Below are 71889 nucleotides of genomic sequence, written 5' to 3' on the forward strand. Positions count from 1 at the left end.
AAGGCTCGTTCGCTATACAGATTTCGAGCGATATTCAAGCATCCGCAAAAATGATGTAAAATATCCGCCGGGAGAGTTACAAATTATGGCACATCGATCACATTAATTATCATCGCTTCGCAATCGTCGCTCTTTACACGTCGCTCTTTCAAGCCCTAGTCTGCCCGTTTCACGTGCACGTTCTAACACGTGGTAACACAATGCCGGCAACGCGAGAAATCGTGTCTCCTTTTCGAGCCGCGGCAATAAATTATCGTTTTCGCGTCGTTAATCTGGCGCCGTTTCGCCAGGGTTAAGCTGTAAAAGTCACGTAATCGTAAACGTGAACGTTTAAATCTATAAGCCCGTACGTAAATTAAAATTCTACGTCAAGAAACTTTAAAGCGACTTAAACGAATTTATAAAGTCAAGAGAGAACGAAATAGATTTTTAAAAAAACGGTCTTGCCCGTCGTAAACTCATATCTCGTATACGACTTTTCGCTCTTTTCCTTTGGCAAAAATATTTGTTAATCAAAGTACGATAAAATTTTCTTAAATTCTTTAATTATAACATACAAACAGTTCTCACAATTAGTGTATGAAATGTTAAAAAGAGTTTTGTATTTAAATTTAAAATATTTTTTATACCTAAATACATACGTATGATATAAAAAAAATATACATGCTTTACTGTCTGACTGACGATTTTCCTACGGCGACAAGCCAACATACTTTCCGCGCATTTGCGGACGCGTGAAAATCGCAATCGCGATCGCTCCTTGCTCGCACCGCGATTTTATGAAAATCGACGAAAATTATGGCGTGAGCTGTTCTGCTCTCACAGCCGCGACAAATTTTCCCGCGTAGAACGAATTCCATAGGCCTTAAACGCCGCTTTCCGTCGCGTTCACGCGCCGTGAAGTGTCCCTGCAGTGTCGGCAAAGGTAATGTCCGCAAACGCGCACTATCGTTAGAAAGTAAAACGCCAGACGACAAGTCGCGGAGCATCTTCTGCTGTCGTTTTCGCCGCTAAATGTCACCGGCAGACAATAGCGAAATGTATCTTGGGGCAACAGGCTCTCACTTCCCTCGATGAGCGGTCTAGCTTGTCTCGTTTTACGCGGACATGTCCAGTAATACAAGTTTGCTTCCGAGCGAGTCCAACGTAAGACACGGTTAAGTATAAATTATCTACGCGACAAAGGAATTTTCCGTGTTCCGATAAGAAAATGGTGTTTCACGTATTATTCCGTAATTGCAAAATGATAAACGTAACGATGATTACAACAGTCCAACCATTGTTCTATTATTGACAAAACTATTTTCGACATCCGTTATTTCGTTCACTTTTGACTTTATAAATTCGTTTAAATTGAAAATTTGAAAATTCTTGCCGTAGAATTTTAACTACTGGATTTACATAAGTACTGGATTTACCTAGATTTTTTTAATTAGAATTTAGATTTTTCGATTCTTGATTCGCGGATTTTTTATCTTATAAATTCTGTGCTTTATAAATATTGACTTAGATATCTTTAATTTAGCTGATATAATTATAATCATTGATAAGTCCGTAATTTTCACTTCTTACAACAGAAATAAAATTTAACAACAAAAATAAATGTTGATACTATCCGTTATCATTTTAACCGCTTATACTTTATACTATCCGTTTTCACTGTAAGCGTTTCATAGGCAAAAGTGCGTTCTCGTTGAATGCATACACGGAGAGAACTTTATTTTCAAATTTAAATGAAAATCACGTTAATCGTGGGACAACATAGTTTTCGACGAATTTTATGTAAGTTTTATTATTCTCTTAATATATACTACAACAAATTTATTGCAGTGCACAGTAAAAAAACTAGAGACAATCACACAAAATTTATCAAAATATAATGTTGTCCCACGATTAACATAATTTTCAGGGTAAATTTTAAAAGAAATTTCTCTCCGTGATACTGCGGAACTACCGCGTTCGCTTTTTTTTCACATGTACGAGCCGATTAGTATAGACGTCGCTACCGTATGAAAAGTGTTAATGCACGGTTATTGTGGGAGCGAAGCGCCTATCAGTACGACAGCGACGGAATCATTAAAGTGCTACCAAATTACAGCTGTTCGCTCGCTAGCGTCCGTGAAATCAGCACGTTGTCTCTCTTCCGTACGGTAACGAATCCATCACTGGACTATGACATGTACGAAATCGCACAGTCGCAATCGTAGAATTATCGAATGAATTATCCAGTGGTCTTCTTCCTTGTGAAAAGTGTGCCGGCTGCTTTTAAAGCATCGACGCTCCTTCCGCAATTCAATTGTAAGATCGAAACTCAAATATCTTATTTCTATTCGATTCAAAGTCTGCATTTTTTTTCGACAATTAACTGATGAATCTCCTAGCAATTAAGATTTAATTCGCCGAGATATGCGAAAAATTTGCGAACGTCCAGTTAAATGTTCAATAACACTTCTATCTTCGATAAACCGAAGCTTCTATAGTCGTTAATAATTCTTCCATGTGAGAATTTTTTATTACCCTGAAAATCATGTTAATCGTAGGACAACATAATATCTTGACAAACTTTATATAATTTTCACTTTTTTTTTTAAATATATACTACAACAAATTTATTGTAGTGCCGTAAAATTTGTCGAAATACTATATTGTCCCATGGTTAACAAAATTTTCGGGGTAAATTTTAAAAGAAAATTCTCTCCGTGATATAATCGTTAATAAAGCTTCTATAATTGTTAACAAATCAAATTTTACATTGTTGTGCGATTGTGTATGCTAATCGAGTCCGCGCCGTTGTATCTTGTACATTCAATCGGAGTCCGAGAGCGTTCGGAAGCGAACACCTGGCGAATGCGATCCTTGCGGTGCGCGCCACGTTTCTCCGCGGTGGATTATGTAAAACAAAAAAGTACCGGTCCGGCAGGATCGCCCGCAACATTCTCTATCGTCGTCGGGGGAGGGAGAAAGAGGGGAAAAAGAAAGAACGAGATGGCGAGAGGGAAGGGGAGGGCGCGTGCACTGCATCTGCTCTCGGCGGCGGAGATGTGCGCGGCGAGCGCGGCTCGATTTTTGCGTGTTCTCCGATCGGCGATCATAAGTACGGGCGAAAAAGTGCGTTAACGCGCGATTAGCGGCATGTTAAAGTGTGTTAATCTCGGTGACGTGAAGCTGTTACATGAGCTCGCGAGATCGCGTCTTCCTAGCGTCGGCCGCGCCTCGAGCGAGAAACTTTCTTACGTACAATACGTTCTTCGCGCCGCGTTCTCTCCTCCTCGCCCGGCGGCTCGTTTCCTCGGTCTAATTAAACCTATGCGAGTTTGACTTACGTTGCCACGAATCTCTTTTCTTTTTCCTCTCGTGCCACCCGCCGGAAATTAACTCGGTCGACGTCGCGCGAAATTCCGCGTGCGACGCAAAATCTCCGAGGCGCGCTTTCTCGCTAGAAATCGCGCGTCTATACGGAATTACCGGGCGAGCCCGATATCGATCTACGTGCGCGCGCGCGCGAGAGACACTTTTACTGTCCCCTTCATCTTTCTTGACGGGGCGGTGCACGCGCGAGCGCGCGGTTTAATCGATATTCCGCTTGATAATACGGTGTGACCGTAATTTTAGAAAGCCGGTCCTCTTCTTCTTCCACAGATCATAAAGCGTATAACTCGCGAGCGCGCGCGTGCACACGGCGTTACTGCCGTTATGCTTTAATTGAGATGAGTCACGTGTTGCAAACGTTATTAATACAATAATCGGCACGGGTAATGACTGAGAAGAAGCGAACGGGTATATATACGGGCGATGATTTCTCTGCAGACCGAGAACGCATACATTATACACCGCACGTTTCAGTAATGAAGGAAATATCCGCGCGGTATCTGTATATATAAGCGCAGATTAACTCGATCTATCATTAAAATAGAAATTAAATTTTTTTTCCTCCCGAACCGAGAGTCTCTCCCTATTTGTCACCTGTCTGCACGTCGCGACGATTCGCGCCTACCGGCCGTCGTATCGTCAGGAAGGATCGAGAATGATGATCGGAGAACAGAGCGAGATTACACCGGTGTCCGGTCAATGGCGCGTATCGCTGTTGATCGGTACAAGCAACGTATTGGATCGTTAGAAAGTAAAACAGCGTCACACGCGCGGCGGCCGCGGGATGCCGGGGATTCAGCATCGCAGCGACGCGGACCCCCGACGCAGATCTTTCACTTTAATACGCATCCCGTGACCACGGAACGGAACTGCCAGGTTGGCATTTATATATGCAGCATCGAAATTGCGCGTTCAAGTGAAATAGCAGTGAAAATGTCGGTGAGTTCAGTGAATTAGCATTTTTTTTGCGACTCGCGTCGCTTTTCTATACGGTCAGCGACGTACTTATTGAAAATTATGCATTCACGCGTGTAGAGAGCCAAATTCGTTCGCGGCAAGAGTCGGGAAGGATTTCCGTCGACGCGAACGGGAAGCTGGAGGAAGCCAACCCCGGTATTTGCCGCGGTACACAACGGAGTCGAGAACTCATCACGCGTAATAAGGGAAAAAGTGGCGGCTCGATTTCTTCGGCGTCATCGTCTGCTTTGAAGGAAACGGAACAATGGCAAGTGCAATTTCCGCGAAGAGAGAGAGAGAGAGAGAGAGAGAGAGGAGAGAGAGAGAGAGAGAGAGAGGATTCGTCTTTCTCAAAGAGCCTCTCGGCCTCAAGACACATAATCGCGCGTTTTGAAGGGTCGGGAGAACCGTTCGCGGAACAATCACGGCGGTTTTGCACTCGACTCTCGCGACAGCAGTGCGCCTTGCAGATCTCGAGAGCGCCCGCCATCCGCCTCGTTGCCTAGCTTCGCGCGCGCGCGCGCGCGCGCGCGGCTATTACATTTAATTACCGCGCCTAAAGAGAAGGAGACGCTCCATTAGGCGTTATTAGCTCCCATCGGCGATTTAATGGAAAGCCAGTGGGAACGTTTTCCCACGTCGGAAATGATCTCGCACCCTGTGTGCGCGGAAGAATGCGCGTGTCTATACCGTACGGAAACTAGTTTCCGTGCGCGGCGCGGCAACCAGTTTGCAGTTAATTAATGCCGCGAGACCGGTAGCTCGCCGCTGCCGCTGCCACCGCCGCTCCGAAAGTACACGTAAGCGTTTGTGTCGCGCCCTGCGCGACGATCATATTTCTTATCTGTTATCTGCTCGTCGCCAATTAACTGTAAAACCCCAGGCGGCAGATTATGCGTAAATTCTTGACAGTGCGCGCCGAAATTACGTCGTGCAACTTTAATTCGCTGATTCGCTTGCTTACCAGCGAACGAGCAATTGATCAATCAGCCTATTATCTTTATTATCTGTTATCTTTGTCACTTTTTAATTTCGAAATCAAGTTTTCTTTCTATGAAACATTTGCGCGTGATCAATAATATATGTATATTTGAGTTCGGGATCCTCTCTTTGAATTCTTGTTGTTGTATATCCGCCGCTGTTGGATTAAATTATGTAATCCCATACAAATGTATCTTATTATTCACTGAAGTTCTGATGATAAATATTTAAGTGAGATCATGTTCGATTTAATTTCACCTCAAATTAATTTCATGCTAATTAGCGATTTCGTTAACAACTGGATTGACTGTCTAAACTATATAACATGCGTGTAGCCACATGCGGCCATATGGCCATCGATAAGCGTTATCTCACGTTAATTATTCGAGCGGAACAAGCTCCTGCACGGTTAACAAACTGTTTACGCCGCCGGCAGAAATTGTAAAATAAATATTAAAACGTGGTTTTCTTTTTGAGAAAATCGAATCGCTGAGATGCAAGAAACTTTGATCTTTACTAACAAATGAGACCAGCTTAAAATTGCACTTTCTTTGCGATTAAAATTAATCTACCGTCGTTATGACGATAATTGTATACAATATTATTTGTATCATTGAAATTACATTCGAATTACCGGTTAATTAAAATCGGCCTTTATCTTTAGTTTTTACTCTTTGTAAACGTAGACGTCTTCGAAGTGTCGCAGAAGCACGCGATGCGGACGAGGTGGAAAACAGCACGATTGTGACAAACAGCTGCGACCGCGCGGTCGATGATCGCCGATGACGAAACACACGGTGGGCTCTATTTCGCGACGCACGTATGTAAGCACGTATGTATGTACGTAAAACGGGCGTGTCGCGAAGGAACGCGAAGGAAGGTGTTTTCCCGTTGCGTTACGCAATCGCCCCCGACGACGCGACGTCGCTCCGCTCGCGTCGTCTCACACCGTCGGCGATCCGAGGGGCCCTGCTTATTTACACCCGGTTATTATATATACACACACATTACACGCGTAACCCGCGTCGCGACACGGAGAGAATTTCCTTTTAAAATTTACCCTGAAAATCATGTTAATTATGGAACAATATATAGTATTTCGACAAATTTTACTGTGCACTACAATAAATTTGTTATAGTATATATTTAAAAATATAATAAAAATCACATAAAATTCGTCGAAATACTATATTGTCCTATGATTAACATGATTTTTAGAGTAAATTTTAAAATAAAATTCTCTCCGTGGACGTGGGCGGCGCGAAAGGAAGACGAAATATCAAGGTCGCGATACCGCGCACCGTGCGGCGCCTGCGTTTATTATTTCGTCTCTGCGATTCGCTATCGTCATCTCTCCGCCACTTAAATAACTATCTTGATAAACATCCGAATTCCTTCGTGGCGCAATCAATTCGGGCGCGAATTCAATCGGCCTGATTTTTACGAGCTCTCTTATGTCAATCGATATACGGATATTTGCGTTCGTATTGATACTTCGAAGAAATTCGACACTTCGGAGATATCCACATTTACAAAGAGTAAAAGCTTACATACAGTAACGGCCGATTTTAATTAACTGCTAATTTAAATGTAATTTCAATATTATAATAATAAATAATAACATTGTACAATTGTTATCATAACGCGTATAGGAGTTAAAAGATTTACAAATATATAAAATACTTTTCTAATTAAAAACATATTCGCTATATCTTTTTCTTTCTTTGTCTTTTTATCTCTCTCTTTCTCTCATACATACACAGAAACAAATTATCTTTGATTTTAGTATAATCGATTTAAAACGCTATACTTTGTATGATTGATTGGTACGCTAAAAAAAGTTGCGGTGCAGTTCGACTGCAATTCTGCCGATGCGACCGCATTGTTGCAGAGTTTGCCGATATTTGCATCGAACTGCCTCTTGTGGTTTCGCAAAAAAAAAAAAAGTTAATTTATTGTAGTGGATAATCGAAATTGAAAATTCGACAAACAAGAAAACAGCAACAGGCTCAAGATAGACTTTTCAGAACAGCAGCAATTGAAAATTCGACAAACAAAAGAGAACAATAACTCTCTCTCTCTCTCTCTTTCTCTCTTTTTTTCTCGCTCGCTCGCTCGCTCAAAATAAAAATTTTCAGAGCAGCAGCAATTGAAAGCAAGCAAAGAAACAATGACAAGATAAAAATGTTCAGAAAAGTAGCGTAATATATTTAAAAAGATAGATAATAATTCTTGGTAATAAATAGATAATAATTCTTCATATAAATATGATTCAATATATAATCGATCTTACGGCGTACTTTGAAATAATCACATTTAGGCCAAGATAAGCGATAAGAGAAGACTAAAGACTGAAGTATATAGTTCTATATGAAACTAAAAGCGCAAAGGTTACCTGTAAAATTCTATTAATAACTTTAAAACGAAATATTTTGCTAACGGTACGTTTCTTATCGATATTTGAGGAATTTGAGGTCGGCAATTCCCTTGATATTTTCGCTTCTGTGCGTCACGTACATGCGATATCACGTTTCGCGTAACGGATCTGCGTCATGCATGTTGCAACGCGCGTGGCAGTGAATGTCAAAGTTAAAATTTGTATCAACAATTCTTTTTCGACTCCATTCTCGCATGTACGTGTGCGTGCATGCGAGAACAAATCGCGCAAAGGGAAACAATCTTCTATTCTCGTTAAGCTCCATTCTCGTTAAATGAAACTTCGACAAACAAGTTAATTGCGTCGTTCTTTCATACTTTATCCTTGAATGTCTGTTACATCGTTTTCGACGTTTGTTAGATATATCTATTCACGAAATCTTCCGAAGTCGCCGCGCAATAAAGTTACCAGGTATGGTAAACCAAAAAAAAATCTCTTTCTAAATATTTGCCTTTACCTCTGTCATCGACCGTTACTTTCGACCATCCAAATCTCCTTGCGGAAGCCTGCTTAATTGCGGGTGCCTCGAAATCGGCGTCTCCGGCGCGGCCGAGCGTGTAAGAGGATCGTCTCGATCGAAAAAAAAACGGCGAGCCGGAATCTCGGTTTTACGAGCCCGCGCGCCGCGGCCGAGAAACGTGTTACGTCGTCGTCGCCAAGTCGCGAAGTACACTCGCTCCGCGCCGTGCTTCGCGGACCGGTGAAGTCACGCCGTTGGCTTGCTCCTTGCGCGCGAGGAGCGGGGTGGGGGGAAGGGGAAAGAAGGAGCGATGCGAGACGCGAGATCGCGGGAGGGCTTCCCGAAGCGGAGCAACGCGCGGCGAAAAATGTTTAAAGCACGAGCGTAAACATCGGACTGCGGGGCCGCCGCCGCCGTCGCCGCCGCTGGCCGAGACTCTTGTAAGTACTACGCGCGCGCTGCGCCGCGCCGTGTGCGAGACCACGCGTGGCCCGCGCGGTCTCCGATCTCAACAGGCTGCTCTCATAACCGAGACCAACGGCGGCTGGGAGATGCACCGTGGGGATGCAGGCGATGCCGGCCTGTGCATCTGGTTGGTCGGCCGGATCGGGCAACCTTGCGAGCGCGACGCGCACCTTGACGCCTCGGTATCGGTATGTTTTATATGCAATAACGTATATACGTGTGGTAACGATACGATTGTATAACAGTAGATACGGTTATGTAAGACGCAGAGACGCAGTTTATAAACATTTATATTCATATTCCATTTTTATCCTCGAAATATCAGCGAGGCGTTGCTTTACGTATTTTATTGCATCCATTTAATTAAGCCTCGCGTTTACAGCACGCTTCAGAACGGACTGGCGCGGATGGTGAAGATGATAAAGAACGTTAAAAAACGTCCCGAACGAAGAAAGTCGACCGTAATTTTCAGGAGTTGCGGAATTTATGTAAAACAACTATGGTACAGAGATAGATCATAAATTCGAAATTGCGGACGCTCGTCGCAGAGGCTCGTCGTCTTGCCGGCCGCTGACTCTCGATCGAGAACAGCTCAGAGGCCGGGTTATTATCGAGCAATCACGGTGATAATTTCGTGAGGGATCGATCGAATATTTATCAGCGGCCGATTGCCGGGCCGTCTCACCTCGCCTCGGTCGCGACGGCGGCAAATTAATCGCCGTCCCCCGAAATAGCGGCTGCGCTCGCTTCCTCGTCGATATCGTAACGCTGCTGCCCGACTGCCGGTCGTCGACCTCCGGTTGCACATCCGTGTGACCGGTGTATTTCGAGCAAATTTCCAGCTAAATCTCAATCCCGCGCCTCCGTACGAGCGCGAGGGCGCGCGCGTATCTATCTCCTTACGACATCGCGGAAATCCGCGACATATAGGTAGTAGACATATAGGTAACTATACCGTATACAGTTTTTCCACGGATTCGGGTTCTTATTTGCATTGCTCGCCGCTATACTTCCCGAAAGATTTGCATATACGCATGCCAAAACGACAAAAGTGCGATGAATAAATGGGGAGGGAACTAGTTCCCATCGAACTCGATTTATCTCGCGTTATGTGCGCGACAGTGATTACGAAAACGACCGCGCGCAGCGGATATCATTTACTACTGACTTAATGACTCGGTGACTTAGCGAGAAGCAAGAGACATTTGCTCCATTATATCTCGGAAATGCAAAATTCTTGAAACCTTCGGGATAGAGGAAATGCCAAAAGTGCCCGAAAAAAATGATAACAGGTGTGAGAGAGGAATGCAAAGAGAGAGGAAAAGTCAGAAGTGCAGTGCAGCCTGAAAAATGATAACAGGTGTGAGAAAAGAATGTAAAGAGAAATAGCTGGAGAAATAGTAATTATTTATAAATAAACTCTCCTTTTTTTGTATACAAATTTTTTAAAGATACAAGAATCTCTAAAGTCACAAGCGTTCAAAGTCGCTTTATTTTATATGAGAAACGTCATATATAATCGCGCGATGCGACTCTGTGAGCGCCCCTTAATCCGAATTCCGCACAAAGGCAGGCGTCCGATGGAAAAAGAACCTGCCACGGGGCCCAGCCGTCCTCCCTCCAGACCCCGAGCCTAATTCATCTCCGAGCCCCTGCACAGGTCTTGCAACCACCTCGCTTACCGTCACTAATGCGGCGGTTCTGAGAATTTTAGAAACGACGCATCTGTCATCCGCAGCCGTCCTGCGTTCGCACCCGAGAACGTACGATTTCCTCAAAGTAAAAACCACGGCGGGAAAATTTCTCGGCGCATCAACGAACTTAAAAGCGGAAAATCGCTCGTGATTTCTAAGTAATTTGTAAAACTGCACATACACGCGCGCGCGCGTACGCATTGTACACAATGTGCCAGGATTTTTGTAATATCTCTCTCTCTAATTGTAAGCTGTGAAACGAGTTAATGCGCGTTAACGAGTTTACGCGGAGAAAAAATAATCTTAACGAATTTCCATGTCTCCTATTCAATTTTTCTCGAGTTTTATAATGGAAAGTATTTATTTAATATATGATACTGTTATATTAAATTCAAATCTTACACACATAAATACATATGCTTATGTAATTTGTTTTTTTTGCAAGTCCGCATAGTATTTTTAAATAGTATTATTTAAGTATAATAATTAATTTATATTAATATTATAATAATTGTATAATAATTAATTAAGTATAATATTTAATTTATAAACACTTGGAGTTCTACCGTTCTCTGTCCATATTGCGAACATATTTAATTAAAGTAAACATATCAGTGTTTGAATATGTATCTATATCGGAACACGTACACAAAAACTTATTTTTAAATGCTTGTTTTCATAATTTTAATATTATAATTTAACTGTAATCTTTAAATACTTTTAAAATTAAATTTTGATATTGTAATAAAAAAAGCATTTGAGATTGATAAACTTTGTGTACGTGTTCAGATATAGATACATGTTCAATCACATGGTACATTTACCTTAATTTCTTACATATATTTATATAACAGATATATAATTAGATATATTTATTATATATTTAATTAATCATTATGATGTATCATAAATTGTGCTACGAATAAAATTCGCATTTTCTTCTATAACTCTGATTGAAATTCAGTTTGTTTACATTTAATTTTCACGCGCGAGATATTGCCCAAGTCGTGAAACACGCAAGCACTTCGCACCTAATTGGCGAGCACTCGCCGCCTAATTTCATAAGCACGATTTTGTAAACTCATAACTCCCGACGGTGAAGGACGTAACCAGTTGCTGATACCGGGCGAATCCGGCTCCGTACGGACGGGACGTATGATAAAAATGATGAGAGTCTAGAAAGTGACGGCGCGACGCGGCGTAAAACGGTACCGAGTTTCTTAAGTCTCTCAAGGATAGCAAGGCATATGCGTATCAAGTGGCGTAAATGCCGGTTTCGAATCTATTTACGCAACTTTATCGCCGCGTACGTATAGTATTCTCCCCCTCCCTCCCCCTCACATCGGCATATAAATAAAGAAACGAGTTATTACGTAGGCTCCAGCAGGCCGCATTACCGGCGAGAGATCTGTATAATCTCCGGTAATGAATAAAAAAGAAATAATGTATATGTTCTAGCAGCGCGCGCGCACACAAATTTATATAGCGAGCAAAAATTTCATGAACGTTAATTAGCTTAATGATATACGTCATAGACAAACATCGTATAATATATAAATTTTTAAATGTGCAAATTTTAGCGAAGAATTTTAATTTCCATGTTTATCCTAAATAACGGCTTAGATTTAACGACCTAGATTTTTGTAATTATAACGAGAGTAAAGTTGAGCAACAGCCCGCGTATAATAAAAATAATCAAGCAGGAACTCGATATTTTTTTTTACGAATTTTTTCGAGAGCGAAAGATATGTATCTCTTTTTTAACATTCGCTACCCACAAAGTCTTATCTTACATCTTTTATACTCCAAATACCAATTTGTGCTTTTTATTCGCCAAGTGAAATTCTATTAAAGTCTCTTAACAATTAACTGGGGAGAATTATATAGACTGCGTTCGATTTCACTTTATAGTAACTCCGAATTCTGAATGATATAAACGGAGAAACGGTATGTGATTTCAACATTTCTCGCATGACCGTCTCCGGATTGTTCCTGGTTAATGAAAGGCGGAATTCCCGATCGTTCGGGGAAACAAACCTCGCGCCCACAAACCTCGATCGTGTTACGTCAACCTCCTGGGGGAGGAGGGAAAAAAAAAAAACGTATTGCGGCGCGAGATTTCACCGACAGAAGCGAAGGCCGGCGACGATTCGCGCGCGAGCGAGTACGAGCCGTTTCCTCGGCGAGGCGTGTGACGCCTCTTCCGATACTCTCGGTTCGGCGAGATTCTCGCGTCCGCCGGGTCGATAGTGCACCTGTACACGTCGTCTGTAGACCGTCTCTGGATGTACCGTTGCTGCAGCCGGACCGAACGCCATCAGATCGGAGCGGCGGCCACCGGTCCCGAAACACCCGTCTCTCTCTTTCCCCCCTCCGTCCTCTCGCGCGCTAAATCGAGCGAGGTCTTTTTTTTTCCGTAAAAACACGTTCGTTCGCGGAAACTCGGCGCAACTCTTTCCAGTCTCGGCACGAAAAACTCACTCGTGACTCACGACCGACCGCTCGAACTTTATCTGCCGATTTTTGTTGTCGCACGTGCAACACGCCGCGGCGGTCCGGTGATATATCGCTGCTAATCGATAACGCTTAATTTCTCCGTTGCACGGAAAAACGGATTAAACGAGCCGCGTAAAAACGTTTTGAATATCGACGCTCGGGAAATGCGTCGTAACAGTCGTGCAGTAAAAGCGTCGAGGTGATATACCCGATTGCCGGAGAAATTGCGAAAAGAAGTGCCCCGTTCGCATTATTGATGGAAAGAAAAACAGAAGACATCACTCTCGAGATGTATGTAGAACGCTTTAAATATCGTGACATGCGTATCCTTGGATAGATGCGATATATTTAGCTTATCTCTAGCTATTTTACGAGGATCTTGTCGACGTTAATAAGTAAACCAAGAAAGTCGGGGGGAAAAAAATGAGCCAATCGATGCTCCATATTATTTCTTAATTTAAGGATCTGATATTTCTAAAAAAGGAAACGGCAAACGCCTAAATATAACATGGGCCGTGTAATTCGAGATTATCTCAATAACTTTCTATATAAAACAATGTGTATTTATTTTTTCGAATGATTCGTGCTGAAGAGAAACTATGAAATAATCATATCCTCCAATCTCCATACTTTTTAAAAATAAAAAAAAATTCTTTTAAAATTATCAAAATTTACACTATCTCTAAATATTAACAATGTTACAAGTGCATGGAGTTGAAATGCAATTTCTTATTTGAGCCTCTCGGAAGTCAAGCCGATTAACATCCATTTCTATTATTATTATCATTATTATTAATTTTTTATTGTCATTGCAACAAGAATAGATACAAATAAAAATGACGAGAGAAAAGAGTGTTGTGCCAGTAAACGGCTATAGGCATCAGCAAATTACTGTTACAATGCCTATCTATTGAACATTAACAGCTATCATTAGAATAGCTATCGACATAGATTAACTTCAATTTCTAATTTTTAGAACTAGAAAAAGATGGTAGAAAAAGAAAAGATAAGTCAAGATAAATCAAGACTAAAGTTAATCTAAGTTGATAGAAATGGGTCTATCTCTTTTTGCAAATATCTCGATTTTAGTGTCAAAGCACATGACTGGCTTGCAATGTTCTCGTCAATTTTCTTTAATTTCGCGGAGTCGGTTTGAGTCTTCCGAGAGAGGCTCGCTCGGCACTGATTGTTTCCACCTACCTCACTCGCCTGCTCGCAAGGGGAAGGCACTTTGGCGGAGAATTCCCTCGGAGGGAGGTCCTCGGTGCTCGCGGCGTCGTCGGCCGTGCTCCCGGAAACGTCGTCGTCCGCGGAGCCGGGAACGACGCCTTCCTTCTCGCCGTCGCCGTCCTTCTCACTCGTCGTCCGCTGCTCGTGCTTCGAGAGCAGCTCGCGCTGCTTCTGGAAGAACTCGGGCTCGCTGAAGCACTTCTCGAGGCTGGCGGCGCGCTGGAGAGTCGTCGGCGAGCTCGGGGTCGAGCGCGAGAACTCGAGCTCGTCCCGCAGCAGGTTCTCCGCGCTCTTGTTGCATATCCGCGGCGGGTCCTGGTCGCGGAACGTCCTGCGCTGGCCCTTCGATACCTCGCACATCGCGCGCTAACCAGAGAATGATGCCCTTCGCCCTCGGGAGAAAGTCGCGCGGCGCACGTCCAACCTCGACATTTCACGCGTACATTTCACGAACGGCTGAAAGAATTTTCCGATAATTATTTATACGGATCACCGGGCGGACTTGCGAATGCGAAGGGATACTTTAAAATAGATTTTTTAAAGCGTCGTCGTTGTTCACATCGAGATTATATCTATTGCGCGACATTTCTCATTAAAGAAAATCTCGAATTGTCTCGGAATTTTCGTTATTGCCACCTTCCACACGAATATGCGATGACGGTTGACTGACGTTAATTTACGCGCACAGCGTTGACTTATTCTCGATACGGAAACGAAGTTAGCCGCTCGCGTAATGGTGAGTCGTCCGGCGAATAAATCGAGCCATATGCCGGCGAGTTAAATATACCTCTGCGCGGGGTGGGAATGACCACTCGATATCTCCTCGATCGCACCGACGCGGTACGCGGCGTGAGAATTTTCAGCATTCCCGAAAAAAAAAAAAAATTAAGGAGGGACGCGCGATCGTACCCGCGGCGGCGCGACGCTCCGTCACCGCGTCAATGCGCGCGGGGTTGAACGGAGCAGGGCGGAGCGGACGCGCGCGGAATCCAACAGCACCGAAGCCGAATCGGACCCTTACCTGTCCGACGTCTAACGAGGTCCTTCGCCCGCTCGAGATTTTCGCGAGGACGCAGCCGCGGCCAGGCCACGTACACTTCACAGATCCGCGGACGTGACGCGCGCAGACACCACCAGACGCGAGACTATCTCGCGGCGAGGGACGACCACCCCGCGTGCGTCATGCGGAAGGACATCTGTTGCCCCTTGCCCGCGACACCCCTCGGCGAGGCGAGGCGAGACGCTCGCCCCTCGGCTCCCCTCTCCTTCCGCTCACCCGTTCCCGCACTCTCTCTCTCTCTCTCTCTCTCTCTCTCGCTCTCTCTCTCTGTCTGTCTCTCTCGCATGTACAAGGGATCGTTACGCTCGTACCACGCACGCGTAATGTACAGGGTGGCGCGTGGAAAAGCAGTCTGGCGCCAATGTCGATGAAACTTGCCATTGTCAAGGGTGCAATATATGTTATCACGACGGTACAACGACGATATACCACACTATGCCGAAGATATTTTTTAAAATTTAATTCAAATTGTATGATAAAGTAGTCTGGGATTCTATATAATTTCGGAAACGCTGACACCTACCTCCACGTGCACGCCTTTTTCATTCTAATATTACTGATAAATGAAAAAGAGACAATATTCATCACAATGTTTTTAACTTTTTCATTCTTTTCTTTCTTACTTGATTGCTATAATAGACTTAAACTGGATTAAATGTAAACCGAATAAATGTAAAATAAAAATTTTTTAACTTTAAAAATTCTCAAGAGGTTAAAATAAGAATAACTTCTCAAAATGCAGCTTTAATCTGTTCTCGATTCCATTAATTGGTTTCTTTCTTTCTTGAAACTTACTTTTCACTGTATTTATATATTTCTATGCACATTTATGAATCCACGACATTAAAAATGCAAGTTGCATCCCTGCGTAAAGGGGGCTCTTCCGAGACTCGTTTACATCACTGCTTATTCATCTACATTTCTCTCTCCTCGTGTGTGTCCCCCGCCCTTTATCTATTCCACCACCGATCCCTTTATTATTATCATCTTCTCTTTCTCCCTAATTATCCCTACAGCCGTCCTCTCACTTCGCTCTTCGCCCTTTCATTCCCTTATCACCCCAATTCACACGCTCCCTTCCTCCCTCCGTTTTTTTTTCTTTCGCTATGCCACCCCTTCCTCTTCACGGATCTTCCGATCTACCCCTCACAGGGGGAGAAAGGAAGAAAATCATGGGGCTCGTCGTGAATTATACCGGCAGGGGGATGCGTAGGCAAGACGCCGACGACGCCGACGAGAACGACGACGCTGGCGGCGTCGCGACGCGACGCCGCCGCCTAAAATGCTCATGCGTCAATCGATCCGCGACTTTCGCCGAAGGAGGGAATTCTTCGGCGTGCCTCGGCGTCTTTATCAATCGCCAAAAGTTCATCCCTCCATCCTTAATTGTCGATCTCGCTTTCTTTGAAGCCGCGGAATGAAACAGCTCCGATGTTCATCTCGCGAATAAGTCACACAGCAATGATTATTTTCCCTCCCGTCTGCACGTTGATTTCGAAAATGACGTCGCGGACTGTCTGTCACCTTTTCCGACTGAATTTAAAATTGTATTTGTGAGATAACCGACAAGTAGAACTTTCGTAATTGCCGTAAGATCAGAAATACGTTTGTATAAAGAAAAAAAGGATAACTGCCGTTATTAAGGCACGCATCTGTCTTTCACATATATGGATTTTAAAAATTGTTTCTCGCCTGATTTTTCATTTTTCAACAATCTATATGTAACAAAATAACACAATATACATAATCTGTCTCAAAAGTAATGAAACTATTTTTGGTGGCCCAATCAGAATTATTGGGGAATGGATCTATTAAACAAGGCCTTTGGTGCGGGATGTCAGGTGTACAATCTGACCCTTCTCAGTTGCCTCCGACCGAGCCTTTCTAGCAGTCGATGCCGTCAGCAAAGTACGTTGTAATTTTTGTGTCTTGTCACGGGCGAAAATTCACAGACTGTGCTGTATTTTGAGCAGCGTTACGCGATCAAATTCTGAAGACAAAGCAGCATCCCCATAAGCTATTCTCAACATCTCCAACGTTTCGGGGACCAGATTTTCTCAATTTTATCCAGAATTTTATCGCTAATCAAGACTGCTAAATTTTCGACCGTGATAAGACACAAAAATTACAATGCACTTTATTGATGGTATCGACTGCTCGGTGGCAACTGAGAAGGGTCAGACTGTATACCTGACATCCCGCATCAAAGGCCCCGTCCAATGGATCCAATCTCCGACAATTCTGATTGAGACGCCAAAAATAGTCTAGTCACTACTTTTGGGACAGATCATGTATATGTTCTTGTTTCGAAAGACAGCAGTGCAAGAATAACTTTATTCTCCGAAAAAATCCAACTCGCTTCGAATAATTAAATAACAATTATGTGATATTTATTGCGGAACGAAAGCAATGCTTCACTGACAACCTTCAACGTCTCGATTATCTAGAGATAATCGAATACTAATACATTATTATTACATTACATTATTGGTCTCCGAGTTCAGCGTCAAGTAGGAAAGAAGAAAACAGAAAGAAAGAAAACATGTTTACTTAGACACGTTGCAAAAATTGTGCTGTCTAAGGACACTTCAGCTTTAAACTTTTCAAACATCATTAACAGAGGGCGACGTCATTAACACGGGAGTTTTAAGTTCGAACGCTTGCTTCTCAGTTTCCAGCTGTTTAGAATTAATGTAAGTGCAATTAAGTGCGTCAATTAATAATTATCGTCCGAAAATTCTAATATACATATACGTATCGACTTTGTAAGTATTACCTGTCGCATTAATTATATCTTATTCCAATTGCTTAAGGAGTACTTGTGAAAATATTCCAGCACGCTATAAAATTCTATGTTATTTTAACTATTATTCAGCATACTTACAAAATCCTCATCTCAAGTAGATAATAAATCGGCAAAATATCAAAGTGACATTTTGTATCGAAACGATCTTACACTGAGAAAAAAAATTACTTAAAACAAATAAATATGTTTCAGGTACCCCTCAAAAAAATAATTTCTTGAAGCAAATAACATTTTTTTGTTTTAAGTAATTTTTTTTCTCAGTGCAAACACTTTTACTTAAAATAAAAAAATTTTACTTGCTTCAAGAAAATTATTTCTTTGAGGGGTACCTGAAACATATTTATTTGTTTTAAGTAATTTTTTTTCTCAGTGTATACGACAGTATTCTGTCTGACAGTGTCGCGATCCTTAGACACCAGTACATCTCGTAATCATCTTTATTCTTTTTTCCTAGATTATTTCCGTAATAAAATGGCAAACATGAATACAGATCCTATATTACAAGCTTGGTTAACCAAAGCACTAGACATGGTTTCGAGCAGAAAGAGATCTCGATTGGTCGTCGAAATATGCGATAAACACGACTACGTACCTATGCTTAAGAGAATAGAATATTCGGAGGCAACGGAAGAATATCTCGAATTGGCAAAGAGATTCGGGGCAGCGGTGAAGGACGTTCTGGCTGGTGCGGACGATTCGTCGGTCGCCGGGGCCTACAGGCTCGATCTCGAGACGCTGCGCGGAGAGGTGCACCGTCACAGAGATTCCGGGGCGGAACAATATGAATTCCCGAACGGAAAAACATTCTCGTACAAAGAGGAACTGATGTTACTGGAGATACTGGCGACAGTTCCGCAAGCCTACTGCGTATGCCAGAAATGCACGTCGGAACGACTGCCGTATGTGGCTTTATATGTGGCCCGGCAGAAAAATAAAGTATATCCGCACGACTGGAACGAATATCAACAGGCGAGTAAAGAATGGGTGGAAAATTTCATAACAAGTTACGAAGATGAGTTCTTGCGCGCGTTCCCGTTCCCATCCGAATGCAAGTCGACGCAAGCCATGCAAGGTAATTCGAGCGAAGACAGCGAAGTGTAAAAAAAAATACTGCTTATCGTGAATTCGCAAGGTTGATGGAAGTTGCGAGCGTAACGCAAACCTAATACCATGAAGTTTCCGAGAACGATTTGCTTGTGGGCTTGAAAACGATTGTCGAACGAAAAGGGATCATTAATCATTGTTCTTAGATTGACCAGCCTGAGGGTAGAAAGGAAGACAATGTTAAAACTAGCATTGTAACGTTTTAAAGAAAAAACTGCACTTTCTATTGCATATTTAGACCTGAATTCGAGACATATTGCTTACAATATTAATACGCTTAATATTGAAAATAAAGATAATGAATAATAGCGTTCATGCACACGCGCGACGAATTTAAAAATTATTTCAGCAATCATTCCAGTGTGTAATACATATATATTTTATATGTATATCATATAGGACATAAAGGAATTATATCTATGTTTGATGAGACTATATTCTCAGACAGCAAGCGAATGTCATTTGTCGACATTTTGATGTCAAAATGATAACATTTTGATTTCAAAAACATGACAACTTATGCTTGCTAACTGGAAACTAGAGGATTCGTTCGCTCTTCAATAGATGAATCACTATTTTCATATTAGAGATAACTTTTTTTACAAACTATTTTAACAAATTATATATCATTTATAACATACATTTTGTGCTATTCTTTTTTTGTAATTTCTTACATTTCGTGCATTCTGTATAAAATATAATTCATAAACTTCCCGATTTTCACCAATTTTGGTCTTTTATACCTAAAGAAACTTGATATTTGGCCATAATAAATTGAATTAAAACAGCAATAAATAAATTGTCAATTAATAAAATCGAATACATACGAATTAAATTACCGATAAAATATTTTCATATTAGAGATGACTTTTTTTACAAACTATTTTAACAAATTATATATCATTTATAACATACACTTTGTACTATTCTTTGTTTTAATTTCTTACATTTCGCGCATTCTATATAAAGTACGATATTCATAAATTTCTCGATTCTCGTAAATTGTGGTCTTTCATTCTTGACTTGATATTTGATCATAATAAATTGTATTGAAACAGCAATAACAAAATTATCAATTAATAAAATTGAATACTTACGAACTACTGATCAAATATTTTTATCTATTTCTTTCGTCACGATCACGATTGCTCCAAGATAGCATGTGAGAAATGAGAACGCTACAGCATCGCATCATTAACAATGTTGACGACGCCATGTATATACCTTTGTGACGCGCCGGCCGCTCGGGAGGACCCCTGGCGCCATCTCTCGACGCGATCCGTGAACCAAGTTCACGTTTTACGACAGCTGAATTATCGGCATCTCCGCGAGGCGAACCTGTCGCGATAACCGGTAGGCCTTTTCTGTTTCACTGCCGCACACGAGTCTTTCTCCTCTTTCTGTCCCTCCCCCCGTTTGTTGTCCGGGACTCGAGGTGTACTTTTGAGAAAGTACGATGCAAGCCAGCCTGTGGAACTTGGTGACCACGTCGATTAGGGTGAGTCTAGGCGGACGAACGGATGATCTTTCGCGCGGACGATATTTCATTCTGGATATCTCTTTCGTAACATCTCTCTCAGGCATGGGGGGTGATTCTCTCGTTAGTTTTGTTAATGAAACTCTTCGGTGGTCACGCCTGCACAGATCGGCGGAGTTACCTCTTGGTTTCTCAGGATTCGCTGAGAAACCCGCGGAGTTTCGATATTACACGCAAAGGTAGTCTCACAGATTGGTTATGTCATTGCTTTCTCTGTGTCGGTGTACCACCAAATCTGTTCTCAGCTGTTCTGCACATTTACACTTTCTGCACTCAAAATGAAATGTTTGAAGCAGAGAGGATCCCTCCGGTTTGAAGGAGAAAAGGAAAAAAAGATTGAATAAGAGTAAGGTCTGTTTTTTTTATAGCTGAACTGGCTGCACTAGTTCAGAATTTATCTTTTTTCTCCCAATGTCGAAAGATAAAGATAAACTGTGAACTAGTACAGCAGTTCAGCTATAAAAAAACAGGCCTATAGAGACGTGTAGCTGACAGCAGAATGCTGTTACAGAATGATGAGAGAGCTTTTTTTAAGAATTTTTTAATTTACATGTATGTACACAAAGAGAATTATTGACAATTACATATATATATGATAATTTTGTATATACTTATATATGTCTTTATTTTTGAATTGTCAATAGTTTCCTTTGTCGAACATGTGCTACAGCTCACTGGCAAATGTATCATCATTTTTGTATTTTACCAGCCAACATGCATGAAGCGTGTTCTACCGGGCTTGACGGCCACCCAGCAGCGCAGGTACGCCAGCACGTTGGATGCGGACATCGTGGTGATCGGGTCTGGCCCCGGTGGATACGTGGCGGCGATTAAGGCCGCGCAATTGGGCATGAAGACCGTGTGCGTGGAGAAGGGCCCGACTCTGGGTGGCACGTGCCTCAACGTTGGATGCATTCCGTCCAAGTCACTTCTAAACAATTCACATTATTATCACATGGCGCACAGCGGGGATTTAGCGAACCGTGGAGTTGTCGGTGAGTAATCAGATTAGATGAAAATTGAAAAAAATCACTTTATATATATATATGGATAATTATTTGCAGTATCAAATGTTCAATTGGACCTCAACAAGCTTATGGAACAGAAATTGAACGTGGTCAAAGCTTTAACCGGCGGTATAGCGGGCTTGTTTAAGAAGAACAAAGTCGAGTGGGTCAAGGGTCATGGAAAGATCACAGGCAAGAACCAGGTCACTGCCCTGAAGCCCGACGGATCGGTGGAGTCGACTATCAACACGAAGAACATTCTGATAGCGACCGGCAGCGAAGTCACGCCCTTCGGCGGCATCGAGATCGACGAAAAGAAGGTTGTGTCGTCGACGGGTGCGCTGTCGCTCAGCGAAGTTCCCAAGAGGCTCATCGTCATCGGGGCTGGGGTCATCGGATTGGAATTGGGCTCCGTTTGGCAGAGGTAAATCATTGAACTGGCCTTGAAAGGCCATACCTTTAAATGTCAATATTTTTAAAGACCAATTATCTTTTAATGTAAAAAAATTAATTACTCATTCCCGGTGAAATCACTTCTTGCAGACTGGGTTCCGATGTCACGGCCGTTGAATTCATGCCGACGATCGGCGGTATGGGTATCGACGGGGAGGTCAGTAAAACCATGCAGAAGGTGCTCGCGAAACAAGGGCTGAAGTTCAAACTGGGAACGAAAGTCACGGCCGCCAACAAGCGTGGCAATGAGATCGTGGTTACCGTCGAGGACGCGAAGGACTCCAGCAAGAAGGAGGACTTGGTGTGCGACGTGTTGCTGGTGTGCGTCGGCAGGAGGCCGTACACGCAGAATTTGGGCCTGGAGGATATGGGCATCGAGAGGGACGAGAAGGGGAGGATACCCGTGAACAATCGATTCCAGACGGTAGTGCCTAGGTAATTACGAAATTCAGAATTGGAAATTAAATGTCATTTGGCTTTAATTTCCTCCAATATAATATATCCGTGATAAAATATCTCATTGCCGGTGCGACTTCGGGTAACTCTGCGTAATTAAATTCGCAGTATTTACGCTATTGGCGACTGCATTCACGGACCAATGCTGGCTCACAAGGCCGAAGATGAGGGCATAATCACAGTGGAGGGTATCACCGGAGGTAATTTTTATTTGCATTTTAAATTACAACTCGTTATCTCCTCTCGCTTTAAGCTGAAGACGCCAATACGAACTTGTTCCTTTCTTTTTTGCTCAATGTAATTGAATGTGGATTATCTCGCACGATGCGTTAGGCGCGGTTCACATCGACTACAACTGCGTGCCGAGCGTGATATACACGCATCCAGAAGTGGGTTGGGTCGGCAAGACGGAGGAGGATCTGAAGAAGGAGGGCATCGACTACAAAGTCGGCAAGTTCCCGTTCATGGCGAACTCCCGGGCGAAGACGAATCTCGAGACGGACGGCTTCGCCAAGGTGCTCGCCGACAGCAACACGGACAAGATCCTGGGTGTGCACATGATCGGGCCGGCCGCGGGGGAGCTCATCAACGAGGCGGTTCTCGCGATGGAGTACGGCGCCAGCGCGGAAGACGTTGCCCGCGTGTGCCACGCACATCCGGTACGTCATTTAACATCAATATCTTATGTCAAACAGCTGTGTCTTGTATGAAATCTTTTCATTAATCCAGTTAATCCTCTTGATATTTCTGTTCGTGAGGATTACATTACACGATTGAGAATTTTGTGCAAAAAGAAAGAGCGAATTGGAGATAATTCTTGATCGTTTAAGTCAGTTAAGTGCTGCTTATTATATTTGACTTTGACGTTGAGAAATTGACTCTGAACTAAGATTGAGAGAGGAAAAATTTTAATAGAACTATTTCAACAGGCATGTTTTATACGCGTTCTCTTATCTTTCTTTCAGACATGCGCCGAGGCGCTCAGAGAGGCCCATCTGGCAGCGTACTTCGGCAAACCCATCAACTTCTAAGATCCTAGATGGAGAATAAGCAAAATCATTACACTTGTTTAGTCCACACCTTGATTGCGTTTAGCATCAAACGTGCCCGTCCCCCTTTTAAATCCTCACCGAGATAACACATTTCGCGGACAGACACGTTTAAGCTAGACGCGTATGATTTTGATGATGACGCGGCCCCTTCTGACTTCACATCGTAGCGTGGATCTAGTCTACGTATCAACGTCGTACGTTTCGCGCGAGACCGTAGCGCGTCGTATGTACAAGGGATTACGATTGTAAATAAAAGCTGAAAGCCATTACGCGGAGGATCAAGTTTATCTCTGCCAGGTGATTATTGTATTTATATTTACGAATAAACGAAAGAAATGCGGCATTATAATCTCTCGAATTCTTGGAATCGTTCGTTCCGAAAGGAGATACAGACACAAGCCATAAATACAGATAAGAGATAAGGAGAGAGAGAGCGTGAAATCGAGGCGCACGGCAGACAAATTTTCTAAGTGAATTATTTCACAAAAAAAAGATCTGTGGCCTAGAAAATTTTCTTAAATTTTATCTTCAGGATTATCTCCATAATTCAATTAAAGTTCAATCCTTTATATATCTTTAGGAAAAAAAATAACGCTTATTAATTGCAATCGCGGATGCATTTTGCATTTTTTAAAAATATTTTTCCGTAAAATACGATATTTCGGTATCAATATTATTTGTTTCCGCTTGATGCTTGGTCACGTGGTCCGATTCTACGTCCCTTTTGTGAACTTGGCCGCGTCCCGCCGCGAGTCGACACGGAAAAGACCGATTCGATTCGAATCGGCGTCTCGTAGAACCCAGGTAGAATCATCGTCGCGAACAAAATGGAGCGAAATAAATAATTCCGTTAAGCTTTTCGCGGTGGATTAGTTTCCGGTGGATACGAAGGAGCTCGAGAGTCCGAACGCTGATTCGAAACCACGCTTGCCGAGGTAGCCGGGTAACTTGGAATTAAAGCGAGGTTAAATCTACCTCGGTTACCCTAACCTTGCCGATTTCGACGCCGCGGCGCGGAGGCCGGGATTGCCGGATTAAAATTTCGTCCCCGGGAGGAATATGAGGTACGTATCTCCACGTTTCTCTCTTCGACGACGAGCACAAATCGTGTCCCGTCCCCGCGGAACTGTGACGCTCAAACGAGACGCTTTCGTCGCGCAGATAACCTCAACTCGAACGTCAACATGAGCTACAACAAGAAGGTGGCTTACTTCTACAACCCGGAGGTGGGTAACTTCCACTACGGGCCGGGCCATCCCATGAAGCCGCACCGGCTGTCCGTGATTCACAGCCTCGTGCTCAACTACGGCCTCCACAGGAAGATGCAGATCTACCGGCCGTACCGCGCCAGCACCCACGACATGTGCCGCTTCCACTCGGAGGACTACGTCGAGTTCCTGCAGCGCGTCACGCCGCAGAATCTGCAGGGCTACACCAAGTATCTGAGCCACTTCAACGTGGGGGACGACTGTCCCGTGTTCGACGGCCTGTTCGACTTCTGCTCCATGTACACCGGCGCCTCGCTGGACGGCGCCACCAAGCTGAACAACAACTGCTGCGACATCGCCGTGAACTGGAGCGGCGGCCTCCACCACGCCAAGAAGTTCGAGGCGTCCGGCTTCTGCTACATCAACGACATCGTCATCGCCATACTGGAGTTGCTCAAGTACCGCGCCCGGGTGCTGTACATCGACATCGACGTGCACCACGGCGACGGCGTGCAGGAGGCCTTCTACCTCACCGATCGCGTCATGACGGTGTCGTTCCACAAGTACGGCAATTACTTCTTCCCCGGCACCGGCGACATGTACGAGATCGGCGCCGAGAGCGGGCGTTACTACTCCGTGAACGTGCCGCTGAAGGAGGGGATCGACGACACGTCGTACATTCAGGTCTTCAAGCCCGTCATATCGCACGTGATGGAGTTCTTCCAGCCGACGGCGATAGTGCTCCAGTGCGGCGCCGACTCCCTCGCCAACGATCGGCTCGGTTGCTTCAGCCTCAGCACGAAGGGCCACGGCGAGTGCGTGAAGTTCGTCCGGGACTTGAACGTGCCGCTGCTGACCGTCGGCGGCGGTGGTTACACGCTGCGAAACGTCGCCAGATGCTGGACCTACGAGACGTCCCTCCTCGTGGACGAGCAAATCAGCAACGAGCTGCCGTACACCGAGTACCTGGAGTACTTCGCGCCGGACTTCACCCTGCATCCCGAGGTCGTGACCCGGCAGGACAACGCCAACAGCAAGCAGTACTTGGAGGCGATCACGAGACACGTGTGCGACAATCTCAAGATGATTCAGCACTCGCCGAGCGTGCAGATGCAGGACGTCCCGTGCGACGCGCTGCCGCCCGAGGAGGAGAGGCAGCCGGAGCCGGATCCGGACTCCCGGCAGAATCCGCAGGACACGGACAAGATTGTCGAGCCGGCGAACGAGTACTACGCCGGCGACAAGGATCAGGACAAGATGGACGTGAACGACACGTGATAAAGAGACAGTATTATAACTTGTGAGACCGCGAAAGACCGTAAGGGGATCCGTTCGAGATCCCTCGTAATTAAAGTTCAACAGATCCAATCCCAGAGCCCAGAGTTCCAATTCTATACGATTGGAATTTATCAATTTTGATCAATCAACACAGCAACAGAGATACTGCCGAACAAGGAATGCCGAAATCTCTTTTTTACGACTGATCCTGAAGACAATAGGCGTGCAATTATTGAATTTTAACTTTCGAGACTCTAGTTAATCTAGTAATATATTCAAAACAAAAACGAATAAAGACAAAAATCGAGCATTTGATGCGAATCGCGATGTATACTTTTTTTTACGTACGGGCAAAAGTGTAAATATGAATACTGTACAGATTGATTTGTTTATACTATGACGAAACACACAGGCATATTTTACTCAAATAAATCTTGCAAAAATTTTGGATAAACTTGTAATATACATCTATGTTTTAGACATTTTAGAATCCCTTCCCCTGATATTGCCATTTATTGCGAGGAGCAATTTCTTCAATTGAAAAAAAAAAATGTGTATATATATATATACATAATGTGCGATTACTCAGGATACCTGGATCTTAAATATCCATTAGGCAAGTTTATTGTTTTACATCAGACAGCAATATTCGTATTGTCTACAATGGTACAACAACGATGATGAGGACGATATTAATAGCGAATAATAGTATAATAGTAGCAATAACGATAACGTCTGTATCTCTGTCTCGGGGCTATCTTGCTATATCACAGAGAACTTAATCTTTCGACATAATTGTTCCTTCCAGAACTCTTTTCTTTCTTTCTTTCTTTTTTTTCTTAACAAGAATAGAAACGCAAAACGATTCTCTCGGGGAATACAGGGGAGGGTAGGGGAGGGGACGGACCTCTCTCCTCGGCTTGGTAGGAGCACTAAATGCGACTAATTGCAATAAATTAGATTCTCTTAAATTAAGGCGCTTTGTTCTGTACATTCGTATTTTGTAAACTCTACAAAAAGTCTCTCGAAAAATAATACACGTACAAAAATATTTCGGTACGAGAGGAACGCAAATACTCGATTTCCGATTTTTCTTTTAACTCTTTGCAAGAACGGTGCAAAAGACTACGATGCAGAGGCAATGCGTGTGTGTGTATGTGTGTGTGTGTGTGTATGTACTCTTTTACGCGTAACGCCAGGCTGCGCCTTTGAGGAACACCGCGCACGCGTGCGGTTTATACGCGATTATTTTCGTCTGCAGAAGGCAATACAATTCACGAAGCTTACGTACGACTTTACTTTAGCTCCTCTTTCTCATTCGACATACAAAAAATTCTCTTCCCGAAATTCGCTCGTGCCCTACAAAGCGCATACGCCACGTATACGTGTGCGTGTGTGTGTGTTACGTGTCCATATATATGCAAATATATATGTGTTTCTTTTTTCAGTCTCATAGTAACGGCAATTCCATTTGGTGTTTTGGTCTTCCATCGAACTCTTTGCATGTACTCGAGCGGCTCGTACGTTTCTTCGATTCGAAACTATATACAACACGTAGAGAGGGGAGGGGGAATATAATTAGGTAGGCAGTGCTGTGATCCAGCGATCCTTGCGACAAAAATGTTTTCAGAATCTTTCTTGCTGCATTAGCTTTCCTCTTCTCGTCGTAAGATTTGCTTGACTAGATGCTATTGTTCTTTCACGCTCGCCTCGCAACGCCGAGCGCTTTTCAACAGTAGCACGTGCCGCGCTTTGACAGGCAGTCCAACGGAACGGTGATTGGTTACGTTTCGAAGTGCTTGTAAATGCTAGTCACGTACGTCATGACTTGTTGCCAATCAGGTCGCTCGAGTTGACACATTTCACCGATGTTCTGCGGCAAGAATAATTCATATTACCTTCGTACACTCGTGACAATTAGTAGATGTATAACTGCGCGATTGAGATCTTATCGTTTTGTTATAAATTATTTTAATGAGTTATCGTACTATATATTTTACAGGGTTGCCACAAATTCTTCATTCTAAAATTCCATAACTTTTCCCTGACTTCCAGACAAAATTTCATGATTTTCCCTGACTTTCAATATTTAAAAAATTTTTATGTTTACTTGAATTAAAAACTATTTGGAAACCATTAAATATTTTTTTGAGAGAGCAATTTAACATAGCAATGTAAATTACTATTATTGTTATTGACATTGCTTGCACTTAATTGTTAAGTTGTTAGTATTCCTTTATCTTTTTCTTTTATATATGCGCACAATTCTTCTCCTCGGCTTACAATACAAGAAACATGTAAATATAGATTCTTTTTGATAAAAATTAAATCCTGTTTATTGGAATGTCCGACTTGCTGTTGTACAAAGATTTACAAACTTGAAAGAAGAATTACAAAAATATGAAGTCAATTTTAATTTTAATTTGTTCACAAGTGACACAAGAAACTTACAAGTTTAAAAAAAACTAGTTTTAAATAAATTAAAAATTTCAACAAAAAGTAGACAAGTTGAAAATTCCAATGTTCTCAGTAAAGCATTTTAAATCTCTATTAAAAAGAGAGTTTACATTAGCTAACAAAACTGTATAAGTGTGTGATAAACGCATATTAAACTTCTTTAAATCTAAGAATTTTAATTATCCAGAAAATTTTGTAAAATTCCCTGACTTTTCCCTGATTTCCAGTTTCGTGGCAATCCTGATTTATATACACCTTCGCAACAGTTAAAAATAATTTGCCAATTGACTTACCAAAGTAGTTGGTATGCCAACGCTCTCGGCAGCAGAGAAGGCGATCGAGAAGTTCCGCCGCTTTTCGACCGGCGTCAACGTGTCGTATGGTACCTTACGCGGCAGATAGGAGTGCAGAATCGCGCACAGCGCCAGGCCATCGTTCCAGGAACTGCTGAAGTTAGTTATGTCGATATTCCGGTAGCCTATCGTTTTGTTTTGACACCACTTGAGCAAGGCGTTACGCTTGGACCCGCCGTTCTTGACTAATCCGCACAGGGGATCCTTGCGCTCCGACAGATCGGTGACGCTGTTCCGGCGCACGAAGTCGATCGCCTTGGCGTTCAAAGCGGCCGAGTCCAACAGCTCGCCCGGACTCAAAACCACAGGCGTTGACTTCGTCTCTGCGCGTCAACAATCAGAGCACACGATTAGGCACGAAAATCGCCTCGTTCCGAAATGTACGCAAGTCTTTGCACGATTATGTTTTTTGTATCGTACAAGCGTTTTAGATCTGCGAGATTTTTAACTGATAATTACCTGATACCGGTTTCTTTGTGATTGTAGATTGCGTTTTATTGTTATTTGTCGAATTCGCCGTGCAGATTAAATTGTTGATTTGCTGCTGGTCCCTGAGGGGAGCCTTCAAAGACATGATATCTGTAGTGCCAATAGAATTCAGAGACGATGTGGAGCTGCTGCGACTTCCAGGTCCTAAAATGTAAAACAAATCGGTACTTTCAATTTCGAGTTTTCAAAATTTAATTGAACATAAGTTATAAATCCCCATAAGAAAAAATTTCGAATTCAATAACAAAGGGACTAATGAGCCAATTAGCCTTTGTTATTGAATTTGAGTTTTTATTTCCGAAATATAGATAATCAAATCGATACTTTCAACTTCGAGTTTTTTTTTATTATATTTAATTCAACATAGATTATTATATCCCCTTTATTATATATATAATATAATTAGAATCAAATTCAATAACAAAGTGACTAATGAGCCAATCAGCCTTTGTTATTGCATCTGAATTTTTATTTAACGAAACATAGAAAATTAAATCGGTGCTTTTAACTTCGAGTTTTTTCAATTTAATTCAATATAGGTTATTATATCCCCAAGAATAAAATTCAAATTCAATAACAAAGGTACTAATGAGTCATGACTAATTAGCCTTTGTTTTTTAATTTGAGTTTTTATTTCCGAAATATAGATATCAATTTGATAAAACAAAATATTATTTTATCTATTACTTTATATCGCAATTTCAAGTGTAAATAACGTCGTGGACAATATTAACGTAGCTGAAATATAATTGTTAACGTAGCTGAAATTGTGTAACACTTACCGGCTTTAGCTTGCTTCGTGGCATTTTCGATGCTCTCGATCAGACACTTTACGGAAAGCCTCGAGTCCTGACGCGAAATGTTCGCCTTCCTACGAGCGGCGATCTCCTGTTGCACGCTCGTCAGCACGGACTGCTGAGTCTCCGTCGGTGTGGTGGCCGGCCTCGTGGGCGGTTGTTGTATCACCTTTTGATTAGCTGAAAGAATTTCCAAAAGGGCTTCATTACGTTACCTCGCGAATCGCCGTGCGCAAACGATTCCTCGAACAAGTGATTAAAAAAAAAAGCAATAAGCCATAAGTGTACATAAAATAAAGCACAGATAATCGGTATTAATACATGATTTCGAGAGTCTTCTCAATTCACGATGAAAGATGGCACACGCTCGTGCGAATAATTAATCTCCAGTGGGGACAATACAATTTCATGACAGAGACATAAATAAGCGAAGTATGTACTGTATATAGCGAGTGAAGGTATCGAGAAGTCGAGAAACACAAAGAAAGCCGGGTTGACAGTTAACCAAGGGGGGCAACATGAGCGGCACAATGTAGGTGCTTAGCGATTACACGAAGATAGCGGAGTCTCGTGTTCTTCGATTGAGGGGGGAGAGGCCCGGGGAGGACGGACAACAGGCCGAATTTTTTACGATACAAGCGATTCCCACATTAAGAGAGCGACTTACGGTCGCAAGACTCGCTCGTATGCCGGCGCCGTTTCGACAGTGTCTTCAATTCCACGTCCTCTTCGATCGTCTCAAACTTTTCTCTCAAGGATGACGTCCGTCCGATCGGCGGGGGTTGAAATGACCCCAAGTCCGCATTACTTTGCGACACCTCGGGCTCCTCGCTCGTCGCGCTCTCGACCTCCTGAGAATCGTTCTCGTTTGCCTGTATGCTACCCTGCAGGAATCTCATGCGATTCAATCGATTCCTCTCGCTTGCGTTCGAGCGCTTTGATCCATGCAACTGTTCGTCACACGCCGAAGATCCGAATTGCTTTTCCTGATTGACGGAAGACTCCGCGATCGGCTCCGAAATCTCCGCTTCTCTCCCCGAATGAATATTTAAAATTCTGCTTGGCGTGTCCGATGAAACGATTGGAATCGACGAGTGATGTCTTGACTTGTACTCGATTTCCGAGGGCGTTAACAGCGGATACGATTTCCGCCTCAATAGAGGAGCGCTTAATATATCATGCGAACTCTTTATTTTCTCATATTCGATATTTATATTCCTCGTAGAACTCTTTGATCTTATTTCGATAGTTTCATTAGATGAATTTGGTAAATTCGATTCTTCGGGTGTGTCAATAACTTTTCTATCCCCTGGCATAGCATTAAGATATGAAGATTTCATCGCAATCTGGTCATTATCGATGATCACGTGCTTTGCTGTCCACAACTGATTATTGCATGCTGTCTCTCCTGCTGTTTCATCTTTTAAGCCAGACGCTTTTAACAAAAAAAATTCACGATCCTCATGTCTCGTTCCCTGCGACTTTTCTTCGTTTTCATGCATCGTACGACGATTGTCAAATTTATCTGATGACTCTGCATAATTTTTAATTTGTGAATCTGCGATCGTGTTTGATTTCGAAGTCGCCTCATCCGGATTAGAATCAATTATCCCGCAGCTCGATTTTGACTCTTCAGGTCTCTTCGAAAACAGCCTCTGCCTTTGCTCAGCCTTATCGCTTTCTTTAAATTTCAAACACACGGAATCTGAAAGCGATTTTACATACCTAAGGTCCGGATCTACGCGCAGTTTCGTCGAGTCGTTCGGCACGGTCAGAGTTTCCGCCGTTGCTGTTCTGTTATCCGAGAACGACGAGCTTGCTTCGATATTGACTAGAGTGGGCAAACTCGTGCTGATCTGCGGACCGCTGTAACTTCTCTGCAACAGCCTCCCCATCTCCGGATCGACCTCGAACTTCAGGTCGTTCATCGCGGTCTCCACGCCGGAAAAGATGTAGTCCTTCGGCACGAAGAATCGACTGTTCGAAATGTTAATGCCGTACGAGTCTCCGTTGGCGTTTTGAATACTGCGAATACCCTTCAGCAAGGAACTCTTGGCCATCGCATTTTTATCGGACGTGTCCGTCACGGTGATGTACAGTTTCGGATAATCTTCCGCGATTATTGGCGATTTGTCGGACGGATTGTGAGTCGCATTCGATTCGAAGTTGTTCAAGTAGAACTTGAACGAGTCGTTCTTCGGGACCGTTGACGGTCCCGAATTCTCGTTCGCCGGACGCTCGACCGCTCCGTTTGTGACGCACTCGGCATGCTGGCCGTCGATGGGATACGCGGGACAGAATTCAATCTCCTCGCCGGAAATCAATTTGTCCTCCAATTTGACAGCCTCCTTGAGTGCCGGCGCGCCCGCCGCCGTGGTAGCCACCAGGTCGTTATTCGGCAAACCGAGTAGTCCGTTTCGATTCGCGGTATCGGCCTCGTCCTCGAGCCTCGCTTTATTCGACTCCCTGCCGCTCATCGTCGCTTTGAACAAGCTATTTCGCAACGCGTGCTTTCTCGCGTCGTAACGCTTCTTTAGAATCATCCGACCACGCTTTAGCAAAACGCTCGCCATTCTCTCTTTATTCCCGTTAGCGACATCGAGCGTCTTGCAACTCACTACAGTGCTATCTAGTACGCAGTCCGATTGAGGAAAAAAGGAACAATTATAAAATTAATAAAACTCCCACTTAACAAAATATAGGCTACATGTGTAAAATAGGGATCAAGAAAGAGAAAATTAATGCTCGCGGCAAATTGATTTCGCTTCATCAAGGAATATCCTTTTTTCCGACGACATTTGTTAAAATACTCTCGTATATTTCTTTTCCGTTAGAGAGTATTATGTGTTAGTATATCATATGCAATACATTTTTTTACTATGTTATCGTTAAACCTCTACGATTCTAGACACGTTCGTCACGTATCACAATGTACTATCGCATAACGGTTTCTTCAAGCGAAGTCCACCGTTTCCGTTTGTTTACCTTTGTTAAGTTTATCGAGCTGTGCCTCCAGCGCTCTCAGCTTATCTCTCTGCGCCTTGTTCTCCATGACCACGCGCTCCAGCTCGCTCTGGGCCTCGGTCTTGAAGTCGTTGGCCACTCGCACGGTCATCAGCAGATCCGTCTGGAATTGCTCCCACTCCGCGCTCTCCTCCTGCCTCAGCTTACGCTCGTCGGCCAGCGCGCGCTCCAGCTCGTACTGGCGCGTCTGCGCCTCGCGTTCCCTCCGCTGCGCCTCGCTCAACGCGGCTTTCAGCTCCCGTTTATCCTCCAGGTGCCGTTGACATTGCGTCTGCAATTCCGCCAGAGAGTCCCGAACGAGCTGCAGTTCCGTGCTCACAGACAGTCGCTCGTCCTTCAGCTGATTCAGCCTGTACTCCAAATCGTCTATGGCGGACTTCGCGTTGTTTCGAGCAACCTGAAATTTCGTTTCCACGTAGAAGCTATCATTCTTTATTTATTACTTACACGAACGAAAAAAAAGTTTACTTCTGTATTCTCACGGTTTTAAGAAAACCTAGTTCTTTCGATTAAAGCGGCGTCTACAATGAGACTTAAGACTCAAGATGAAAATTGACCAATCATAGTCGATCATTCATCTCACGTAAAAAGAATAATCGATTGAGTGGTCATTTTTCTTAAATCTTAAGTCTTGTTGTAGACGCCGCTTTAAAATTGCTTGTAAAAGTTTGTATTCGACGCATACGAAACAAGCGCGTACTTTATATTCTTCCTGAAGCTGCGAGTACTGATCCCGTAATCGATCGTGATCGCAATGCGAACGTGCCAACTGTTCCTGCAACGCCGCCGCCTGCGTCTCGAGCGTGTCCTTCTCTCTTCTGGCCGCGTCCAACAGCTCGTCGGCCTCGCTCTTGTTCTCCAGCTGCCTCGACTGCTCCAGCTCCTCGATCTTCGCCCGCGCGTTCTCCAACAGAGTCGCCAATCTACTGATCTCTATACTGCGATTCGCGCCCTCCTGCCTGGCTTCCGCCAGCTCCATGTCCAACTGCTTTCGCTCGACGTTCATCGCGTCCATCGACGCCTCCAGCAACTCGACGCATTTCGTCAGACGCTCGGTCTCTGCCGCACCCGCGTCGGCGGTCGCTCTCAGATTCTTCAGCTCGCTCGTCAGCTCTTCCTGCTTTTGAAGTAGAGTCTCTCGTTCCTCTTGCGCACTCTGTGATCGAGTAATACACGAGTAATTAGTAATCAATCGCCATTTCGCGTTTGTATATATAAATTATAATGCACTCACTTTCAGGAGGTCTACAAGCTTCTGTTCCCTTTCTGTATTATAACCCTTGGACGCCTCCTGCGGCTGTTCCTCCCTTAAAAGTAGCCCTTGCAAGGTGTCAACCTTGGAACGAGAGTCTTCCAGCTTCTCCGTCTGACGGCACAATGACTCCAAAAGTACGCCCTTCTCCTCGGTTAGCCTTTCATTATCCGCTTGCAATTCCGTCAGTTGTGCCTGCGCCGGTTAACATCAATTCGTTAAAGCTTGTATTCTTATCCCCATGCGATGGCTCGTAGTGTCGGTCCACAATAGTGCAGGTCCACAATGAGGATTTTAAGCCCTAAGCAGTAAGAAATAGACCAATCGTAGTCGAATATGAGAAGGAATAATCGATTGTAATTGGTCAATATCTTACGACATAAGGCTTAAAGTCCTTATTGTGGACAGACACATAAGGATTTTAAGCCTTACACCGTAAGATATTGACCAATTACAATCAATCTCCTCATATTCGACTACGATTGGTCTATTTCTTACTGCTCAGGGCTTTAAAATCCTCACCGTGGACCGACACTTGCAATACCAACAGACAAAGGTTGTACCTGCAAGTCGCTCAATTCCTGAATGGTCGCCTGCAACTCTTCGTTCGTGGAATAATGCGTTTCCTCCATTTGTAGGATCCTGTCCTGCAAGCACGCAACCGAAACCTCGGACATCGAGCTGGACGAGTGCTTGTCCCAGTCCGGCGTGGTGCACTGGGCCCCTTCCTGAGGCGTACTGGTGTTGTGCCCAGAACCGTCATCCTGGGGGATGGCGATGGAGGCTGGCGCAGAGTTGTGGAGCCGCGAGGCATCCAGCAGCAGCTGCTGCTTCTCCGAATCTGACAGCGGGGAATGCGCCACGTCCCTGAGACGAGCGCGAAGGGCCTCGTTCTCCTCGGTAAGACGCTCTAGCTCCAGACTATGCTGCTCCTGTCGTCAAAACAACAAATACATGTAAACTCGTTTAACGATAAAACAGAGAGCAACTAAGATATGAATGTAATTTCAAGTGAAATCAGGTTCTAAAGTGCCTAACACCGAAATAGCATCTCAACTATTGTAACTATTTAACTACAGCTGTGAATGGACGTTTAACAGTTGTATTATAGGTTTTTTTTTGCAGGGACTACAACAGCCTCGTGCGACACTCCGGGGAAGAGAGGCGTCACGAAAAAAAGTACGTCGGAAAAACAATCGTGAGAGCGACGGCGACGTTCGCGATCACAACATTCGCGGCCTCGTTTCCGTTTTAGGGACGGAAAAAAAAACACAAAAGCCCGCGCGAGGAGTGACGCCTCGTATAAATATTAGGAGGCGCCGACGAGGGGGGTGCCGAAGCGGGGAGAAGACACGACGGAGCCAATCCGGATTCGAGGTTAGAGTCCGCGCGACGTGCGAGCGTACGGGGACGCGGAGAGACGCGGTAACGCAACGCCGGGTAAGGTCGGAACTCCGCGGGGCTCGCGACTTCGCGCGGGCGATCGCGGACGCGGGGCGACGATAATCGGCGGGACAACCGCACCACTGCACCGGGACGGGATTTTACCGTGGGCGACGAGAAGCAACGCTTTTTCATATCGGATCCGCTCGCTCGACGGCCTCCCCGGCTCTCTTCCTGCGTAAACAATAAACATCCCCGCCGCGCTCTACGCCCTCTGGCTCCGTTTTCGAGCACGCAAAAACGACTCTTCGTGCCCTTTCTCCCTCTCTCTCTCTCTCTCTTCCTCGCCTCCTCCCCGTCACTCCGTCTCTCTCCTTCTCTCTAATGCTCTAACGGTTACGTCGGTTACACGAGCCCCGGGACTGAAACCGGTATAATTTCCGCCGAGTTCAGATTCCGACGCGTTGCGGCCGAAAATGATCCGCTCGCGAGCCGACGCCGACGGGAGTGTTGACAGGAGTATGCGATTTGTCGAATTGCGAATTTTCCGCGGCAGCGTCGGAAAATTCGCAATCCGTATAGTCGGGAATGCGTAACGGAAAGAGTTCTACAATCGTCCTGGCAACGATCATTTGGGGTGAGAGGGAGGGAGGGAAATGACACAGAAGGGTGCGCGACCTGCGGAATAGAATTTTGTAGAACTATTCTTTGCAGGAATATATAGCTGCAGATTTTGTTGCGCATTCGCGCGGTCAGAATGAAACAAGCGTGAAAGAGGGACGGTTGGTGAGAAAAATGTAGGTTTGCAGGTAAAAGAAACCCGAGAGAATAATGAAATCGTTTTTTCACGCAGTGTTCCAAGTCTATCGAAAAATATATTCGGCAAGCGAAGTTCTTTTTCTTTGAGAAATTTTTTGGAATTAATGTGTTTTAGAAAAACATTTGTGAGAATTAGAGAAACTTCCAAGATTAAAAACAAGAAATAATTTACGAATTAAATTGCAAATGAGAAGAGCTTGAGAGAAAATCATTATTTGAAACTTGAATGTCGAAATGATTAATATCAGACGTTGAAAAATTCAAAGAATAACTCGCATAAATTTTGGAGGAGAATCTGATTAACTCTGAATTGATCGAGATATATGAATAGGAATCCGTTGCGTCGAGAATATAAATTTGTGGAACATCCTGTAGCGCTAAAACGCCGGCGAGCTCACTGAAAACAGGAGCAGCGGAGTATCTTTTATTAATTATTAATATTTTAAAGTGGATGCTAACAAAAATTGAGAAAATAATTCGAATAAATTTTCGGATGACTCCGAATTGATCGAAATATAAATCCGTAAGCACCTCGTAAATTTTTGGGACACCCTGTAGCATTAAAGTACTGGCGATCTGACCGAGAGGAGGAGAATAGCGGCATGTATCTTCCACTCTCTATCGATCTATTTAAGCGCAATTTAGATGCAAAGCGGATATTTTTACAGCCGCCCCGGTCGTCCTCGACCGTGCCTTACGTTGTCTTCCTTGTACGGTGTGCGAAAGCGCGGAGAGGAGGGGAGGGGAGGAAACACGCGGCGTAGGTATGCACGTGTGCAAGGAGAACGCCAGGTACGACGCACACTCGCGAAGGGGGAAGGGAAGAAATTGATGCCGGGGGGACGTACGTCAACTGCAGATGAATCAGAGCGACGGTGTGTGCGATGCCGGCACATAATTCATTCATCGAGCGCGTTTTGCGACGCATTCGCTTGTAAGTGCGTTTTACATTCCGCACGTCGTTATTTCTCAGCCGACAGAAATGGAACGTTGCGTTTGAAGCTGCTCGGAGAGAATATTTTCCTCGAGTAAATCGCGGATGTGATTAATTCAGACTATTCAGAGTCTTCTCCTTCAAAATTTATTCGAATTATTCGTTGAATTTTTCAACATCTTGTATATTAATCATTTTGACATTCAAGTTTCAAATTATGATTTTCTATTGAGCTTTGCATTCCGCATATGTTATTTCTCAGCCGATAGAAAACGGACATTGCATTTGAATTGCTCGAAAAGAATTTTTCTCGAGTAAATTATAGATACGAACTGAATTAAAAGGTTTTGAATTAAAAAAAAATAATTACGTCGGATTACTTTAATTCTAAATTATATTTGGAAAGATTAATTAACTTTCATATCTAATATTAGAAATAGAAAAGGAAGATGATACAAATGATTAAAATTTAATATAAACAGTTAGATTATTAAATTTTAATAGAGAGAAATAGAGGAGTACTTTAAATTCCTTTACTTGAAGTCAGAGCTTTATACGCATTCCAATCGTACAAAATAAACAATAATAAGAGATTCCTGGATCTGTCTCTTGCGCATCAAGGTAAACGCATCCGAAATAGCGTTGCTAAAGTTGGTTTCCGTCAGGCAGTGCGAAACGAGGAGAAGGACGAGTGCGAGATATTACAGAATAATACCGGATTGTATGGAGATGTCCGTGGCGACACGTTTATTTATATCAATCGACCTTTCACTTCTGATAAGAAAAGAACCTCTTCAAACCTTTCCGCCTTCGGGACGATTTTAAGCTACCGTTGACCCACTTAGTGGAATCTTGGAGATGAGAGGAACACGAGAATAAATTTTAAAAAATTGTACGCATTTAGATCATGTGCCGGATTATGTAGGAAAAAATAATGCTTGAGAAAAAATTTGTTTAATTCTGTGAAAGATAATTCGAAAGGAATAATAAAAGTAATAACAAGAATATTAGGACGCACGTATATAAATATATTTGTCGGGAAGTGCAAAATATAGAAATTGGTTGATCTTCCCGAATTATAATTTTTCCGTATTATAGTTTACTAGAATTAGATCGATCCGATGTAAATGTCCTAATAAAATTCAAAGTGTGTTAATTCAGTTTGTAGCGATTTACTCGAAAAAAAAAACATCCTTTTACGAGCGAGACGTTGTAGGATATCCTTTACAGAAAGACAAAAAAATCTCTAAAATCGGCTTCTCTAAAAATAAACCATTGTTCTTTTTCAATAAGTCGATGCTATTTAAATATTTTGACATATCGAGCAAAAGCATAACTATAATATTATATAAATAATGGATCGAAATACCAAATTTAGACGTGAGCAGAGTTTCTCGAAGAAATCGCGAATAAATAACAGAAAATGGACCAGCGAGTAGCTGATACGATTTCTGTGAACGAAAACGTTGAGCAACTTTCAAGATGTCAGATATTTTGTCGAAAAATACATGTAACAATTATTATCCTAAACAATCAGAAACTACTTGTCAATCCGATTTCTCGGATGCCTTACCTTGAGGGAAGCCAGCTCGGCGCGCAGCTCACGCAGGCTCTGAGCATCGGTGGCCGCGTCGCGTAGACTCGCCTCGAGTCGCGCGCGATCCTTACGCAGGACCTCGACCTCGCGCTCCAGCTCCTGCATCCTGGTGGCCTTGGCCGGGCCCTTCGACGTCATCGTCGCCTTGGATCTGGCCGGCTCCTTGCTGCCCAGGGAGCCGGCCCAGCTGTTTCCGGTCGGCGGAACGTCGCTCTTCGCCTCCAGCGAGGAGGCGCTCGTCGCCTGGCGCAGCGATGCCGATTGCTGCTGCTGCTGCGCCGACTGCTGCGAGGGCGGCGGCAGCGGCTGTTGCTGCTGGCTGGGCTGTCCTCTGCGAAACAGCGATTTGAACTTCATCATGGTCACACGACTGGTCACCGCGTAATTCAGACGATCTTGTCTCTCGTGGCACGAGAAAGACACTCCGCGGAGAGTCCGAGAGGGAGGGGAGGGGAGGGGAGAGAGCACGAAACGGGATGACTTTCTTTTTCGATCCGAGCGTCGATGAGGAACGGCGCCTACGACCTGGAACGATCCTCGCCGTCAACGAGCGACGACGTCGTTCCCGTTAGCGAGCGTCTCCGGAACTCGGACGAAGAGGGAAATGAGCAGCGGGTCGGCACGACTGTCATCCTGCCGCGTTTCTCCTCCGGTTATTACGATGTAATAATAACGAACGTAATCGTCGCGCTAAGGTCACGGATATACGAAAGAGTTGCCGGCGACTATCGCGAGCGCGAGGGCGTTTAATGATAGCAGTCCTGTCTGCCGATTAGATTTCCGCGGAAGGACGCAACACGTCGGTGGACGAGACGGCTGAACGGAGGCGTCTCGACGGGACGTTTTCGGATCGCACACTTGCGCCGCCGAAGGCTGCGTTAGTTATTACTTTTAAAAATGTTCCTCTCTCTCTCTCTCTCTCAAATACAAACTTTCCGACGTCACATTTACGTGAAAACAAACAGCCGATCTAGATGACCACTTCCGCGCAACGAGATTCCCTCGAATTCGTGAATACAAAGTTCGTCTTAGTTTCTCCGAAAAGGCGATCCTGAGATTTTTGCGCGAAAGTTCCCCGACCGCGTTTAAAGTCCGACACACTTTCAAACGCGTTTCGAGAGAGCACGGGTACTTTAAGTCACGGATCACCCATTGTCAGTCAAGTTTCCGCAAAAGTCGTCAGAGAACCGCGGAGACGAGAATTCACGTGAACAGCCGAACGTTCGACGCGACTCGAAATACGCCGATTCGCTGCACAATTCATAAGATATATAGAGACTTTTTATTCCCGTCAAAGAACAGTCAGTCATCCGGGTCACTTGATCTACGCGACGAGCACGACATTAGTCACATTCCCACGTTCAACTCCGGTCCCACCTCGGAACGCGTCCAGGTGCGTCGTCTTCCGATCATGCGTTGAGCCTCCGCCGGCGCGTTTCGTCGCACGAGAACCGTCGCTCCGCCAGTCACACCGTGCGGCATCCTCGCGTCTTCTTCGCAGACCGGCGGCCCAGGAGCCGGCTTTCTCTCGTTATCCTTCCGTTTCAGGACGCGCCGGTGGCGACGGCGACGTTACACGACACGGATCGGGCGATCGCCGCATCGTGTGGCGCGCACTCGCCGAGGAATTCCAAGATTCGTGCGTGAAGCCGAGCGGCCTCGAGCCACTTTCTTCCTCGATCGCCGCCGACGAGAGGAGAATCCTCGCCGCTTCGTCCTTCTCCTCCTCCTCCTCCTCGAGGATGTCCCTCGTCGTCGGGAGAAACGAGGCGAGCCCGGAGACCGACGACGTCAGTCCCGTCGCCGCGTGGCTCCGACCACTTGTTGCTCTTCGGGATTCGGCCAACGACCGCCGCGAGAGACGTTTCGCCGGCCACGCAGCGGAAGGACGCCCGAGTGTCCTTGCGGTGGCGCGGACCTGCCAAGGACGACGCTCGCGCGAATCGACGGACGGTCGACGAGAAACGCGATCGGAATTTAGCGAAGCGACTCTTTGGCCCCTCCTTGTCCCGACGCGCGTTTTTCCCGAATAATACTTTCGTTTCAGTGAACAATTTCCGGGGATTCCGAGATATGATATCTCGGACGACGTTCGAGGAAGTCCTCGACGTGGACTCGATTCGAACCGGTCGCGGGGCACCAGCGACGAGGCATACCGCGCGACGGTGCATCGAGTACTGAATACACCACGAGCCCGACAATCGCCCCCTACCCGTAATTCCGCGCCCCGTCCGCCCCTTCTCTCCCGTTCCCGTGCCCGCGTACTCGACCGAAGGCTTTTCTTAGGCGGCCGCCTCGCCACGCCGGACTATACGAAGGGCCAACGAGTTGTAAATGCAGCCCAGAGGTCGTACTTGGGCCGCCGCATTCGTCGGCCATTGAGGAATTCTCCTCGTCGCGAATTCCCTCGTGATCCGCGCCGTCGCCTTTTAAAGAGCGTAATTGCGGACCACTTGCGGAATAGAGGCTTGTCCAGAGACCGAAAGAGAGAGAGAAATTATGAACGCACGTGGGATGCGCGATGCTCGAATTTAATAGCGCCGGATAATGCCTCAAATTAAATTACACGTGACTTGTAACGCAAATCTCTGAAGCGTAAATGTGCTAATTTGCACATTCTTATTACACACGACGCTGGAGAATAATATGCATAAAACAGGGAGACCTTTCGGTCTCACCGAGATTTAATCTTGCCAAACAGATCCTTCTCTCTGAACACTAGAAAAAAAATTTTTTTTTCTCTACCCTCTAATTCAGCCGCGCTCTTTTCGCAATCCCTGAAAATTCAATGCCTATTGAATACTGACTATCTTGTTAAAATTTTCAAGTTGATCGAGCGAAATGCGACTCTAACGAGACCGACGTCTCATGAAGTCGAGTGCAATCGCCAATCAAGGCATTTACATTTGCGAAATGTCAATTAGCGGATTCGTTAAATTATAACACCGTGTGTACGCACGTAGCACGAGGAAAGGGTTGGTAAGAGGTAGATCGCGGATTAGCAATCTCCGAGCGGTGACTGCTACACGGCCGGTTGCCCTTTGACGCGCTTCGATCACTCGGAATCGCGTCGATTTTCGATCAGAGAGGGAGGAGGAGGAGAAGAGGGAAAGAGAGACAGAGATAATTGCCCGGGTGGGCACGGTGGGACGGGAGAGACAGCCGTCGAGCTCTTGGGAACGGGTACGCGCCTCGTCGCCGCGGCGAGGATGGCACGATCGAGAAAGGGAAGGGAGAAGAAGAGAGAGAAAGAGAGAGAGAGAGAGAGAGAGAGAAGCGGAGGAGCTGCTTAAGGAGGCCACACGGAATCCGCAGACGTCTCACCGGTCGACCAGTTTTCTCATACGGTCGACATATGGTATGTACCCGGTGGCCGAAAGGTCTCCCTGCCTTCGCAACGCGAGGCGCGCGGTACATAAATCTTTCCCTGTCATTCTACAGCTAGCATTCCTCATTATTTGCAGCCGTATATATACCTGCCGACGCCATCAGCCATCTCAACTTAATCACCTATTCGCCTTTCAAAACTAACGCCAAAGTGAAAAATATCTAAATCTACATGCGGCCTCGTGTATACACTTGTATATATGCATGCACGTATAGCGCAAATGCGGTTTCGCCTCGACGAGTACACTCGTAACTGTATCTAGAGAGGAGGAGAACAAAGAAATTTTTTTATCGAGCATGCCTTTCCATCCTGCTCCTCTCCTCGCCGAGGAGAGTAGCAGGATGGAATGGCATGCTCGAAACGTCAAACCTAACTGTGTTCGTTAGATGGTCGAATGACAAGCAGATATTGCTATCGACGTTTAGTTATTAGCGATGCGTCAGTCGTAAAAGTATTTATGATACCGTTTACAGCGTGACTAATAGTACTTCCTACTGGCTCTACTCGGAATTAAATTTTCGGGGTCACGGTTTGTCGAAGTTTATCAAAACCTCAGAGCAATCACCTTAAATAAGAAATCATAATCCAAAGCCAGATTGATTTTAGACACGCGGTGAAAGCGTGAATTTATTTATATGTATAATTCCGTCTTCTAGATCGTACTGAATACCATTAGGAGAATGATATGTGGAGGACATTAAATTGTTACAAAATTCGCTAATGTGGGAATATACTACACAGAAGGTTTATGACGGGAAGTCAACACGATTTCTAAACTCTAGATTTATTATTTGACAAATTTATTTTTTTTAAATTTGATTTTAATAAAGGTATTTTGATATCAAAACTTTGTTGAATTTGACGCGGTTCGATAAAGGAGAGAAGAATACACGAAAGAATGATTTTGCTGGAAGATCAACACATTCTGAAAATAATTTTGTTGGAAACTCAAAAATAATAAGCATTGCTGTAAAACATTTTGATATCCTAGCAAAATAATTTCGTTGGAAAGTTTGACGCTCCAAATTAAATTATTTTGATGGAAATTTCAATTTACTTTGTTGGAATTCCAAATGAATTCCAACAAGAATTATTTTCAGATCTGTATCCATCAAAATCTCTTTAGATCCTCCTCGCAAAATCGTTCTTTCCGTGCAGTAGAATTGAAAGAAAGAAACGACGTCGCATGTGCGGTAAAATCATTCGTCCGCAAATATACGGGGCCCCATATCCCCGTAGGGGCACATGCCGCAGAGGCTCCCGGCACCACGGAGTTGTGTTTGCACGTGCGCCGAACCTTCGCCCGGGGCGCAAACCGGTATGCGTTTTTCCGGCCGGCGGAAATACGACACTCCACGACGACGACGGTCCCTCGAGTCGCTCTCACGTCAGCGGGTATATATGAGCCGCGAGTTAAAAAATGTGCGCGAGGCTGCCAGCGTACATCAGATTTCCCGCCGTGAATCGCTTCGACGCGATGCGAAATCTCTGGATTTCGCTCTCCGCGAAGAAATATCTCGCATTGAGAACGAGGGAAAAGTGAGAGAATACCTGCATGTGCGCGAGGAGCATGGAAACTTAAGTCGTCGCGAAGAGAAGAAAGGGAGTGTGGGACGCGCTGCTCGGAAAAAAATGTACGATTACGTCACAATAACATATATTATACTGCGATTCTCTCAGATATAAATACAATAAGCGTCAATTAAAATCGCTATAATTAATTTTACAAGCCAAATCTCTAATTGTCAAGTTTCCTCTACACTTTCTTGAATTATTCGTATAAGCGATCTCAAAGCGATACGGTGACTCTTACTGCTTTACATTAGCCAATGATTCGACCTCGATGCAAGTATAACCAAGCAGACGGAACGAACGACGACGGTTGCTCTTAGCGCGAATCGACGCGCGGTGTCGATTTTCGGTGCACGTGGCGTGACGATGAGTCTCCTCGCGCACGACGACAAAGACGTCCAGAGGAGAGACGAAGGAGCGATCGAGCCGGACGTGAAGCTCGGTCTGATCGGTGCAGCGATCGGCGAGATAACGCGGAACAGAGACGGCACTGTGCCCTCGCGCGGCATCCACGGACCGTTCGATGAGATTCCGTTACGATGAATACCGATAGAAATTTTCGCCCCGTTAGAATGAAGGATATTACACTCGGTCATTAGAGACAGAATATAAATCTCCGTCTGATTATCTCTGGTAGAGACGAGAGAGAGTACAACCGGTGAGATCTGGTGTTGTATGCGCCGCGCGCGCGACTTCATTCTAGAACATTTAATGAATAAAGAATTTTTGCACACCGTAATATTGCAACCTCGCGTTCTCGACTCTGTTTGAGAAGAGATCCGGCCGAAGATACGTGATACATTAAGTGACAAAAAAACTTAATTGAATTAAATTTGAAGAAAGCGGAAAATGGCGGATCAACCGTGATTGAGAGAAGTGAAAGATACAACTATTCGAGATAAATTTACTTCGAGACGATTTTACGTTGCGCTTTCTAGGTACGTTCGGCGAATATCAACGAATTTATATACATAAATATAGTCAGAATCGTGGACGTCAATTCAGGTCTTCAAAGAAAAAAAATGCCTCTCGAAATTTACGGATCTGTTTATTAATCGCTATTCATCCAGCTATTAATATTTCACTATCATATCACGGTGATGCGTAAGCAATTATTACAAGCACGCATACCGAAGGCGAAGGCAGCGATACGATTTAAATTTCATGCAGAGCGTGCGCGATACGTGTCGTCGTCGAATTCGATGAGGCATTTTGCCTCATGGAAATTATACATCGCAATCGTAGCCCGCAGATAAAAGTGTTTGTGTGTGTCGCCGTCTCTTTCTCGCCGAGTTACGTGGCCTCACCTCAGAGCAAACACATTTGCATACGAAACCGCGACGTCGCTAATTTAAGCGCGCTTTAGATTCAGCTTCTTTGATTTTCGACTAGTAATATGTCGAATTATAAAACGCGTTTAATTTTCCGGCGAAGAATATTCGCGCGAAGAGAAATCACGGATAAATTTATACCTTCCAGAGTTCGAAATTTATTCTTTCTTTGTATTACAACAGATGGAATAATATTTATAATTGCGGCCGTAAAAAAAAATGCGTTCGGTTATATTTCACGGCGTTTTGCGATATCTCGTATCTCTGCTGTTTCTTATTTCAATTACCATGATTGATTTATCGCCCCGTAATTCACTTTTATTTAGAGTTGCAAAGCCATTGTGATCGTTACAGCATCGCGTTGTTTTCGACTCGAATAAAAAAAAAAAAAATAACTCGGGAATGAAATTAAATTCTACTCCATTTTCAAGCGTTATCGGCTCACGAGCGCAAACGTTCGAGAGAAAAAGAAACCGACCGTACGTTTTGTCGAACGGCCTCGGGCTCGCTCATATGTACCTTTATCTCGCTCGAACGAGACATAAGTAGATATCCTTATCGCAAGGTGTAGGATACAAGCCGGTTGTTCGAGAAAAGTATCGACCGCGCGCTGACGTCACTCTATCCATAAAGGTGTTTCTGGTTCGAGAGAGAGAGAAAGAGAGAGAGAGAGAGAGAGAGATAATGCCTTCGAGCCGCGCATTAAAATTATGCAATTGTCATAATCGTGAGAGAAACCGACGGCGCGTCGCGGACGACGAGCTACGACGTGAAAATAGATGCTCGGGGAAAAGGAAAAAAGACTGCCTGGGAACAGAGGAGATGAAATCTCTCGCGAGAAATAGGAGAAATCAGAAAGACAAGACCGACAGCGAGAAGGAGAAGTAGAGACTGAGATAGCGTCTCATATTTATTGTTCTGCAAACGTTCATCAACGCAGCCATATGTGCAAAGAAATATTGTTAACAGTTGTACGTCACACACGCACGTGAGGGAAGCAACCGTGCTGGTTTATCTGGTTTATCGAACCATACACTTATCATTTAATTATTTCCCGCCCTGATTTTTTTGTCCGTCGAGAAATTTCGTCTGTGCGATTCGCGGTGATCTTTCGAACCGTCCTGTGTTTCCAGAGTAGCTACATTCTGCAACGCTTAACGACAGTGTCGTTACATTGTCGTTTTACACAGATACAGTTTATGATAAAAAAAAGTTACGCAACAACACTACGATGATAAACTGTCGTCAAGAGTTACAAAATAGGGGCCCAGGAGGTTCGTGATGATCGCCTGCCTGTGGACGCGGATGGAAGCGTGGCGATAAGGTCACAACATTTCTTTCGAGAGCAAACGACGTCACCCGCGTGTTCGTCTCTTATCGTCTTCCTTTCTATTTCTCTTTATCTCTCTCTCTCTCTCTCTTGGACGCGAGAGAAGTCAATTGGCCTCTGCCCTTCTTCGAAGAGCCCTTTCGTTTAGAGCCCGTTCGTTTCCTCCGGCCGCGGCGGAGGCGGCCGCTTAATCGCTCGGCGCACAGTAGCCGCTCTGTCGGGCCCCGTTCGCCTCGCGACGAAATCGAGGGACAAGCAGCGTTTAAACGCTCGATCGCATCACGGCCATGCTCGTTCGCTCTTAAATCGGGCGCAGACGCCATTGGCACCGCCAGGATGTCGTCGGACTTTAGAATAGAGTCTTCATATAAAATTATTCCTTACACTGTCACTCTGTCTTTTTCTAATCATTTTTCAGATTTTCCAATTGATTATATTCCATATGATTACATTCGAAACTGACGGGTTTCTTGTCTCAGCGAGATATCTCATCATCATATCATCATTGTTCAAAATTAATGATCGATAAAATTGTCTATAATATCGCTGAAGAAACAAAATTAAGACAGAAATTTATAAACATAGCTTTTGTAAACGTTATAATATCTTCAGTTGTTAGAAAAAAAATCTAAAATTAAACTGCTATTCTATATCGTCACTTTAAATGATTTAACATAAATTTAAATATTTCCATAAATTAACTTTAAAATCATTTTTCGAAAAGTCGAAGGTAATCTTTAGAGTGCTTTATGCCGACAAAGTGAACGCGATTGGCATCTGAACTGTTATACATAATAATAATAATCCGGACGTCGCGCCTCGCGAGTGATGATCGTAACGTGTTACGTTGAAAAGTGAGTTTTCTGGCTGGTGTGCATCACGCTCTCGGGACCGCTTTCGCGAGAAAAATCCAGTTACCCGGCGGCTCTCCGTAAGCTCATCCGCGCGCGCGCGGCGTGCGCGTGTCCTCCTCTCTCGCGGTTTTCCGCGATACCGGCGCAAATTGCAGCGGACGCACCGGCGCGCGTCGCGCCGCCCATTGACTTTTGATTCACTGGGTATGTGGGTCGGAGTGGTGCCGCTCTCATTGCCAGAGTGGGTCGTCGGTCGTCGGTAGCGATGGGCCTGAGACCCACGCGTGGACATCGATCGCTCAAGCATTAACGACTGTTATTACAGGGAATAGAGGAGGAGTCTATAGCGAGAACTTGCGCAGCGTGCGCGATATCAGATTCGCGATACCGAATTTATGCACGAGACAGATACATATATTACGTATACGATAGACACACAGAATGAAGTCAAGGAACTTTAAAGGCTAAAAATAAATGCGCGCGATATATATCTCAATTTCCACAGTTGCAGATTGAAAAAAAGTTATCGGAGACGAGAATATATGAAGTTCAAAGTCACGAACCGGCTCCATTCCGTAGCGCATTGCTCAGCATCATCTGTCGCGCTCCGCAAACTCTTGCGAGCTCGTAAGTAACTTTTCAAGGACCTGTCTTACTGTCGACAACGCTTTGCATTGAATCTCAGGGACAGACGGGCAGTCGTAGTCACTTTTTTTTTTATCGCAATTCGTAAAGTTGGAAAAAATTAGACTATATGAAAATGCTTATTTCCTATAGAAAACTCAAAAAGAATATTGTAATCTAACCATCCAACCGTTACTTTTGTCTTTTGCTATATATCTACAATTGCAACGCATTTAACAAGTGAGAAATTTTAGCTCGGCCAAAGAACGAGCAAGGTGCGATGTTGACATGAAATCACAAATAAAAATTTTAAAGAAAATTTAATGTCAAAACGTTTCGACTGCACAGTCTTCTTCAGTTGAAATTAATATAAATTATATGTTAATTTATTTCAACTGAAGAAGACTCTGTATAGTCGAAACGTTTTGACATTAAATTTTCTTTAAAATTTTTATTCGTGATTTCATGTCACATCACACCTTGCTCGTTCCTTGGCCCAGTCAAAATTTCTTACTTGTTATTTAAACACGAGCTAGTAAATGTATTTTTAATGTACGCATTTATTTTCTTTTTTCAAGTTTTCATCAAAATAGCTATAAATTTTCTTTAAAGTCACGATATAATTTATATATATAAAAAAAAGAAGTTATAGTAAGAAGCTAGTAAGCAGAAAATGCTGGTGTCAAACATGACGCAGCTTCGATAGCACAAATCATCGGGATTATTATTGTATTATTATTGCGCCGAGATTTTAACTGGTTTAAACCGCACGGCGGTCTGCCTGCTTTTATCGGCGAGCGATATTTCGAAAGATTCGCGAAATCCAGCCGTCGAGGAGCGGGCAATGGGAGAAAGTGAGCGCGAATGCGGATCGTGCGAGACGCGAATGCGCGCTCGTAGCGCGCTAAGAAAATCCGTTGCTAACGCGACAATGTGCAAAAAATGATCTTTTTTTTTCGATCCCGCGAGAACAGTCGACTATATTCTTTATAAACCTAATTTCCTGTAGAAAGCTCGAGCCTCTGTAGAGAAAACTCGATAGAATTAATTGAAGGTATGTAAAAAAAAGGTATAATAATGTAAAGATGTAAAAAAAAATACCGAGAATTTCTGTTCAGCAGCTTTCCTATAATGAATTTCGAACTTTCATCTGTCTACCCGATCGACGATTAACGAACATGCGTGCTTTTCACTTCTCCATCTTATACAGAGAGATCTCACTACACCTGTAAGTGTCACGAGATTAAATAAATGCATCGACTTAATACATTACACGCCGCCTCGTATATTTTATTACGTCGTTGATCATTGAAACTCGTTCCAGCAAGTCCGACGATTTATTTATTTCTTAAGGTAACGCGCGGTTCTGGGTTCGCTGAACCCGCGTTATAAATCAGTAATGAAAAATCGATCGCGGTGTCGACAACTGGTAAACTGGTGCCGCGAGCATATTTTCGGCGAAAGATCGATCTGTCGATTTCGCGATCAAAAATACGACGCCAATTAACCGTCGACCGCGACCACTTTTTTTATTCACGCCTGACGACGTATTCGCGACAAACGCGAATTAAAGGAAAGGCAGAAAAGGATAGAAGTCGCGCGTGATAGGAAAATTCTCAATTGACCGCCAACCGCCGTAGCGTTCACCTCGGAATAAAAATTGACAGACACGGAAATAGCTCTAATACTGCACCAGATACATAGCTCGAGGTCAATCGGAGAACGCGCGTGGCATAAAAGCAAGGAGTGCTAAGTAGATTGTTGAAAAAATATATATACACACAACGTGTCGGGTTAATTGAAATGTCAAGAAAAATATGGATAAAATCAAAAAGTCGTAGAAAATGTTGGGACAAGATGGAACAGAAATAAACGACGATAACGTAAGGAAATGTGTGTCTCTCGCGTTTTCGCCTGTTACGTAAGACGATCAACGCTACGATCTCGCCGATCGCATCAAGATCGCGGTCGCGCGGCGATCCGGCGACGTTCTTCTTGCGGCGAGCCGAGAGAATCTCCGGGATACTCTCCGGAGATAATATCCATAGAGATATATATCCTTAATTCTCGTACAGCGCGTGGCATCAAGAAATCGTGGGGAAAGGAGCCGCCGGAGTCGCCGCCGGGTCGTCGAACCCTCGTTCGCGAGAACCAAGCGACGAACGGGCGCATCTCTCTCTCGCGCGCGCGGTGTCTTTTTCTCCTCCTCTCCTCCCCCCCCCTCTCTCTCTTTCCCAGTTTTTTACAACGGACGGACGCACATCTGCGAGATCTCGCGGGAAAACATGCTTGAGAACTCACTTTAGCTGCTGGTCCCTCGGCTTCGTCGCTTTGCCTCCTTGATCGACCCTCCTCGCCGGTTTCCTCCCGCTGAAGAGCGACGCGACCGGGTCCCTTTTCCGCCCCGCGCTCGGCGCTGCTCTGGATGCTGGTGCCGCAGCCTCGGCCGGCTTCGCCCTGAAATCCGCATTAATTGGCCGTGGATTAAACTGGGGATTGATATATATATATTTTTTTTCTTAATTAACGGAGTCATTGACCGCGGCGCGGTTAATTGGCCGAATCGCCAATTAATTTTTTCTTTCGTGAGGGACAGTCGTCAAGACGGATGTTGTGATCTTCGAGGCGCCGCATGAATATTGATATTAATTTCTTAAAAATCGTATATGTATGTATACACGAAGACCCCGATTGTGTTTAAAAATATTTTCAACATTACAAAGTAAAGAGAGAGAAATACTTTATAGATACTGCTATCGCGGATTATATTTCATCGTGCGTCTTTCAGTCTCTACTGTATTGATCCTTCGTTTTAATAAGCAAAAATAACTTCCAAATTGCGGGCCACGACTGGAGATACGTTTCATATTGCATCGCCCATACGCCAGCAGAGATACATGTATGCGCTTAATTCAAAAGTCACGTGCTAGAATATTCTGCATTCTCCCGCCAACAATTACCAGATCGTGTCGATTTCACGCACGATCATTTATTCGCGCCCACAACGGCGAGAGGAGTGCGCGAGACGTGCAGAGACAATTGAACGTGCAGTCCGCAATTTCGTTGCACAATAAAAATCGGAGGCGGTGAACGATCGTCCGCCCGCGCGCGATAATGATCGTTCTAACGCGAACGCAGGAAAGCCGCCAGCTCTCTCTCTCTCTCTCTCTCTCTCTCTCTCTCTCTCTCTCTCTTTCTGTTTTTCTCTCCCTCTTGTTGTTACGCAAAGAATCGATAGAATTAGTTACGTAATGCCGCGCGTATTTAACGCAACGCGATAGCGCAGAGGAGTGCGTGTACGGTACAGGTGATTAACGGGGTGGATTGTGTAACGTTTGTGCGTGCGCGCCGTTAACATTCTCCTCCCCCCGTCCCTGCACCTCGCGAGAACAATCAGGAAGGACGGGGGCGGCCGGTTTCGCGCACCGACGCTAATTTCGTTATCGCGCGTTACGGCGCGGCGGCGAAGCCATAATCGAGAGAACAACGTCGTCGTCGGGAAAGCTGACTAATGAGACGACGGCCGAAGGCTTTACGCTAATAAGTCGCTTAATTTCCCACTTAATCTTTCTAGGCTATACGGGAACACTTTTGACTGAAAAAATTAGAAGCGCGTTCCACAGACAGAGAAAAGATAAAATTTAAGTTATAACGTAACAGGATAAATAAAAATAGTAACATATAACAAAAGATTACAAAAAAATATGTTTCTACGATCTTTTATACCAACTGGAAACATTTCGTTGGCCTGTTCGTTCTTATATATAAATATAAAATCACACAATCGTAATATATAAATTTAATTCTCGTTATATAAATACAACACACAATCGTATATTGAATTATCACGCGATTCTAAAAATTAATGTCAGCTATAATCCATCGAATTTCGATGCCGAATGCGGCACGCTTCTCCCAGAGTTGTCGTCGAGTATACCTGGGACGCAATCGCGCATTTGGAAAGGATGAGGGGGGAAGGATCCATGACACCCGAGAACCCGATTCGACGAGTTTAGCATATCGACGGGTTCCAGCAGTGTGTATATCGGTTACTTGATGAGGTCAGTTCGATCGTCGACCGCTGGTCAATGCCCTCACGTCGGATCCGCCTGCTGCGGACGAACGGACGGACGAACGAACGAACGAACGAACGAACGATCGAACGTCCGATCGCTCGACGGACTCGGCGAAACAGATTGATTTCCTTCAAGCGGCGTGCTTAACCGCACCTGGTTAACAACGCTCACCCGGCATTACGTAAATTATGACCGATTTGTCGTGCCGCGCCGATATAGAATCGAGCGCGGAGCGGACAAGCGGTGTTTCGTGCCGACGCGAGAAGTCTCTGACATGCAGTCTGTCTCTCCTCGAGGAGAAAGATCAGATCTACGTACAGAAAAAAAAGGATGCGAAGGTTTTTGACGAGCGATATAAAAAAAGAAATAAGAGAAATTAATTCAATCGATCGCCGAACTACATTGACAGCGCGTGCTGGTTGTTAAATGGACCGATTACACGAGAAGCTAAAGCTGCCTCTGCATGAGGATTAACGTGTCAATCAATTATTCCGTATTAATTCCCGATGTACCAGAGATAAGACTCGCGTTCTTTTGTTTTTTTTTTGAACGTGCACGCCGCAGTTATCAGTCGTTACGTAAACTGGAAGAAAATGAGACTGAGTCACCTTGCGGCTGCGTAAAAAAAATAAAAAAAAACGAGGTTATACACGCGTTTTTCCGGCTTGCGCGACGGATCGTCGCCAGGTAGACAGAGCGAGTCTCCTGGAGGACGGTCGTCGCCGGACCGGCTCGCGATAATAAAACGCCGGTTCGCAGCACGTGTGCGTCGCGACCGACCGTTTATCTCCGTTACGTGCGCGCGCGCGCGTTCGGCCGTCCGCGAGAATTGGATTCTGGTAACGATAAAACGCGACGTGAATTTACGGGAGTGTCCGGTAATTCTATCCGCGAGCGCGAGCTATCTCACGTTAATCGTATAGCCAAGGGTGGTTGCGACACACCTTTGCGCGCCTCTACCTATTATTAATCCCGGAAAGTTGCGCGCGGGCAACATCTACCGTGGTATAGGGGCTATATATAAATTTCGCAAAGAGATTCATCTGTCGCGTATTCCAGTGCGAGCATATATAAGTACTCCGAGAAGATGCGAAAATTTCACGTGGCTCGTTACGAAAACGGAAATTAATAGTAGAGCTTACTTATAACCATCTCATTATTGCAACGAGAGAAAATCTCTAATACTTTAATTATCGAAAGTAAAGAGAAATTCTCAATCTAGATAAATTAATATTTGATAAGATCTCTCTCTTAAAATGCGAGTTCGGCAGTAATTTTTTGAGGACAGTATATAATAATGGTAAATAAAGATGAAATTTTAAACGGCTACATGCAAAAAGTAAAGGCTAGGGGACACCCGGGTTTGAACCGGGGACCTCTCGATCTGCAGTCGAATGCTCTACCACTGAGCTATATCCCCGATGGCACTTATCGATCTTTAAATTGCATCTCTCGCTCTCTCTCTCTCCCTGATTTAATGAGCAAAACTGAACTCTTATATATTTTAATGAATATTTATATAATAAAATATGTGAAAAAATACAAGTAAAATAAACAGGGAACTTTACTTCATTAAAATGTTAACAATTTTAACATATTTTCTATTTATTTCATAAAATGACACTTCAGATATTCTCTGCGTTAAAATAAATTCTTTTGATCTAAATAAAATGGGTATTCCATGACTGACACGGTTAGATGCAATTTTCTGATGCAAACGGTAAAATCGGTCGAGTGAAATTCGGAGCGCCGAATGATTTCTCGAATCGCGATATAAGAGTTCTCAGAAGTAAAGACAGGAAGCCGTCTGTAACGGCAGGTGGCTAACGGACTTCCCGGAAAAATAATGGGGGACCGGTTTTCCGATCCGTGACGAACGAGGAATCCGTCTTACTATCGCCGCGTCTATCGCGGTTACGGTAACAAGCGCCTTTATTTGCGTATACGCTACGCGACGACGAAACTACATACTGGCGTCCTCTACCGCATGCCCTGTTCACTGCTGAGAATCGGCCGCGAATAACGCGCGGTCGATAACACAGGAATTTATATAATTATTTTATCAACATTTTGCAAAAGCTTTATAATTAATAATTATTGATCTCATACGCTAAATTAAAACATTTTGAAAATTGCTTGTATTCGGATTTTCAATTTATTTCTTGATTGTAATTTAAAAAAGATTTATTTGTATCAGTTTTTAATGTTTGATATACGTTATTGAATATATTCTGGAATTTTAAATATAATAAATAAATAATTCTTTAAAGTATTAACGAATATCTGTGTAAGACGGCGCATTTTCGCAGCTTGGCTCATTCATAGATTCACTAAAAGAAAATCTAGCGGGAATTTATTGTTATTCATTAACGGCATAGATTAAGATATATAGAAACGGACTTACGGGCTTCTACTGGGCTTCTTCGTGAGCGGCTGTATATTTTGCGAGGTCCGTTTAAACGGCGCCCGGCCGCCCGAACCCACGGACATCCCGCTTCGAGGCTGAAAAGAACATTTTTTAATGAGCACCTCGTCAACTTTCAAATATAAGACATTACGTATGCAAACCATAAACAATTAAAATTATCTTAATTAAGACAATTGAAGGTAAAGCTGAGAGTTCCGCGACAGTTGTATATGTGACGGGACTCAAAAGATTTAATAACTATCATGCATCAACGAATGAATTATGAAAATTGCTTAAAAAAGGCAATTATCTCTTGTACATAATCCTACACTAACAAGCAGAGAAAAAACACGTATCGCTATCGCATACAGAATGTATCTGTATAACAAGTCGTAATAAGTAAAATGAATATTCTTCTGCAAAAAAAGGGTATTTTATTTTAAATATTAATAAGCAAAATGAATATTCTTCTGCAAAAAAAAAAGGTTATTTTATTTCAAATGTTAAAAGGAACTTAAGCATATTTAAAAAAGCCTTGATGATTCTACGATCAGTTTCTTACAAAAACACGTCCCGATAAGCGAGCGATTAAAGAACGCGTCGCTCGCAGATAACGCAATCTCCGGCGATAACATCTCGCGACCGCGGGAATTATCTCCGGCAGAAAGAAGAAAAAAAAAACAATCGAACAAGGGTTCGCGATGGGGCGAGAACGCCATCGAAACACGGCGCACCGTTCCACTCTGTTTCGCGCGCGGTTATAAAAAGCCGGGCAATTAAATCGGCGAGGTAAGCCGTTACGGCCGTGTGTCGTGTCGCGCGCGCGCGCGCCGGGGATTATCGGGACGCGGGATTCAATAATAAAAAGCGGGACGCTATCGCACCGTCGCGTCCGGATCGCGCCGGTTCCTCTCGCGACGAGCTCGCGTCCGACTTTCGCGTCGTGTGTGTGTGTCTGTCTCTCTCTCTCTCTCTTTTAGTGGGTCCACGGGCCCACCGATAATCACGGCGCGCGCACGTGCGACACACGCACGTATCCACCTAATTATCCCGCGGGCGCGCGCATTAAAAACAAATAATTATATCGGCGATCGCGCCGGCTAACGTTTCCGTGACGCTCTGATTCGGCCGTGATTTATGCGTAACAGCTGGATAAGTAATCGAACGCCGTAAACGCGGGCAATTACACGCTGGGCGGTGACAGATCTCGGATCGCCTCGGAAACGCGTAACATCGATCAATATTATTGATCGTTTTATTACCGCGCCGCGCCTCGATAATTATTATGACACGGTCGACCTTCCCCGACGACGACACACGAGACACAAATGAAGGAAGCAATTATTTTTCTTTTTACGCGTAGACTTGAAATTGCATAATTTTATTGCACATTAACGTAATTAACATATTTGTGTAAATTTACTTAATGATCGAAAAACTACCGGACAGCTTCGTAGCGAAAAACTTACATGATGATTTGTGAACTTTAAATTTAACCTAATTATATTTTTAGTTTAATAATCAACTTTTACTTCGGATACTTTAAATTATGAACAAAGTGACCTTTTAGGTACTGGTCTGTCGAGATTTTTCATCTCGTTCCCACAATGCAGATAGAGAACACGAATTATTCTACTAATCATATTATAATAGAACTTCTATAGATAAGATAAAACTGGATTATTACATCAGAGATATCGATTAACATTTTCACAGCAGAGTGTACCTGAGAATAAGAAATATTCAGAACCCATGATATTCATTTATTTATGCGTATAGACAGTAATTTGTAGAAAATTATCCAAATATGTTTTATCGAACGCGGAACATTGAACAGACACGGCAGTGAGTTATCGTCGTCTTATCTGTCACTATATATTGTGTATCACATTGCAAATAATGCGTTTTCTAGATCATAATCTTTAATCTATGTTTAAAAAAAAAAATAACCGAGAATATTTATAGAAATCCGCACGACGACAAGGATCGTAGTACATCTAAGGCACACAAATACAGGCGACGTGCGAATGCGCGAGGTATATTACCGAATTCCCGCCCAACGCATCTAGAAACTGCCGGATCATCTTGAAGAGCAGCAGATAAAATCTCGCATTGAATCACCACGTCCTGCAACGCACCACGTCTCACGTTACACGCGTGAGAGGGACTCGCCGGTCTTACACCCGCCGAGTCGTCGCCGATGATGGGGGGGCTTTTACACCTCCGCGGGATTAAACGCTCCCGCCGAGAGGACGAGACGCGCGCGTCGATACTTCCTGAAGGATCGCCCTCGCGCTTAACGGGAGCCTTCACCGCGCGGGTAAAAAAAAACGCCGTCGCGGAATCGCGCGCGAACCGTTATCGGCGCGCATTTCCGCAGAATCGCGGCGCCGAGATTCAAACGGAATCGCGAAACCGATTTTTCCAAGCCTTCGACGCGGGAAGATGGTGAAATATTGTTTCGAGCGAGGCGCGCGAGAATCTTCACGCCGACGCCGAGACACTCGGGGGAGAAGCACGGGCGAAGACTGACGGAATTCGAACTGGCGAGATAAGAATTGCCAGCGATAAGCTAGAAAATATCTACAGATAGGTGTATCTATATATATATACCCTATATGTGTGTCGTGAGCGTGTATATACGCCTACACGCAAAGCCTTAAGTCTGATACAAAGTTGTATCCAACAAACAATCCGCTGCTTTCTCGGTTGTCCATCACATTGCCTGCGAATTTTATTTTATTTTATTATTTTATATATATTACTTTTTATCATTGCAGTACTTTAATTTATAAAATATTGACAAAAAAATTCATTTATTGTTATAATGCTTTCTCTCTTTCTCTCTCTGTTCAATTAAAAAATATTGATAAAAATGATAACAAATGATAATTAATAATATTAATAAATAACAATAACAGGTAAATAAACTATAAAAGTATTGTTAAATAAAAATTTGATGCTATTTATACAACTGTTTTAAATATTTCTGCGTGACATAGAGGTTATATTGTATTTAGTACTATTACTTTAGAGAGAGAGAGAGAGAGAGAGAGAGAGAGAGTGTGTGTGTGTGTATGTGTGTGTGTGTGTACTGTGCGGACATAATGTTACAGTAGAAAAATATGAAAAGAAGTTGGATATGGAAACATTGTAAAAAAATAGAATGCAACAACAAATATAACATTAATTTATTATAGAAATAATCGAAATTTCTTAGAAGTTTATAATAAATTAATGTAATAATAAATATTGCATTTTATTTCATGAAATTCTATTTTTCACACTGTTACACTAATTTATACATTTATGTATAATAAATTAGTGTGATACTTCTGCATGATAACAGATAATGCATTTTTTATGTCATGGTAAGACATATTACTCTCGGTTTGCCATTGCCTTCCAAGAGATATATAGCAATCGAATAAAAACCTGATGGTTGGATTCTCTGGTTGGATTTAAACCTGGATCTTCGGCACAGTAAGCAAACGCACAACTCTTTGCGCCACGATCGCTATGGACGCATTAATAAGATAACATTTTTAAAAGACTGACTATTTTATCTATTTTAATCGTTATTAAATCGATGACATATAAATGTATTTAACAAAAATGGTTTATACATATAATTTGATTTTTTTATCGGCTTGATCGTTTGTATTATTTGGAAGAATTATTAATACTAAATTGAATATATTTTACCAATTATTAGAAATCTTAATATTCTCACGTTTGTTATCGAGCTTGTTAGCTTTATTATTTAAATAAGTATTTGATACTCGATTGAAATATTCATATTCAAGTAATTAGATAAATATTTTCGGTTTTAAATATTATTTAAGTTTAAGCATTCAATTTTTAAAAATTGCTATATACAGGCGCTTCACGTGCGCTATTTAATATCTTTCCCTTTTTACTATTACACCATTAGCCTTAATACATACAACTGTCAAAGTGCAAAATGACAGCCGCTCATACGAAGTAAGCGCAGCGAGACCAATCGACATTGCGGAAAAGCGACAACAATAAACCTCGAGAAATGCTAGTAATCGACTTTACATGCCTCTTTTTTTTTTAGATAGGATTGTTTGGGCTCTTGAGAGAATGTTATCCTGGGGCACATAATAAATAACGTATATTTCTCTCTCTTTCTCACACACACATTATTTTATTAATGTACACGATTTAATCGCGTGAGGAAAGAAGCATGAAACCGTTCGAAGCTCACCGGAATGTCGACCTTATCTCTGACACCTGGGACCCCTTTCTGATCCCGATCCCCCGATCTCGAATCGCCGCCGCGTGCGGATCGTACGGCGTTATCGCGCCGTCTCGCGAAAATTACGCGCGCGGATCGTACGGCAGGATTTTGAACCGTCGCGGACACCACAACACACCGGGCGACTTCGATCGGAAGGCTATACGTCCGTATACATGCGTATATACGTTGCGAAGGTTCATCGAACCTCGAGCGCGCACGTATACCTGGCTCTCTCGGCCAATAATAAAGATGCACGCCCGGTACGTAACTACGCTCTGTACATACGTACCTAAGTACTACCCTGCATCCGTACCCGCTTTCTCTCTTTCTCTCTCTGCCTCTCTTTCTCTCGCCGCGAAATACTCCAAGTGTATACGGGGTGTCCCGAATCTACCCGCGCCTTCGCTCGTGGGCCCATTTCTATCAATGTAGATTAACTTCAATCTTGCCTTAATTTACATCTCTTTGTAATTCTTAAGACTAGAAAAAGATAGAGTAAGTTGAAGAAAAACCGAGATCAAAGTTAATCCACATTAGGTAGAGATAGACATCGGAGTAAGAAAAAAAAACTGACGTCAACTTCAATATGTTGTGGCTATATTAAAATTAATTCTCGGTCACTCGATTGTTCCCGTGAACCTTTTATTTGCGGATCGGAGCGTTGTGGCACTGGGACCACGCTACGAGTGAATCGAAATGATTTGCGAATCACGTGGAGGCCGCAGGATATTGCCAGATCCGAGTCATCGCGAGGCGCAACTGTTGTTCGGACGATTCGGAATTTCTGGCTCCCTGAATCGCTACATTCTCGGCACGACTTTTCGAATCGTTCCTCGCATCATTCTTGAACCGTTACATTCTCGGATCATGGATTCTAGGTTGCGCAACGTCTCCGTCGGTGTGTGTGTGTTACGTTCTGCGATCCTCGGATCGCGAATGGCAATATCTCCGGGGATTTATCGTATCTCTGGAATATCGATCTTATCGGTCAACCCGTCTTCCTCACGGATTTCGAGAAAGTTCGGTTTCTGCAATGCATACGAATACAATTGCGTGATGCTCGGATCTACTTCGTGATATCTTAAGAGTTGCACATACTGAGAACGTGCAAAGCGTTTTTCTATGTGGATTTTCCGTTATGGATTATCTTCTTGACATAATTACTAATATCTTTTATCATCGCAATATATCGAATTATTCAAAGCGACTTTGATTCAAGTATTATTGAAATATTTATCATTAGACACGAGAAAGATTCTTATGGAATGTACCTCTACATTTTTTTTACAGTAATGATTATTAAATAAATTTATTATCGTTACATGCCTATATTATAGTTAACAGTTGAAATATAATTTTTTAAAAAATTTTTCTGATTATATGAAAATTCTTTCCCAAATATTTCTCACCCTTTACTTACGTAGGATACCCTCCTTTCGCGCGATTCCCTAGATGTAGATAGATTTAGATAGATGTCCTAGATTTTCTTCAGAAAATTTATGCGTACACCCCGTATACACGATCACGCGTTTACGCCTGTCTATTTAGTGGCGACTGCGTCGCATGTTTCTTTCGTGCGCGGGAATTGGAATTCCTGCGGATCGGATCATTGGCTCCCGATGATCCATTCCCGCGAACGCGGGGAAAAATCGACGGCGAGACGACGAGAGAGAAAGACAGAGATAGATAGATAGAGAGAGAGAGAGAGAGAGAGAGAGAGAGAGAGAGAGAGAGAGAGAGAGAGAGAGAGAGAGAGAGCCGTCGGGAGCGACGCGATGTCGCGCGCGTAATGTAAGCGCGAAAGTTGTACGAGGGATGTACATACATCAGCATTGTGCGCGATGCGTGGCGGCCCATTAACAGGACGGAGCCGGCGTATTTTCGTGTTTCGCTGATATTTACGACACATTTGCACGCGACGCGCGCTTTACGGTCGTTCGCGGTATACCCCCGAGACGTTATGTCAAAATTATTCTAATCGCGATATCGTCGACCTCGCGCCAGGAAGAGGAAAGCTAACCTTGCGAACGCGCGAGACGCGCGCGGATGACCTTGCGAGACGAGAACGTTTCATTCCGCATAAAGTTTGTTTCATTTTTTAAATTGGAATAATTAGATATATCTACATATTAGATGGGAGCTCAAAGATTTGAGGCTAGGAAGCCAGGAAAGAATCCAAGAATTCTCCAAGATCCTTGAATTCTTCGCGTTGAAGTGGAACGTATAAAGAATCCAAGGATCTCCAAAAATTCAAGAGAATCGGAACGCTCGTCCGAAGCGAGATCCGAATATATTATATAGCCTAGCATTTTAATGGGTTCAACGGTCCAAGGCAATTGCCTTGGATACTATTACTATGCATTATGCACGCGTATATGCGTGCGTGTGTGTATTAAGCAATCACATACCAATTTCTCTCCGAAGGCGCGCTAAAAAGGCAATCCCGCGTTCCATCGAGCGAGACCGCTGTAGATGCATCGGAGATGATCGTTATTGCTTGCGTTATCGGCGACGCGGCTAGTCGTCGTCGTCGTCATCGTCATCGTCATCGTCGTCGTCGTCGTCGTCGTCGTCATCGTCATCGTCATCGTCGTCGTCGTCGCCGTCCTCGTCGCCGCGTCGCCCGTTCGATGTTTCTCGCTTCTAGCCGCAGGGTGTGGCGGCGATTGGTCTTTTGCCTACACTTTGCCGGCAACAGCGGCGGCAATGTAACAGCGAGGCGCGTATTACGCCGGTTTCACATCGCGCGAATATCGCACGCGAGAGAAACGGCTCTTCTTCGATCACTTTCCCGATTTGTGCAGCGCTCGAGTATACTCTCTGCTCGTATCTTTGATCGAAATGCAAAGATGTACGTAAGTGCGGAATGAAAAGTAAACGTAGGTCCTAATGTATCTAAAGTATTGCATATCTAAAGTAAGAGGTATCTATATCTCTGTTAAAAGAAGAATGTATTAACAATAAATTAAAAAATCTAAACGACCCGATCGTTGCTTGTTCTGTAATTCTGTCGAAATGCCTAACTCGCATTTTTTTTCATACATTTCTAGTGAGATACAATATTTTTAGGAAATTTCAGCTCGAGTGTCAAAGGCCGGATCTCATTGATCAGATCTTATATATATTATCTTTTGTATTTTTTTTTTCTCAACTATATCATATGTTTTCATTACATGTTTCTATTCATCATTCGGTGTGTTTCACGGGCAGCGTGGAGGCAGCTTTAGAATCGCGCGGCCTACACGCGAGCCAACGGACGCGAGCCGCGCGCTTCTCGCTTCTCTCTCGCCTCGAACGGATCGCCAACCTTTATCGCCTATCTTCGACAGTGATCGCGTTCGCTCGACCGCTCGCGAAATTGGCTCGCGCGGACAGGTGCGCGCGTTTATTAGCGCGAGCGCGACACACCGCTGGATTTCGCTTTCCGCGGACGAGATGCGCCATCGCGTCCGGTCCCGCGACGACGCAACCGGGGGCCGTCGAACCGAGGGCAGAAATCGTCGCGCGACGGATCTCGCGGCGCGAGTGCGTCGACACGTGCGTCCACGTTGCAGATGACACGCGTTGACGCGAGTTCAATCCGCGACGACGATCTCGCCTCGGATTGCGTGACTATGTATGGCGAGACAACCAGTGCGTTTAACGAAGACGCCGATGAGATTTTTGTATAGGAATCGAGACGACGTGATGACCGATTTGAACCGTGTCGCGTTCAGAACGTTCGAAGTGGCGCAAATAATCAAATTCATTTTAACATACAGCGCCTTGAAATTTCCAACTTGTAACGTATTCCGATATTCTATATTGATAACACAGGTTATATATATATAGAATAAAACATAAACGATTTTTACTCCTAAACAGTTTGATAAGTTTAATTATATCTTTCATTTTCATGTCCATCACTGAATAGTAAAAAGATTTATATAATGGAAGTGACGTACTTCTTCTCCTAAGTTAACGCTCGATTAACGAATTTGCCGCGGTGCACGCGAGATTGAATTTAAACGCGCTTTGTTTCGACACAGATAAAACAGCGACGCGTTTTGCTTCCTCGTTACCACGATGTTACACTAGTACCGTTACGTGCATTCTGAAGAAAATCATAAAGCGAATGACGAAGCTGTCCGAGAGCAATCATGACATACACACAAGTCCTACATGCACGTCCTTTTTTCTCGAAAATTTAATGTCCTTTTAATTTATAGCGAACTATAACTCTCTGCGGTGTAAAATGTATAAATCTACTATTGATGTGGTTAAAATACAAACACGACATTAATTCTAATCCCAAATCGATGCAACTGCCCGTTACCTGCATAAATCTTTATATCGCGTTTACACGTTTATATATTTCCCGTTTGCGGTATTTCATCGTGAAACTCAATGTCATTTCACAGATTTTTCGGAAACCCTTACGATCGTTAAGGGATTTAGCACTGGAATATTCACGCCGCTCGTTAAGCTGATGATCACGGAATCGCGGAAGCTCTGCTACTCGATACACCTGACCGTACCCCATGCAGGTCTCATTTACGTCTGCCGCGGAAACCGAGAGACAATCCGAATGGTCGCTTCGAAAATAAACATCCTAGAAACGTCCAGATCGTCGCACGCGTCTTCGGCATGCGAAATCACGGGGACCGACGTGAGAGGAATCGCGACCTGGCGCACCTGCACATAGGTGATATCCAATTTTCGCCGGCGGCGACCGCGGTCGCGCCGTCCCGTGCGCGGAGACGTGGTTGAAGATCGGGCGAAAGATCCACGTGATGACGATCGATTCTCTCGCGGGAAGGAGAGACGCGCCCGATTCGGCAGTTCAATGCGAACTGATCGCGTCCCCATGCCATTCCATTCGGCCGCCGCTCCTTTCGATCTTATTCCGCGAGTGACTTCTCTCTCTCTCTCTCTCTCTCTCTCTCTCTCGCATTCACTCCGTCTCAAAGTGACTCCCTCCTCTCGGACGGGTTCTTCTCGCAATCTCCATCACTCAGACTCTCGTCGTGCCGCCGCAGCCGATCTCTATCGCCCGCGGTGCGTCTCGCTGGCAATTAGTCCATTAAGATAAGACCCGTCTCGGGAATTAACGGAAAGGAAGGGACACTTATCCAGCCGGGCGAGTAAAGTATCACGAAGCAGGACAAATCGACGTATCACCAAATTACTATGCTCGAGAAAAAGTTATAAGATAAGTCGTATCTTGTTAAAGACGAGATATGCTCATACACGTATATATGTCGTTCCAAATAAACGCCAGGACGCCGACATAGTTGCTCCAATCTAATTTTCTAAGAGACTCCTATCTCTCCTCTATAAGTGTATATTCATATCCATGAACTTATACATCTTTGTTACATTTATTTCTCACACAAGTAAAAATGTCGTAGATTAACAAATTCATCTCCCTTAAACATTTCTGTCGAGTTATGCCCGCATTCCACTAAATTGCAATCTACCGCTCCAAGAGCGATGCTCTCGTCATCGTTGCCCTTCGAGATGACCGATGATGCATCATTTAATCGCCGCTGATGAACGTTACGAGAAGCCGTCGCGTTTAAGCGGAATTCGGAATCGGTTTCAGAAACTTTAATTCAGTGTAAACCCATACGAAGTTTCAATTATCTCGCGAATTCTTAAAATAAGTACCATCGACATGATAAAACCTCAAAGATCCGTTATCGTCTGCCTGTTAGAGGAGTAATCTGAAAAATCTCGACATTTCTCTGATTTCAACGCAAAATATGAAATTTCTCGCACAATCGAATCGCTCAAGCCTCTGCGAGCACCCCGCGGAATTTTTCCGGCTGCCGCTGACCTTGGTCTCCGCTAAGTGGGTGACCTTCTGACCTAATCGCCGCTAATTTCATTTGCTAGAAAACTCGCCGTCACGGCTGCGAAACCGCGCCGCGCGCGTCGCGCGTCCGCGCTCGCTCGCACGCTCGCTCGCATTTTTACGCGCCGCAGCATCGGAGAGGCTCGGCCCGCCTGTCTGTCGCGCTCCAAATACCTGTTCGGCTCTACCCACCTGCCGTGATTATGGCTCGTGGCGTCCTACGTAAATCTAGCCGCGGCTCGCGACGGGAGAACCTCGCGCTACCGTCGTGAGAATCCATTTTTCCGCCAAGTTGCACTCTCCTTCCGGCTGCCCTCGATCAGAACCCTACAGTGAGCATACAAGAAATTGCAGCCTGCTCCTTTTTTTTACTCTCCTTTCCTGAATCGCCAAAAGAGGAACATCGGCTAATTTCTCTATTCTGTCCCAAGTGACTTAAAAATCTTTTCATCCAAATTTTAATTCAACAAAAAGTATATGTCAAAGAGTAATATACGATAAACAAAAAAGAATGACTTGAATAAGAAAAGTGAATGTAACGATACCTAAAATATGTTATTATTCTATATATATATATATTCCTTTTCTTATAATATAAAATACATCAATTAATATTTTATATGAATATTTCAAAGAAATTTTTATGTCACTGGATATTATAGAGAAATTCTGAAACGTTCTTCAAAAGCTTTCAATACCGGCATTGGTTACATATTACGACTTCGATAAGACGATTGAATGTAATCTCTTATTACGTGACATTATAATGAATAGCACTCTGACGACGTTGAGTTGCTAGCGCATAACACAAAAACTAACATGAAACGTCGATTTTGCATCAGCAATTTTGTAATAATTCAACAAAAAACAAGACCGGCGTTTAATTGTACGTATAATAATTTCCACATGTACAAATATTCTATTACAATCGACATTATTAAGTAATTTCATAACAGAGATCTACGTTCTTCAACCGGATGGAAAATCGATCGGACGTTACGCGAAGGACAAATCTAGAATTCACACGCCGCGTAATAGATGAATAACGATTCCGGATAAAATGACAGCACCGATCGCCGCCGTCTCGCGTTATAACGATCCCAGATCCCGCGAGATATCTCGATCGTACGGCTCGATCGTGCGGACCATTGGGTTTCGCATGTACTCACGGAGCTGCTCGCGCGACACCACGGAGATGCTGTTGATCATCGTAGAATCGAAGGAATCGCGACGGACGTTGCTGACGTTTTGCAACGACGATCGTGCGATCGGGCGGTAGCGAGCGTGCGAGTATACGAACGAACGCGGAACTGCATGTGCGTCGCGAACGACAGCTCGCGCGAGACTGCCGGCCCCCCCGATGAGACGACGCATCGTCTTTGGCATTCGGGCTTGGATGGGCAAAGTAGACGGATGGATGGATAGATGGGCGGATGGATAGATGGATCGATGGACAGACGCCGCGAGGCGTCTGCGAAACGCGCGCGGGCGCGATTTTTGTACTTTTAATCACGTCGAGTATCTCGTCTCGGTTCCGATTATCCGGCTCCCCGCGAGCGATTTCCCTCGGAAATAAAATCTACTCGAAAAAATTGACGGACGTCTCCCTCTCGAGTCTGTCCCCGAATAAAAATATTTGTGAAATCTCGCGATATAATACATTGACTTTCCTCGCGTCTGAATTTTCTAGCTCTTTTATTCCAATTTTGCATTGTCTCGTATATTCGGTTATACTAGACAAATAAGATTAATCATTGCGAAACTCGATTAATTTGCCCATTCCATTAAATTAAATGTCGCGTTTCGGGAAAATTTCTGGCGCGGCGTCAAGTCACGATGTTATTCGATTAGTTTTCCTCTTTTAATCCTTCCTCGACCAGTTCGCGTGTGGTCATCCTCCATAAGGATGATTTAATTGAGCTAATGGCACGTAAATGAAAAACATGCGTGAGGCATTCGTTCATCAATTATGCTCTTCCCAAAGTGCAATCAGACCTTCGTGGGTTGTATGATGTAACGCACGTTTCTGGACTATAGGCCGTGACATTGCATAACGCATTAAATGCGTATATGCTCGCGATACGCAATTGTAGCGCGAGTTATCGATGTACTGGATAATAACACACGTACTGCTAACATACTGCCATCGTAACTATAAGTTTCTTATGAACAGTTACGTGTCTATATTAACGTTCTAAAAATAAGATTTTTAATACGATACACACCGCTCGATAGAGCAAGAAAATAATTGATATACTTCCTGTTCAAAAGTAATTCATGCTTATTTAAAATTGATAAGTCGAATTGTTTGACTGAATTTTTTCTGTTAATAAAATTTTCAGGAACCAATTCAAATTTTAACGGTAGACTTTTCTATCAGTTTGTAATCGATTTTTTTCTTTACTTGAATTCAAAATGTCGAATGCACGATAACAAAACATAGATAACAAAATGTTACCTACGTTTTGTTATCGTTAATTTTAAACGATGCAACCTTGATTCCATAAAATTTTAATTTAAAATTTGAAGATCACAAGATATTATATCAATATTACGGAAAGTGTTCCTCGGGAGAAAAGTCAATTGCAAAACAGTCGACAAATATACTTGCAAGTTCAAGTCCACTGCCGCAAGAATATCCCGTGCCTACATGAATTTTATCTCTTCCGCTTTGCCAAGGAGAACACTGCCAACTGTGCTCGTTAACGTTAGAAAACGTTAGAAAAGTAGACTCTATACCATGAAATCAAATTCGTCGAAAATTCGAAAATTCACATCTTTATTTCTATTTGAGATATACCGGAATCGACACGAGATTCGCATAAAAAAATTAGAAATTGACGTACACGGAAGAGAACAAGGCATGGAAGAGACCAGACGAAGGGAGACAAGCGGAGAGAGAGAGAGAGAGAGAGAGAGAGAGAGAGAGACAGAGCGTTTTGAAACGGTACGCATTTCGTCACGCTAGCGTGTGTGCATCGCATACGTGCGTCGTCGTAAATGCAGTCGTCCAAGAGGGACCGAGACAGAGGCAGAAGGAGGAAGAAGAGGAAAAAGGAGGAGGGTGACCGAGGGAGACGAGGAGGGCCTCGACGTCGTCGTCAGCGCGTCGCGAGAGACCTTGGCGGCCCGAAGAGCGTTACCATTTTCGCGGGGCGTATAGTAGCGGATCGACGCAGGTGTGGACCGATCGCGTGGTGCCCATAGGCCACCGCAGGGAACGCGAGTACACAGGCGCAGGGTGGGGCACGCGAAAGGGCGCGGGCGTTTCTCTTCACGCGGGGTGGAAAAAAAAAGGAGGCCGAAGGTGCGGACGGAGTTCGATCGTCAAGAATCAACCTCGGAGCCGACGAATCGTGGGAACAATTTGTCCGATGGTGACGGTGACGGCTACGCTAAGTATCGATTCGCATCGTTAAATATCTGACGCTAAATGCCCTGCAGGATCCGATCCTGACGTCTTTCGAACCATAGAATTTTTCCGTTAAATTATTTTCTAGAACGGTACCGTTCATAGACTACGGAAAATTGTGACTCTCCGAAATTCGTCGACCAACGCAATCAACTGACAATGCTCGTCTGCGAATAATTCAGAAATGTATCATTATTAACAAAGGTAAGAGGAGATTATTTGACGTTAATAATTAGAGTTTCTAATATCGTTCATTTAAAATTAAAATATCTCGTCATCATCAATATCTAATTATCTAATATTTAATTATCGGAAATAATTATCAGGAGGGCTTACTATATAGAAAGAAGAAGAGCACTGCAACAGTAGGTTAACTCATATTTTGTACAATGGAGAAAATAAACTCTCAAGTTAAAGTAATAAACTATATAGAATTTATTTTCTCTGCGGTTTAATAAAATTATATAAAATGTAGGTTAGTCCACTGTTGCAGCAAATCCTTTGATTTGCTTAATTAATTAAATAAAATGCAATTTTTTCAAAATAATTATACCTGTCCTATATGTAATAATAAATCTTACGGATATACAAAGAGAGGTGGTCACGCGAACGTGACATCTCTCTCAACATCTCTTTCCCATCGGTGTTCGGACCTCGCGAACAAAAATTCACTGTCAGCCACCCCCACTCGTCCGCGTCGCGTATTATGCGTCACCCTGTATTACGCGTCTAGTTTTATGCCAAACTAGAGCGCGCGGTGCTAAAGATAGGTCGTTGCAGGCAGGAATCGCGGTGTGCATCCATTACCGGCGCAGGGAACAAGGGCGACCTTGGCCTTACGAGCTTATATAATGAGGAAGCGGCCGATTCGCGAGCTCAGTCGTTTTGACGCGATATGCGAGCCGATCGCGATCTGCCGGAACGAAGCGTGCCATTTCCGGATGCATTTCTCTTTCGCTCTCCTCGCATCGCTCGCGCCGCATCTCTGTATCGATTTCGACGCGAAAATAGCGTCAACAGAACGCTCCTCGCGTTTATTGCGAGAGAACAAATTGCAATCGCCGATGCACTACTAAAGTGTCTAGCGTGTGTTTTCCACGCCAACGCAGGAGCATTTGTTTTTTGTTCGGACGCAAAAACGTCTAGTTTTTCCACGCAGTTATAAGCCGGTTAATTGAAAACTGAAAACTTCGGTTCGAAATTTTTTTTCCCGCCCTTTGCCGCGAAATTAATTTTCGTCCCCGTTGCGATCGGAGGCCGCTTCACGCGACGCTGGAAACTTCCACGAGGTCGTTACTTGAAAAAAAAAAATGAGAGCGACACCGCTCGAGATGGTAGTCGCGCGATCGGAAAAATATAAGTGCCATTAAAGGAGCGCGCGCGCCGCGCTGCGACCGATCGACTGACCGGCGGTCCGCGGTGGGGATCTCGGCTGCCGCCGTCGTCGTCGGAAAATCAACGTCTCTTCTTGGCAGAAACGGAGGTAGCCCGTGGGTGGCGGCGGCACGACAGACAGAAGTCGCCGAGGCTCTTCCGCTTTTTTGACAGATGCGAGCGTCAGTGCCGCGCGACGCGTCGTAGTGCCCGTCGAGTGAGAAGATCAAAGCATTGTTTACGACTTGTTTACGCAGTGCTTCGCTCGTTCGCGGTGAGTTACTTCGAAACGCGATTGCAACGAGATGCAGATGCGTATTGACGTTCTGGAAATTTTGTCACGATTAGCAATTTTTTTTTAAAATTATTAGTTACTTTACGAAAAAAGAAAGAAATACTTGGATTTAGAATCTCAAATTTTCTCTGAGTCAACTCAGTCTCTTTCTCACAATTACACATTACATATTGCGAGTTCTAAATTCTAATGGTATTTGTATTTCGTAAACTTTACGCAACTGCGTACACACACGATGCTGTCAAATAATAACAACGAATGAATAAAATTGGAAAAAGGATTCGATAGAGCTGATTTCGTATCGAGTGTTAAAAGCGTCTGTTAAAAAGCAAACTTTAGTGCGGCCTTGAAAATTCTTTATTATGGTCACGCGTCCGCGAGATCGCATCTGCTACGCAGACCGAGCCCATTAGATATGCAAAAAAAAATCTATTCGACTCTTTTGGTTTGCTCCGTGCAAACGACGTTACGTCAAGCTCGTTATAGAGACGAAATATCTTCCGGCGAAGAGGAGGGTACGGAGTGTTGCTTCGAGCACGTATCACTTTGTAACGACATCGAGCGTGCGTCAAACGCAGCGTAATTCCGACGAAACGGAAATTTGGCATTACCCATGCACTCAATGCATCAACACTTTAGGTCCGTGTTTATTCGCCGACCGTGAGGTCATCGCAGAAACTTGTCATAACTGGTGCAATACGCAAATAAAGCAAACGCATGATAATTTATTGCCAGTCGCTCGAATATTATCTCATGCGCGATCCTTTATTATTCCTCGGCATATTTTAGATATTCAAGATATTAATCCGTCTCGCGTGTTTCTAGGGCTGAAACGATTCCGGCGAGCCACAAAGTGAGCGGGGATTACGCAATACCAGCACGAGTTCCCAGGTAGAGGGATGTCCACTACACCTCTAAATATCATGAAAGCATCCATATGTCGCTTTGAATACTGAGTATATTTCTGTACCAATTGCTAAATAATGTAATAATCAATTAGTATAGCAATTACAGTTTTACGATATTTATTAATCGCAAATTACAGTCACGCACACATACACAATCGCATACGATATTGATTTATATTGACATTTTATGTAACATTAATTGCCATTTATTAAGTGACGTATTTATTTCATGTTTACCGAGAGTTTAAGTATAATTTCGAAAATAACCCGTCGATAAAAGCGTTAAAAGCGTTTCCTTCTCCAGGTGACCCACTGGCACTGCCACGAGGAAGGATGGTCAATTTATTACTACTTTGGGCGTTGGTCGGCCTAATTGGCCGAGTGCACGGCAAATGCAGCTTAGAACCGATCGCCGACAACGAGCGGTCGATCGCCTACGCGTGCATCCACAGCGACCTAGGTGACCTCGACGGGCTGTCCAGCGAGACCGAGTGGATCGAGTTCTCGGTGTCGCGCTTCCAGACGATCCCCGACGACGCGTTCCGCCGATTCCCGAATCTACGCCGCCTGTCTTTCTACAACTGCCACGTGAATCTAATCGAATCCGCGGCGTTTCGCGGCCTGCAACGACTCGACTGGCTGATATTCCACGGCACGAGGATTCACGCGGTGAGGTCCGCGTGGTTCGACCACCTGCCGAATCTCAGACGATTGATTCTGGACAGGTATAATTTTTTTTACGATATAATTATGAACTTGGCAAAATTCAAATTTTGGCAAAAAAAAAAGAATGAAAAATATCAAGAGAATATGAATAGAAATTCGAAAATCAAGAAACTGTAACTTTTTCAACATTATAGTTCTATGAAAAATGCATCATAAAATAATGATGCTACAGAAATTATTAATTATATTATTATCAGTTAAGGATCTTTGGTTTCATTTTACCCGTGGCAGTTGACGCCACATCCGTGATTCATGCAAAATGTCATCGACAATATTGTCTTGCTATTATATGTATGTCATCAAATTCGAGGACATCGATAGATCGAGGCCACGTGCA

General features: G+C 43.9%; 6 protein-coding genes and 1 non-coding gene across 10 annotated transcripts in view; 4 read left to right on the forward strand and 3 right to left on the reverse strand.

Annotated features, from left to right (window-relative positions):
* Positions 1–8554, reverse strand: part of LOC105451589 (protein FAM107B) — a 36506-nt gene extending 27952 nt beyond the window's left edge. The window contains exon 1 of the mRNA XM_011692141.1: positions 8202–8554. Coding sequence (XP_011690443.1) covers positions 8202–8210 — 9 coding nt within the window. The 5' untranslated portion in view covers positions 8211–8554. The remainder of the gene's footprint in view (positions 1–8201) is intronic.
* A 9861-nt stretch (positions 8555–18415) lies between these two features.
* LOC105451590 lies at positions 18416–19680 on the forward strand. Its single transcript, XM_011692144.1, has one exon. The coding sequence runs from the start codon at positions 18427–18429 to the stop codon at positions 19054–19056; it is 630 nt and encodes a 209-aa protein (XP_011690446.1). The 5' UTR covers positions 18416–18426; the 3' UTR covers positions 19057–19680.
* A 700-nt stretch (positions 19681–20380) lies between these two features.
* On the forward strand, positions 20381–23913 carry LOC105451591 (dihydrolipoyl dehydrogenase, mitochondrial). Its single transcript, XM_011692145.1, has 7 exons — positions 20381–20557; positions 21306–21591; positions 21661–22027; positions 22147–22491; positions 22621–22712; positions 22846–23171; positions 23478–23913. The coding sequence occupies exons 1-7, from the start codon at positions 20516–20518 to the stop codon at positions 23541–23543; spliced, it is 1524 nt and encodes a 507-aa protein (XP_011690447.1). The 5' UTR covers positions 20381–20515; the 3' UTR covers positions 23544–23913.
* A 377-nt stretch (positions 23914–24290) lies between these two features.
* On the forward strand, positions 24291–26515 carry LOC105451592 (histone deacetylase 3). The gene is made up of 2 exons (XM_011692146.1): positions 24291–24628; positions 24726–26515. Exon 2 carries the CDS (start codon positions 24749–24751, stop codon positions 26048–26050), a length of 1302 nt encoding a protein of 433 aa, XP_011690448.1. The 5' UTR covers positions 24291–24628; positions 24726–24748; the 3' UTR covers positions 26051–26515.
* A 136-nt stretch (positions 26516–26651) lies between these two features.
* On the reverse strand, positions 26652–36028 carry LOC105451593 (cytospin-B). The gene is made up of 10 exons (XM_011692147.1): positions 35971–36028; positions 34986–35354; positions 34405–34617; positions 33871–34326; positions 33132–33567; positions 30814–32775; positions 30132–30326; positions 29320–29493; positions 28801–29183; positions 26652–27923 (listed from the first exon to the last, which is right to left on the reverse strand). Exons 1-10 carry the CDS (start codon positions 35998–36000, stop codon positions 27834–27836), a joined length of 4308 nt encoding a protein of 1435 aa, XP_011690449.1. The 5' UTR covers positions 36001–36028; the 3' UTR covers positions 26652–27833.
* A 17650-nt stretch (positions 36029–53678) lies between these two features.
* Positions 53679–53750, reverse strand: Trnac-gca. Its single transcript has one exon. It is a non-coding gene; the product is annotated as a tRNA-Cys (tRNA).
* Positions 53751–67992: 14242 nt separating this feature from the next.
* LOC105451594 (slit homolog 3 protein-like) overlaps positions 67993–71889 on the forward strand; it is a 10334-nt gene continuing 6437 nt past the window's right edge. The window contains exons 1-4 of one of the 4 annotated variants that reach the window (XM_011692151.1): positions 67993–68236; positions 68338–68453; positions 70744–70874; positions 71131–71551. In XM_011692151.1, coding sequence (XP_011690453.1) covers positions 71160–71551 — 392 coding nt within the window. In that variant the 5' untranslated portion in view covers positions 67993–68236; positions 68338–68453; positions 70744–70874; positions 71131–71159. Of the gene's footprint in view, positions 68454–68855; positions 69898–70743; positions 70875–71130; positions 71552–71889 lie in introns of those variants that run through there. The other 3 variants (XM_011692149.1, XM_011692150.1, XM_011692152.1) reach the window with 3 other exon arrangements.

The sequence above is a fragment of the Wasmannia auropunctata genome, unplaced genomic scaffold (genome assembly GCF_000956235.1).
Source record: "Wasmannia auropunctata unplaced genomic scaffold, wasmannia.A_1.0 LD336049.1, whole genome shotgun sequence".
Classification (NCBI taxonomy): Eukaryota; Metazoa; Arthropoda; class Insecta; order Hymenoptera; family Formicidae; genus Wasmannia; species Wasmannia auropunctata.

Excerpts from the sequence above, each read along its gene's own strand:
- LOC105451590 (XM_011692144.1), top strand. The coding sequence starts at position 18,427 with ATGGCAAACATGAATACAGATCCTATATTACAAGCTTGGTTAACCAAA.
- LOC105451591 (XM_011692145.1), top strand. The coding sequence starts at position 20,516 with ATGCAAGCCAGCCTGTGGAACTTGGTGACCACGTCGATTAGG. Across the intron at positions 22,492-22,620 it reads TTCCAGACGGTAGTGCCTAG|TATTTACGCTATTGGCGACT; the intron begins GTAATTACGAAA and ends TTAAATTCGCAG. Across the intron at positions 22,713-22,845 it reads AGTGGAGGGTATCACCGGAG|GCGCGGTTCACATCGACTAC; the intron begins GTAATTTTTATT and ends ACGATGCGTTAG.
- LOC105451592 (XM_011692146.1), top strand. The coding sequence starts at position 24,749 with ATGAGCTACAACAAGAAGGTGGCTTACTTCTACAACCCGGAGGTGGGT.
- LOC105451593 (XM_011692147.1), bottom strand. The coding sequence starts at position 36,000 with ATGAAAAAGCGTTGCTTCTCGTCGCCCACG. Across the intron at positions 30,327-30,813 it reads TACGAGCGAGTCTTGCGACC|CTAATCAAAAGGTGATACAA; the intron begins GTAAGTCGCTCT and ends AAATTCTTTCAG. Across the intron at positions 27,924-28,800 it reads TTGGCATACCAACTACTTTG|AACATCGGTGAAATGTGTCA; the intron begins GTAAGTCAATTG and ends TTCTTGCCGCAG.